Here is a 72,089-nt window from a genome sequence, read left to right on the forward strand (position 1 = left end):
ACCACCACTCAGCATCTAAGTCTATCTCCACTCAGTGGAGATAGACTTAGATGTTGTCATTTATGAGCCGTTGGTGGCTCCTTATGGTTGTATATATGAGTAGTAGCGTTTTGGTCATCATGATCTTTTTACGTAGTCGTCTAGAGTGAGTCTATACACAGAGCACGTCTTCACCATCCTTGCACATCTGAACCTCGACACCCCATTGTACTTGAGAGTCTTGGGTTGGAGCTGAGTGTGCTGCCACGCCAGAGTCTGTATCTGTTCTTTGAGATAGTCGAGTCATTTGTTGTGGTCTACTGTTGCTCTTGTGTCTCTGTGAGCTTAGTTGTTGTCTATTGTTTCCTGTTTTCAGTCTGTTTTGAGTGAGATTGTCACGCACATTGCACTGAGGAGCACCCATTGTAGAGAGACGACACACTATTTGCGCTACATTGGTACCAATACCTCACTTTGAAAAGGAGGGGATGTCACGTGACACATCCAATCCTATGTGTCTGTGGACAAGCTACATCCAATCCTATGTGTCTGTGGACAAGCTACAGCATGACCGGGGTTCAGTTCAGTCAAGTCAATCTAGAATAGGAAGTGATTTGGCACTTTTGTGAGTCTGTTCGCAGATCGTGCATGTCCAGACACTTAGATTAGATGCATATCCTCTGGTTGCACACAACATGACCATCAGATTCCACTCACATCCCGTCAGTAGCATTTTCACAGTGCATAGACCTATTTTCCCTATTTTTGACATTTTTCACTTATTATTTTTAAGTGACTTTTGTTCGAAAGTAGGTAGGGCAATTTTGCTAAGTTTGTATAAGTAGAAACCTAGCGCTAGCACTTTTTGGCAGAAGAGGCAGCAGGAGCACTCGCTCAACAGGCAACTTCTCAGCAGAACCCCCAAGAGGCCTAGCGTTTTTGCATCACAGCAGAAGGCTGGTGTTTTTGGACCATATCAGCCAGCGTTTTGGCGATAGCAGACCAAGCAAACTCCCCAACAGCAGATTCTCCACAGCAAGACCATTTTCAGCCCTAGCGTTTTTGCATCTGCAAGGCACTTCAGCGTTTTTGCAGATCTTCGCGACGGAATCCCCACAAGGATCAGCGTTTTCAGTTTTCAGCAGTCAGACTCCATAGTAGAAACCCCGAACCTCGCACCTTCCCGTAGCAGTTCCTCGCCGCACGGTCAAATTCCGCAAGGTTTACAGATTCAGCCCGGAAAATGCAGATTTCAGCATGTGCGTTTTCAGCGTGTTGTCATCACATCGTCACCATCGACATCGTCACCGACATAGAGTCAGAATTCAGCAGATAGAAGATTTGCAGATTTCCGCCCTTAGCATTTTCAGATTTCAGCCCGTCTCGCCATTGTCCACACTGTCGACCTCGACATAGCCCATTAGATTTGCATCAACATCTTGTACGAGATTGTGCAATCAATAGTAGACCACTCTCGCCAACGAGAGTGGGGCCCTTGGAGGAGGGTTTTACAACGTCTCTGGTGTCGTATTCTTTTCTCTCTCTATCTCTCGGTCTCATGCACTTCCATTCACAGTGTCCATTCACTTTGTTTGTATCCATTGCACTCTCTCACTAAAGAACGGAAGGCTCTCGCTTCCATAAGTAAAAGGAACCTTGAGCACTGTTCGGAGCACTCATCTTGAGCAAAGTTCAACATTCATTCTGCTGCACCTTACATTTATGAAGTTCAAGTATCGCATGACCCACGCATCGGCTCAGAGGTTTGATCTTCAAGGTAGAGCTGCAATACATTTGGTGACTCTGACAGTTCATGCTCTTCCATCCACTTTGCATCCATAGGTGGATAGTTCTTGAACTTCACCAAGTAACGTCTTGCAACTTGTCCTTTAACTTTTCTGTCCTTATGTGCCAAAACTTGCTCAGGTACCAGGATCTCATCAAGTTCCTCAACTTCTGGCTGATCCTCAACTGGCATATCTTCTGGCACATCACCCACAAGGGTCTTAGAAGACTCACGTGAAATGCATTATGAATCTTCCATGCATCAGGCAATTTCAGCCTGTAAGCCACATCGTTGATCTTGTCAAGCACTTGAAAAGGCCCATAGTAACGCATGCTGAGCTTAGGAAACAGCCGTTCCTTGCCCTTCATCTTCTTTAACCTTGCCTTTTCGATCCTTAAGAGAACCCAATCACCAGGTGATAGTAACAATTCACGACGGTGACGATCAGCAGCCTTTTTCTGTTTTGTCTGAGTCTTCTCCAAGGCAACTTTAATCTTCTTATACATCTCATCCATGTTCTCAACATATCGATCTACCTCAAAGATCTTGTCCTTTGTGTGCAAAATGGGAGGAACCTTTTTGCCGCCTTCAACAATTTCAAAAGGTGCTTTGCCAGTAGACGAATGCACCGTATTATTGTACGCATACTCAAGCATAGGCAAATACTGTTCCCACTTGCCCTTATTATCTGACACATAGCATTTCAGCAGATCTAAGACAGTAGACTTGGCCTCTTCTGACTGTCCATCAGTTTGTGGATGAAACGAAGACGAGAACTTGAGCGTAGTATCCATGTTCTCAAACAATCCTCTCCAGAGCAAACTGGTCATGCGAGGATCACGATCACTGATAATCGATTGTGGCATACCATGGTACTTAAACACATTGTACATGAACAAGCGTGCCATCTGATCAGATTTTATCTTCTTCCTGACAGGGATAAAATGGGCTTGCTTGCTGAACCTGTAGATAATGGTCCATATACCCTCATTCCCTGTTGGCGTCCTTGGAAGATCAAAGATAAAGTCCATAGCAATGCTTTCCCATGGCTTATCCGGAATCGAGAGTGGTTGTAACAACCCTGGTGCCTTTTGCCTATCAAACTTGACCTTTTGGCAAACTATGCATGCTCGCACAAAGGCATCCACATCTCTCCTCAAGGTAGGCCAATAGAAGAACGTCTCTACCGCTTTAACTGTCGCATCAATGCCACGATGCCCTGCATACGATGGGACATGACTCTCTTCCATGACCTTATGTCGCAGTGGCCTAGTGACACAAAGTCTGCCATGCATCATCATAAAACCATCTCTGAGGAGGTAGTGCTCGTGATGTTGCCCCTCTTGTAACTGTTCAAAGATCCTTGCAAAATCTTCATCAGCAGTATACTGTTCCTTCATGTCATCTAACTCATGATGATAAGGAATTGACACAGCTGAAATTTGTGGCTTTCTTGATAACGCATCAGCCACAACATTCTTCTTGCCTTCCACATGCATAATCTGGAAGTGGAACATGGAAAGAATGTTTGCCCATCGCATATGCTTTTCGGATAACTTTGACTGTGTCAAGAAGTATCGCAAGGTCTGATGATCTGTTTGGACAACAAAATCAGCACCTAAGAGGTAGTGCTTCCAGCTAGAAAGCACATGAATAACGGCCAAGAGCTCTTTCTCATAGACTTGCATAGTTCTCTCTGGCCCTTGCAAAATTCGGCTTTCATAGGCTACTACCTGTCCATCTTGCATTAGCACTACTCCGATGCTAGTGCCACACTCGTCACACTGGACCACAAATGACCTTCTGAGATCTGGCAAAACAATAACTGGATCTGAAGTCAACTTTTCCTTTAAGAGACTAAAAGCTGAAATCTCTTTTTGGGTCCATCTGAAAGTGACCTCTTTCTTTTGCAATGCGTGAAGAGGCGATGCTATCTTTGCAAAATTTCTGATAAACCTTCTATAGTAGGAACACAATCCCAAGAAGCTTCTGACATCGTGCACAGTCTTCAAGTCTGGCCATGTCTTGATAGCTTCGACCTTTGCGGGATCCATTCTAACACCATCCTTTGAGACTATGTGGCCTAGAAAGTGGATCTCTTTGAGGAAGAATTCACTTTTCTTAGGATTGACAAGTAACTTGTGACTGCGCAGCTCTTCGAACACAATGGTCAAGTGACGCCTATGCTCCTCTTCATTCTTTGAATACACAATCATGTCATCGAAGAATGTTCCAACAAACTGTTGATGCGAGCGGAAAATCCGGTCCATCATTCTGAACGTGGCAGGAGCATTTGTTAGCCCAAACGGCATCACTAGAAACTCATAAAGACCAAATGTCGTTCTAAACGCAGTCTTGTGTACATCCTCTGGGCTTATACGAATCTGATGGTACCTACTCTTAAGGTCTATCCTGCTGAAAATTGCAGCACCCTCTAAACGATCGAGAATATCATCAATGCGAGGAATAGGAAACCTATTCTTGATGGTATTCTTATTCAACGCACGGTAATCAATACACATGCGCCATGAGCCATCCTTCTTCTGCACTAGGAGCACTGGGGAGCAAAAGGGTGAAGAACTAGGCTGAATCAGCCCCTTCTCTAATAACTCCTCAACCTGGCCCATAATCTCTTTCTGCTGCGCCGCACTAACCCTGTAGGGAGGTCTATTTGGTGGGCTACACCCTGGCACCAAGTCTATCCGATGGTCCTCAGGTCTCTGGCGGCAATTGCGACGGTAATGAATCAGAAAAACAGTCACTAAACTTTTGCAAAAATGCTGACCTTTCTTTATCTAACATAGATAAATTTGACTGATCCCTATCTGAGACATCACGTGCAAAAATCAAGTACACAGAAAGATGATTCTTTATTACAGAAGTGATAGTAGAAGGAGATACAATAGGGACTGACTCTCCTCTAAGCTTTACATCCAAGATGTGAGTTTTGCCCCTATGCTGTAGAGTGATCTTTTTGTTGTAGGCATCCAAGACTCCATGCACTCGGAACATCCACGGGATCCCCAACAAGGCGTCACAACCTTCCAGCGGCATGATGTAAAACTCTTCAGTGTCCACATACGACTGAATATGCAGACGCAATTTTCCAATGATGGGAGTAACACACTCTGAGTGGCCAGGACATGCCAACCCTGCCTCTGCGGTGTACCCCATCTCTTCAGCTCTGATGCCCAGCTTCATAGCTAACTCTGGTGAGATAAAGTTGGCTTTGGCACCTGGATCAAAGAAGATGAGTGCCGTCTGATCCCTAACTTTACCCCATGCCCTGCATAACTCACTGGCAGCTGTGCTGGGCCTGTCACCCACCATGTCTGGCACTAAACCTGCCGTGGGTTTTGGCTTCTTGCCTTTCTGATCTTCTTTATCCTCTGAGGCAGCTGGCCTTTTCCTTTGTGGACAATTTATAGAAATATGACCAGGCTGCTCGCATATAAAGCATTTGTTCTCAGCCATTAGGACCTTCTTTTCCTCAAGCGACTTGCGCACAAAAGGCTTCCTTTTCTGTTTCTTTGCCTGCGCTCCAGAAGTCCCAGCTGAATCCTTGTCTTTGGTGGCCTGTTCAGACCCCTGTGACGCATCAGGAGCCGTTTTCACAAAGGGCTTCTTCGCTGAATTTTTCTTTTGCTGCCCTCCTTTATCACTGCTCGGAAATCCACTGTCCTCTCCTTTCAACAGGGCAAGACCAGTGTTCGCAACTTCCATAAGCTGAGTAAGGGTAGCCACTCTGTTCTTTGTACAGTAATCACGAATCCCTTTAGGCAGCCCACAACAATACTTCTCTATCTGCTCTGTCAGTGGCACAAATCTGTAGGAGGTCACTGAGAGTAATGCTTTACAAAACCTCCTATTGTACTCCAGCAAGCTCTTGCACGAGCTGCCGTAAGCTGGTGCCAATCTGTCAGGACATCGGCTTCAAATTCATTTGATAGCCAAGCAGATGCAAACATTTGCTTGAAGTAAACCCAAGTGGCGGGTGCCTGTCCTTGCATTAACAATGTCGTCCACCATGTAAGCGCATTGTCCTTTAAGAAAGTGGCAGCTTTCCTGACCTTCGAGGCTCTGTAAAATTCCCTCCCGCATAAGCTGTATCAAACTGCTGGAGGAAAGTGAGGGCCTTTGTCTTGTCCTCGAAACCACTGAAGGTACTGAACTTTACTGCTGCACCACCTTCTTTGTAAGCCTTCGGCTTCTCTAGTGCCCCCAAGTTGTCATACGGAATGGTCTGCAACATGGGCACTGTACTAGGCATGATCGGCACGCCTTGGCCATTCACATTTTGCGTAAGAGGTGCGGTATCTGGCTGCTGTCCAGAAAAACCAGCCATGCCAAAATGACCCTGTGGCACCCCAAACTGGCCCTGGTTGCCGTGGAAACCTTGCTGCATGCCGATAGTACCATACATGGGGTTTGGCATGATGCCTTGCATACCCCCGAACACTGTTCCTGGCATGTACGGCTGACTTCCAGACGCATAACCAGCCATACTTTGGAACACTGATCCACCCCCGAAATACCCAGGATGTACCGTGGGTGGTGGAAAAACTGAGTGCATAGCCTAGTATCCAGCTCCCTGTCCATTCAAGACAGCATGATGGCTCTGAAAGGTGGCGGGCTGAACTGGCATAACCTGTGGAATAGGCGTTCTAGCCACCTGTTCAATCACGGGAGGAACCTGCTTTGGAGCTCCTGACTCCACAACATGCGAGTGTTCCCTTTCCTCCTGCGTCTCATGAAGTATCTGGGCTTGAGCTTCAACAAGCTCCGTACGCGGCGTAGGTTGCCTATTTTGCTGTTGCACTGGCGGCGCTTGCAAGAATTCCATAAACCTCGGATTCTACACCAGGTGCGAAAAAGACATTCACCGCGGCAACTAACTCAGTCTTAAACGCATCATCCTCAAGTTGCCCTGTCATAAAGCCCTGTACTACTGGAGAGACATTCACGTTGACAGGAGGTATAGACTGACATGGCCGTGAGCTCTCGCCAATCTCAAAAACCATAGGAATCTCCTGCCTGTCCTTTGGAGAGGAACCCTCTTCCATAATTCCCTTCCCCTTGTCGGCCATAGTGTAACCCCCGCGTTCTTGCACTGTGTGTCTTTACCTTGAACAATCCAGGCTCACTCTTTGAGGAAAAAGTGATTGATGTCCTGGCAACGGAACCATGAAACCGGCCCGTAGGGTTGTAGGCGTTGGCTTTCACCCGAAATTCTTTACTTAAACACACACACGCAAAGCACTTTGCAAAGGAGACCTGTAACGGGAATTAACACTTGATCACACACACGGCTCGGAAGCTAGAATGCTCCGAGCAGTTGCCGACAACCTGTAGGCCCCAAAATTGGCGCCCCTTACGGTATTTCTTTATTCTTTAGGAGGGTAAATTACAAGGTAAGGTCCTGGGAATCCTTCACGTGTATCCACCTAGATACCATTTGATTTGGCCAAATTTCGGCAGCATAACAGCCCCAAAACTTGCGCGAAACCAATTCCCCTGCTGGAACTCACTTGCACTATCGTATACCCTCTGATTCCTGTCCAAAAACAGTAAATTCAGCACGCTGTATTTACTGGTTTTTGCCCTGTTTTCAGCCCCAAACAGTCCCCTAACTGTCCTTTGCCAGTGGGGCACGATTCCCAATGATCTTGGCATCCGTATGGCTGAAAAACAATAAATATACAACGCATACACAGCGCTGATTTTGCACCTGTATGGTGAGGTTATGACCCTCACCAGTGCCTGCTTTGGAGCAGCAGCTAGCTACCCCTGTTCTTGCTCAAGGAGGCTCTTGCCTCAGCACAAAAGCATGAACCCACACAACTGTACATCAGTCAAATGAGTAGCCCTCTTGTGGGGCATCACATAACTGCACGTAGGGGAGAGAGAGAGCAATGTGTAGTGTGCAGGGCATCACTCCTAGCACCACACTGTACATGAGAGGGAAAGGAAGCACTCCATAGCTCTTAACCTGTGACAAAAGCTGAAATGAGGCCTCTCCCAGCATAAAAATCAGCGCCCATTTTTCTGCAAGAGGAAAGTTCACGAAAATGTGACACTTGGCGCATTTTCAAGCATTTTTCCGTTTCGGGTTCGCCGCTTAAAAATATCCTGACCGGTTGCCGAGTTGACTTCACGGCAAAGTTATAAAATGTTCCCCTAGTCATACCGGAGGTAATGACGCGAACACATTTCACGGCCCAAAATAGCAGTTCCCTAAATTTTAGGAGATGCTTCCGTTGGGCTCCCACTGGTATTCTGACCATCTATCCTCATTGGGACCGCATCCAAAAGTGCAATGTGGCCCAACTGTCGGATACTTTTTGTTGGAAGTCCCACCTTGACTTTAAGCCTTAATTGAGTTCACTTCCTAGTATCCACCAACTTGCTAAGTGCGACGGGGGGACCTATATGATCTTGCTCTGAGCCTAGACATCCTCTTACCATACGAATTCCAGTGCCGACCACTTCCCATCTGCGGGTGAATCTACCGTTCACATTGGCCATACAATGTCCGACCGTTTGCTACTTCAAAAAGAGGGTCTTAAACAAACAAAATAAACCCCATTGGAAAGAAACCAACAACCAAGGTTTGCAGTTGCCACATCTCTGTGACATGGTTAATAACTGCCACGTCCTCGTGACAGTCCCGCAGGTCGCAGAGTACTGTTTTCAGAGGATCCGAGTGGTGGGCATCTGTGGAAGGACTTGTGTCATCGATCCTGACCCAGCAGCTCTTGAGACTGGACACTGGAGACTGTGGGCTTGGGAGTGTTGTCCACTGGCACGAGTACAGTGGGATCCTCGAGAGTGGCTTTGGAGGGACCTTTTCTCTTTTGCAGACCACCTAGGTGTCCCGTTCTTTCAGTACACTGTTCGACTGGGATGTCACATACTAGCAGCACAGAGAGAGGCCCGCCCCGCTGCAGCACCTCATTGGCAGGAGGAGGGTCTCACAGCTGAGTTCTTGGCAGCCTTTTGGGAGAGGTTGTGGGACTCTAGACAGCTGAGGCGAGTCACCTTGTTTCAGTGGCTGGTCACACACAGAGCTACAGCAGTTGGGAGCTGGCTAGTGGATAGTGGTCTCTCGGCCGCATGTGCAGCTTGTGACTATCTTGTGGAGAGTCAGTGTCACTCTCTTTGGGACTGTCCTTTGGCACAGCAGGTGTGGCTTCGTGTTCTTCGGCTGATGCCTGCTCTCTCCACGGTTTGACAGTACACTTGCGGAGCAGCGGCTTGGTCCACCCTCACGTGCCCAGCACTTCAGGTTGAGCTATCTTTCACCAGCAGGATGATAGTGATGCAGGGGGGGCGACCTACACTCCAGCCTGCCACAGAGCTTACTCCATAGGAGTGGTGCAGTGAGAGAGAGGAGTGTTGGGAGCTCATCAGTGGCCTAACACTCTGGTTCATCTGGCGGGCCCGTTGCTTCCGCATCTCTGAGGCTCGCCCTGTGCCACCAGCAGAGACTGTTCGCGATCTTTGGCTAGAGCTGATCCACACTCTCAGAGGACAGCTCGAGAGACTACAGGGCAGCTTCGACCGCATGCGGGAGCGCAGAGAGGCTTTCCTTCGACTCTGGCGTCCTGGGCCTTTCTACACTATGGTCCAGGGTGTACTCCGATGGCACTACCGACCACCTGTGTGGCTTTTCCCTCCTCCCACCTCTTGATTTAGCCTCATTGTACATATGCTGTTTTTTCATTGGGAGAGTCTCGCCATCATGGTTGTTGTAGCCCTCTCTTGAAGAGGTGGTTGTAGCCCTATGGTCAGTTTCATTAAGTAATAGAAGGATCTTTTTCTCGAAAAAAAAAGATCATTCAACTTTCTTCCGAAGTGAATTGGCATTTGAAATACCTTCCTTGAGCGCCTTTTTTGCACCCCATGATATTTCAACATGAGAATCTCTAATTGAGATGTGTTCGGTAGCTTTGAGTTTCTTTTCTCAGAAGGGAATTTTTTGATGGTCATTGATCATTGAGTACGCTACGTGGATTGACCATTAAAGTAGCAAGTGTTGATTGTAGTATACGCTTCTCCGTAAGCAAGTCAAGTAATGTACTTTTATGTTCCGGGACGGAAAGAATTACCTTCATCACATATGGGAGAACATCCTTGAGAATCAAAGCGGGTTCGCTCTATGGTCAACCGAGCTTGAACATATGTGCAAAGAATGGTTAGAATCTTATTTGCCTAAGATTTTGCAAGCCGTCATTGATGCTTGCAAGGTGAAACATTTTTGATGACCTCCACAAGGAAGAGACGCTAACGAGCGTCAGGAAGACACTGCCAGTGCTAACAACCCACAAAAGCAAAATGCGGAAAGAGGTGCCGTAGTGCACAAGGGATGTTTGGATCGGAACAATCGGTCTACCTTGAGCAAAGGCCCAGAACAAGAACTTTCTCTAGTGAGATGGCAGACTTTGTTTGCCAAAGGAAGACATCCTTACATGCTTAATGCTCTATGATTTGGACATTCCCTATGTTGGAGGATACAAGAGTTTTATATACGCAGGACTAACAATGTAGGATTATGCCCAAGGACAGATACCTAGATTGATTTTTAGGAGAATTATTCTTCTCGAGGTTGAGAAGGAAGAATTGACTTAACAGATTCTCGAAAAAGGAAACTTCCGATCTGTTGGAAAGAAATGAATGGTAGGTTGTCTAGTAAGATTGATAATTGGTGAAAGATATCCTCGAGGAACTAGAGGGAGGACATGAATTTCTCCTAATGGAGTTGAGTACCCCATCTACTTTCGAACCGATTAGAGATGCCAATAGCCCTGGTGCGCATACGGCGGCAGCGTACATCATAGCAAGTGTGATCAAAGTGTCGAAGAGCCACCCCTTGGTGCGGGGTTCCTGGAAGTGGGCCCGGTGACATCTGCGCTCTAGCATGGCCAGCGCTGCATATCCTCGTGTAAGGCGATCTCTAGCTACCTGGGACATGGAGAATCTGCCAGTGGTGCCAGTAAAAGTCACCCCCAAGTATATATATAAGTCCACCACCTCTACCTGTCCTCCTGTTGCGGTAAACATTGCTTACTCCAGACCGTCCTGGAGGTATGGAAAATTATGACCTTGGTCTTGCCAAGGTTCATCGTGCGCCCTCTATGTGTGCAAAAATCATCCAAAGAAGTGAATCTCTTCCAAAAAGAATTCACTCTTCTTTGCATTAATGAGTAGCCTGTTCATGCGTAGCTCATTGAAAACTGTGGTCAGGTGATCCCTATACTCCTATTTAGACTTTGAGTAGACAATCATGTCATCAAAGAAGGTATCCACGTAATTTCTATGTGGTCTAAATATTCTATCTATCATTCTATTGAACGTGGCAGGAGCATTTGTGAGACCGAATGGCATGACAAGAAGCTCATAGAGACCAAATGTTGTCTTGAATGCAATCTTATGGGCATCTTCTGGCCTATTGCGTATTTGGTGGTACCCACTCTTTAGGTCTATCCTTGTAAACAGTGACGCTCACTCAAGCCGATCAAGGATGTCATCTATCCTCGGTATAGGAAACCTCTTCTTGATGGTATTTTTATTCAAGGCGCGATAGTCAATGCACATGCTCCATGAACCATCCTTCTTCTGCACTAGGAGTATAGGCGAACAATAAGGGGATGAACTGGGCTGAATCAGCCCCTTCTCTAAAAGCTCGTTGACCTGACTCATAATCTCTTTCTGCTGGGCTGCACTAACCCCGTATGGGGGTCTATTCGGTGGATTAGAACTTGGCACAAGATCTATGGTACGATCCTCAGGTCTCTCAGGAGGTAACTCCCCCGGCAAAGAGTTCGAAAAACAATCACTGAAACCACTCAAAAGAGGTAACCTGTCTTTATCTAAGGTAAGACAAATTAGATACAACTTCAGATACTTCGTTTGCAAAAATCAAGTACGCTGAAAGATGATTCTTTATTACAGATGAAATAGTAGAAGCAAAAACAAGTGGAACAAACTCGCCTTTAAGCTTTACATCAAGGACATATATCTTTCCTCTATGTACAAGGGTAATTTTTTTGTTGTAAGTATCCACCATAGCATGCAACCTGTAACACCATGGGATACCCAGTAACATATCACAGCCCTCAAGTGGCATAATATGAAACTCTTCCGCATCCACATAACTTTGAATGTGCATACAAAATTCCCCAAAATGGGAGTAACAGGCTCTGAATGACTTAGGCATGCCAAATTTGCTTCTGCACAAATGCCCAACTTTGATGCCAATTCTGGTGATATGAAATTTGCACGGGCTCCTGGATCAAAGAAAACCAGCATTGTCTGGTCTCTAACTTTGCCCCAAGCTCTGCACAGTTCTGTGGCATCTATGTTTGGCTGGTCACCAACCACATCTGGGACAAGTCCTACACTTGACTTTGGATTCTTTCCTTTATGCTCTGACTTGTCATCCTTATCCTGTGACTTCTTTTGTGGGCATTCATTAGCAAAATGTCCCTCTTCACAAATGTAGCATTTCTTGGCCTCTCTTAGAGCTTTCCTTTCTTCAAAAGATTTGCCAGAAAAATGCATTTTCAGTCCTTGTTCTCGCTCAAAAGAATATTTAGAATGCTTCTTGGACATGCCAGCTTCATCAATGGAGGGTTTCTATGTGGGAGGCACAAAAGGCTTTGCTGCAGCATGGCCCTTGTTTGAAAATTGTTTACCAAAGGCTCCATTCATCAAAATCTCCCTTCGACAGATTGCTGGCCACTCTCGCATTCTCAATCAGCTGCACCATATTCATGATAGTAGTCTTTGTGCAGTAGTTCCTAATTTTCTTTCGGCAATCCGCAATAGTACTTCTCAATTTGCTATGACAATGGCACAAACCTATAGGAAGTTACTGGCAACAATGCGGCCCATAACTGTTTATTGTACTCCTCAAGATTCGCACATTGTTTAGCATTCAGCTCATGCCATTCTGTCATCACATCCACTTCAAAAGTGTTTGTAAGCCATGCAGGTTTAAAAAGTTATTTGAATTAGACCCACGTTGTTGGGGCTTGACCCTGATTCAACAATGTGGTCCACCATTGAAGTGCATTCCCTTTCAAGAAAGTGACAGCCTTGTGTATCTTTGAAGACTTTGTGAAGTTTCCTCTAGCATTGAACTGCTGTATGAAGGTCAAAGCCTTCAATTGATCCTCAGTTCCCCTGAAAGTTTCAAACTTCACACCCTGCCCACCTTCCTTGTAATCCTTAGGCTGACTCAAAGGAGTCACATTGTCATAAACAGATGCCCACAAAAGTGGTGCTCCACGATTGTTCATTCCAACACTCGCATCACCTGTTTTACTTGTCATATCAGTATTTTGGGCATATGGCTACGAAAAACCAGCCATACTAAATTGTGTTCCAGGCACTCAAAATTGGCCATAGGCACCCTGAAAACTTGGTTGGACACCCATGTTGCTATACACAAGGTTAATCATGCCTGTTTGCATTGTCCCGAAAACATTCCCCGGCATATAACCTGTGGAAGGTCCAGCCATAGCTTGAAACATTGAACCACCTCCAAAATAACGAGGATATGAAGTAGGTAAGGGAAAGGTCTAACGCATAGCCTGCTCATTACTCCCTTGACCATTCACAAACGGTTCCTTTGTAGCTAAAGCAAATTGCTTGGGATTAATGGACACCACTGGTTGCTCAACCACATGGGCTTTCCCTTGAGTATCACGAATCCTCTGTGCATTGGAAATCTCCTTCTCCTGCAACGGCTCAATCATGCCCTATGTCGGAGCTTGAAAACCCTGTGTTGGAGCCTGTAAATCCTGTGTAGGATCCTGCAAGAACTCCTGTTGTTAGCCAATTGCTGTTACATTTCCATGCAACTACACAATTGAGCTCTGAACAACCTGTCCTCTTCTTGAAGAGTTGAAGGAACTTTCTCTGTGCCGCGTGAGGAAGATCCCTCTCTGTGCCGCATGAAGAAGATCCCTCTTTTCTCTGCCATATCGACAAGCTCTTTGTTGCTTTCACCACAACAATCCACGTTGCACTTTTTGAAGAAAAAGTGACTATCTCATCGATGGAACCATATAATCGGCCTGTACACAATAGAGGGCGGTACTAATTCAATTACGTGTTAACTTTACAGAGATCACTGTGAACAAAAGAGAACACAGATGCGTCCAGTGACTAGAATGTCACTGCACACACGAGACTGACACCCTGTAGGCCCCAAAGACTGGCGCCCCTTTTGGTATTTCTTTATTCAATTGAAAGTAGACGACCTGAACACTTATATCAAACTCTCACAAAGCTGTCCAAACCTGGCGAGGGCTGAAACCGCAAGTTTCCGACTTGATTTCGGCAGCATAACGGCGCCAGAACCCGTTTAGGTGAAAAGTACCTATCTAGGACGGATTCCCTCGCAATTTAGAAGCTTTCTGATGAGTTGTAACAAAAATTCAGCGTGCTATAATTCCCTGTTTTGCCACTACCAGGTGCCCAAAGCCTTGTCTAAGAATGCCAAAGCCTTCCCGAGACTCCCCTGGTGTTCCCTTGCAATTTAGGTGCGAAACCCTAAACTTGCAAAAAACACAGCAAGTTGTAATTCTCTGTTTTGGATCGTTTTTAGTGGAGCGAACACGTCTACGCGTGTGATTTCACCAGACTCCAGGCATTAAGACCACAGAAGGAGGTTGCATTGAGGCTTAATATATCAAGGAATGGGACAGTTCCGCGGCGAGAAAACTCTCCAAATTCGCAATCTTTTGCGATGGAATTGTGCGTACTTGTGGGGGATTAGCAAGTAGCTAATCCGGTTCCTGTTCAGAAGGCTCTCACCTTGGCAAACGCGCATTAAACCCCCAAGAACTGTACATAATCATCTGAGTAGCCCAACTAGTGGGGCATTACTATATGTGCAAAGGGGGGAGAGAGATGCATGAGAGCAAATCATCGCGCTACATGAGACAAAGAAGAAGGCAAGCTTTCCATTAATACTGTGAACCTGCACCCACTACTCACACACTCTGTAGGTCACAAATGTGATAAAAAATCAGTCTCAACCCTCATTTGGGCGCCCCCTCTTGCGGAGGTGTCCTGTAAGTTGCTCTCCTTCTACCAAGTGTCCAGTTTGCCCCTCTGGTTTAATTCCCTAGCTCCCACCAACTTATAAAGTTGTAAGTGACTTGCCGAGTGGCCCAAATTCCATTTGGCAGACACACACTTCCATACTCTCAGAATTCAGTGCTAACTGGCCCGACTAGTCCCTTGACTGACCTAGACTCGCGATGTGAGAAATCGGTTCGGCCGCAGCCGTTTCACATTGGCCATGCAATGTCCACTTGCACCTTCTCAAGGGTTCCGGGGAAAACAAGTAAAAAGAAAATAAATAAAAATATGTAGTACATATTTAAAGAAAGTAACAAGAAAAATACACCTGTTGGTGACATCAGCCCTAAGCGCCTCAAAGTTACCTTATTTTTGCTGGGGGGATGTGCCCTACTCTGCAGGACAAAAAGCCCTCTAAGGAACTAGAGCCAGATCAGCTCGAGGGTTTTGCACCCTGAGTTTGGGAGTAGATCCACGGATCTGAGAGGATGGTAGACTCTCGAGTTGGGATCCGGAAGTTGAAATTCCCAAGGAAGGATTTTGTGTCTTGGAAAGCAGAGTTGTTTTGTAGGACTCTAGAACAGAGTCGGGAAAAGAGTTACAAGGATGCCATGCCCTGAGTCTAGAAGTGAGATCTAGAGGCGAGAACTTTGGTTCTCGAGGATTTGGAGTAAGGAACGGAAGTTCCTTGGGATAGGGTCTTGCCCTAGGATTAGGAAACTGAGGCTTCTAGGAACCTTGAGTCTTATTCTAGAACGAGCACGGTGATACGTTCGGTTGAAGTGCTTGTATAGACTTCTCCCCAGTAATAAAGATATTTTAACCCCGGGGGGGGGGGGGGACCATCCCATCTTCTTGTCCCTAGTATTGTGTCGATCTTCTCACTCTCTATCTCTCTCTATTTCTCTCTATGTCCTTTGTCTTTAGTATTAAGTGATAAATTCTATTTATTCGAGTATATTTTTTATTGTTATGCGCTCCCGTTTGTGACATCTGCGCAAACTTAAGCGACCTATATATGGTCTTAAAAAATCCCCTCATCAATGGTATACTCGTATTGATGAGTATCTCCTTGCTAATGGGCGGGAGTGTTTAATTGTAGACTATAAGATACATATTTGACACACACGTTAAGGCATTGCTCTCTTAGGTCTATGTGTTGACGACATTGAAATGGACTTGTCAGATTCGTTTATCCATAGAAACATGTGACAAGGAACGGGAATGGGAACAGGAAATTGGGTGGGGTCGGGATCAGAACGGCAAGAGTTAGGGAACTACACGTTTGTCTCATAGGGCTAACAACACTTTAAGCATTGAATTGCACCAAAGTAGACAAGAAAAATGACCCATAAGAAACAAGAAACAACGCTGTCACCAAGCTTGAGGCCCTCCACAGGTGGCTTTAAAGGAGTCCCGAAGCTATGGTGAAAATGTCCTAAAAATGTGCCAGGAGAGTCCAAAAAAAAGAGAGTTTTATAAAAAATTTTTGTATGTTGGCCATTCTGTGCCTCATTTTGGACAACCATCCGTTTCGAACGCCACGGAACGGCAATTCCTGCGACCCCGCCGGCTAGGTGATTTGCCGTCTGTTCCCAAACATTCCAGTCCGTCCCCATTCGGAAATGGCTGTTTCCCGTCCCTAGACCCCTGTTCCCCATTCCCTTGTTTCTATGCCTTCGTCACTCTTTGTTGCCCCTAGATCTTTGGGTCTTGTTGTGTACCCTGCAATCTTTTCCTTCAGCAACTCCCTGTCTGATATTGGTAAGGTCCTATCAAGCAGCATCTCTATCTTGGCCCTTGCGACATGGAGCTGAGACCTTCCCTGGCTTTTCGGCACGGCGCTACAGCGATGGCCATGTCATGGTTGACACTATCCACTGTGGTGTAGGAGGCGTGAACCATAGAAACAGGGGATCCGGGGACGTGACCCTTTTTGGTAGGGACGGAACGGGGGACGCGGGGATGCAAAACCGGACGGGGAGACGTGACGCAGAGGGGTCCCTCACATCGGACGCAGAGGGGACGCGGGTCCCCGATGACACATGCAAGGGGGACGCAAGCAGGGGACCCCACACCTTTTTTCTAGGGCTTTTAGAGTCTTGGGCTATATGTCAATGTTGCCCACTAGAATCTACTAATCCACTCTTCACTTGTACATCATTAATTTCTTCCCTCTTGAGTATGATGATTGATCATCACGTCAACATGTGCGGCGCATGCTCGCCACGTTCTTACCGCATGTCATATTTTGGTATTTATGAGTGCAAAACCCACTTTTTCTTTGCAATCTTGTGCTCTTAGTGTTGTGTAGTATAGAACAAGTTTTTTTTAACACACGTACCCTGGCCCGTCCCCTGCTTTGCCACGTCCCCGTCCTCGGGACCCGTCACGTCCCCATGTGACTATGGCGTGAACTACGGCATGAAAGTTGCATGTCTTTAGTAAAGCTTGTGCTGTATAAGATCTTAACTCTTAGCTGTCCTTACTTTGTTGCATCTTGTGAGCTCACCACTTGAGAGCTGTAAATTTGCATGCCACTTCTTGTCTACGCTCCACCTTTGCCGAGTTGCTATCTCCAATATGATGATTACATAACCATCATTTACCTTTTTGAGCTCTCCCATGGGCTTAATGCAAGCCTTCACAGAACTTTCAATACCTTAAGCTCTCACTTAAGCTTCTCTTTGCCTTGACATCAACCTCCATCTTGAGGTCTCTTTGAAGTCAATGGGTTGTTATTGATGATTGCACCAATGAGCTCCGATATACATGCTCCAGCATGCATCTTCTTCAACAAGGGTGCTTTTATTGAGCTTCTCTCTTCCAAGAAATGTCTTTTAGGTGCCACAACCATGTGGAGACTCCATTGTGCTTCCACCACCAAATGTTCTACTCATCTCCTCTGCGAGGGGGTGTTAGATTTTTGGAGGTCATCTCCTGGGTTTCCTGTCTAGATGTAGAGGGAGAGGGCTTGTTTGTGGCTTGCCGAGCTTGTGAGGCTGTACCAGTGTCTGGGGGAATGGAGATTTTCTAGTTCTTGTCGAGTATAGCCATTGGCGTACTAGTTCTGAGAGTGGCGCCCTACTTTTATCACTGACCCTTGGAATTCCCCATTTTCTGTGGGGTATATGTGTGGGTCGGTAGCCTTGCTGCATTCCTTTTAGGGGAAAAGGGGTGCCCCCATTGTTCAGTGCATTGTGCAAATTCTCTCTCTCTCTCTCTCTCTCTCTCTCACACACACACACACACACACACACACACACACTCACACTTTTTTCTTTTCTTTTTGTAAGTCTCGTTGATTCAAATTACAAGTGGGAAACCTCAAAGCAAGGAAAACCCACCAAGCAGAAAAGATATGAAAAGTGGAGCAGCAGGAGGCTCCAAGGGCTAGAAACCGTCGAAATAAATCCTATAGGCATCAAGAGTGAAGTCCCCATCATCATAGGCAAAATGCAACACCTTACCCATCAAAAATTTGAAGTAGGGAAACGGGTCAACAGCAATGAATGCCTTGAAACATCAGGGAGTTGCAAAGTTGCCAAAAGTCTCTCTCTCTCTCTCTCTCTCTCTCATACACACTTTTTGTTTTTGTAAATCAATTTGATTTATCTATCTATGGGAAACCTCAAAGAGAGAAAAACCCACCAAAAAGATCAAGTACAAGAGAAGACCGCAAAGACTGTCTAAGGGAGAGCTTGAAGAAAGGCAAGGGATTTGCATGAATGCGATGGAACATATAGCCACTACGCTGTCGCCATAGGCTCTAGTAAGCACAAAACCTGACCCACATGAAGAAGACTGCAAAGCGCTGCAACGCCGGTGAGAAGATACCAAAAGCCCAAAACCGTTTATGGAAGACCGTCGTGGAAAACGGAGCCGCATACACGCCGATACCCGACGAAAGAAATCTCGAGTAATACAACAATCCCACAATAGGTGACAAACATCCTCTTCCGCAGATGAGCAACGGACATACGATGAAGGGCGAATATGGCACATCCTAAGAAAGATACCCACAAGGAACACAGCAAGTAAACAACGCCAAAGAAACAAATGCTCCTTCAAAAGCAAATGGCTTTCCCATAATGCAGATAGAAGCCTTCTCCACCAAATATCGGATTTATGCATGTGCCAAAGAGCGTTGCAATGATCAGCAAGCCAGGGTTGAGGCAGAAGAAGAGCATAGACCCGGCTGGCAGAAAAATATTGATCTCTCACACACACACACACACATACCCCACACAGTTCCAGCTAGTAACACTTCTAGATTCAATTTAATCTCTTTTTTTGTACTCAGACATGGTATCAGATTCACCAATTTGTAACAGATTGGTCTCATAGGTCATTTTGGCCCTTTGAAGACGTTAATATATCATTTCATTTCATTTCTCTCTCTCTCTCTCTCTAGGATTTTTCTCTGCTTTCTGTCCTCCATGCTCTTGTGTTACCACACCTTTCGCTGCACTCTTGATACCTCTGTTCGCCAATGTAATGGATGTTGAACTACCTTAACTATATCTGTGGAGTGTACCTTCCCAATGGTCTCACAAGAATCCCAAGCTTTCCACTACCTTAGCAAAGGCTAGTAGAAGCTCCTATTCTTGTGGCCCAGGATTGGTTTTCATGTGCATACTACCAGCCTCACAATAGTAGGGGCAGTTCTTACACACCATACCCAAGAATACCACTCCGTCATTAGCGATCAAACTTAGGTGGCTGGAAGTGCTTGGAGGCGAACACTATTGCTGCAAGATTCCTTTTGGGTAAGCTTCGTGTCATTGCTGATCACTTGTGCAGAATACAAAATTGTTTACCGACTATTATTAAGAGGAAAAATGAAAAGTTCACCGACATCATGTTTAGGATAATCAGAATATGGTTGATTTTGAAATACAAAAGACTCGTCCTTATTGCAGAGAATGGAGGCAAACAATCTCCTATTGGATGACCAGCAAACATCTACAAAGTTTCTCAGTCGAACCTGCTCAACTCTATGGATGCTTGTTGGATTTTTTCTTATCCTCTACATGGGCCATGTTTATATTTGGGCAATGATCGTGGTTATTCAGATATTTATGGCAAAGGAACTATTCAATCTTGCTGCTCGAGAAAAGTCCTGGCTAGGGTCAAAATCTCTGAATTGGTGAGTAATTCCGATAAAAAGTGTCTGCTTGTTTTTATCTTCAAATACCAAACAAATGTTACTTTTGCAGGTATTTTTTTTTCACAGCAATGTGGTATGTTTATGGCTATTTAATGAGCAAGCATCTCACGAGTACAATAGTCAAGTCCAAAAATTTCATAATACTTTTCAGTGGAATCATCAAATACCACACACTCACTTGCTATCTTCTATATCTTGGAGGTATTTCTGATGTTCCTGAATGTTGTAGTGACTTTGTTGTAAGTCACAAGTGAATGTCTTGGGGTAACTCACATGTGCAGTGCCACAAGTGAATGCTTGAGCTGTTCCACATTTACAGAAACTCGCATCTACTGATGTTTTTCCTGTTTGGGGAATACTAGGCTTCGCATGGTTCATCTTAACACTACAGAAAGGAAGGTATTTGTATCAATTTGGGCAGTTTGCTTGGACGCACATGATTCTGATTTTTGTGCTCATACAATCAGCATTTAGTGTTGCAAATGTTTTTGAGGGAATAATATGGTAACTCTTTTCCTTTTGTGAAGATAATTTTAGAGTCCTTTCTTTGTCATATTCTGGAGATCTGTTTTGATTATTAATAGTAAATTTTAGAGTCCTTTCTTTGATCATATTCTAGATAAATTTAGAGTCCTTTCTTTGTCATATTCTAGAAATCTGTTTTAAGTTTAAGTAGTGAATTAGAATGATTGCATACATATGAAAAAAAGAAGAAGAAGAGAGTTTTAACGTCGTAGGAAACTATCCCAACAGACCTTAAGATCTAGTCGACGAGGAGTTGAAATCAAGACTTGTTATTCAAGAGGGAGATGGCATAACCAATCTACCACACTTGGGTGATAGAAAGGTTATACCATTTTCCTCTTTTTATTAGTACACACACCGACCACCCACAATCCCGAGAAGAAGAGAGTTTTAACATCGTAGGAAACTATCCCAAGAGACCTTAAAGATCTAGCCGACGAGGAGTTGAACTCAAGACCTTTCAAGAGGGAAATGGCATAACCAATCTACCACACTTGGGTGATAGAAAGGTTATACCATTTTCCTCGTTAAGGTCTCTTGGGATAGTTTCCTACGATGTTAAAACTCTCTTCTTCTCGGGTGTGTGGGTGGGTGTGTGTATGTGCTAATAAAAGAGAGAGAGAGAGAGAGAGAGAGAGAGAGAGAGAGAGAGAGAGAGAGAGAGAGAGAGAGAGAGAGAGAGAGAGAGAGAGATGAAATGATATATTAACGTCTTCAAAAGGCCAAAAATGACCTATGAGACCATCAGATACAAACTGGTGAATCTAACACAATGTCTGAAGTACAAGTACAAAAAGTGCTGAATGTAGAAACTGAAATCTGAAAATGAAGTGTGAAATGTGAAAATGTAGAGTAGGCCCTCAATGACATTCTGGGTGTCGTGCTAGAATGCCTCTGATCCTCTGCTGGAGTCTCCGTCGATGGAGTGTGATCTTGTGTCTCGGTCGTGGTCGTCTCGATCTCCGGAGCTTAGTCACCCTGTCAATGAGGGTGCCTCTGGTATGAATGTGGGTACAACCCTATGCTGGTGGTTGGTCTCCTGGCTCCCTCGATCCAAAGAAGTCTGTGATCTGTCTCTGTGACTGTCGCACTCCATGTCTCCTCAGCAGACTATCTCTATGTCGGTGTAGCTCAAGTAGATATAAGCCAAGGCATCTCTGATCTTGATACCTCATGACTCTATCTAGGGGTCCAAAACCCTCCCTGAATAAGCAATGGAAGCGCCCTCGTATCTCATAATACACAGTGCAGTGGCATAGGTAGTGTAGCTCTGTCTCTGGCTCTCTATCGCATAGTTGGCATATCCTAGACTCCGGTGGTATCCCTCTGAATCTACCCGTCTCCATCTCCAGCTAGTGTGAAGATGTGCGAATCTGACCAATAGCACATCGCAGACCATGAGACAAATGAGTGTCCATGTAGCTCGGACGAATCACAAACCCATCTCCCGAAAGTTGGAGAAGATGCTCTTTGTAGAAAGCCATCTTCGTGCCCAACTCCTGCATCGGCTCTACCCATGTCCTCCTGGTGTCCAACTGTATAAGATCCTGACGAATGAGTCTAGTGATCTCCGTCCGTGTGACTGGCAGGGAGGGTGCATCCAGGGAATACTGAAAAGGAGGTAATCTATCCATGTTGAAACCATGCCTCTGAAACCATGAGGTCATCTACGCATACCAACATGATGCGTCTCCCTGCATCGCTAACTGTCTAGAGGACTCAAGAGCCAATCTAGTATATCTGCCTCTATGTGTATCCCATAGATTGTGCATAAAGGACACTGATTTGGTAAGAGCCTCAATCTCTATAGGAGGGACGGCTATCTCTGCTAATCTCGAATCATCGCATGTGGTACGGAGGCCTTGGCTCTAATCATAAGGGATATCATAAGTACCAAGGGTCTCTCCATGCTCCTCCAACTGTCATGATTCACAGATGGTCCCCAAACTTGGACCCCATAAAGCATAGCTGAAGCAACCAAAGTATCAAAGAGCCATAGCTTTGTTCGTGGTTCTTGAAACTGAACCTGCGAACACATCCTCTCTAGCCCTCCCAATGCCGCATAGGCTCTGGACAGTATAGTCTCTGCTGCTCTCCTCAGAGTAAACCTCGGTCCTGTGAATACCACCCCCAGGTATGTATATTCATCTGTGTACTCCACAGTATCCTGACCATATACGAGTGTAGGTGCCGATCTCTTGACCCACTGTGGTGTGGTGTTAAACACCATAACCTTGGTTTCACCAAGGTTCACAGACAATCCACTATCCTCTGCAAAGCTGTGCAATGCATCCAATTGTCTCTGCATGCCCTCTGGTGACTCTGATATCAACACAATATCATCAGCATATAATAATAAAGGGATCCATGTCCTTGCTAGCTGAGCACCTCTGTCGCCCTCTCTGTCAATGTAGTCAGAGACTTCATCTACATAGTCAGAGAGAGAGAGAGAGAGAGAGAGAGAGAGAGAGAGAGAGAGAGAGAGAGAGATATTATTATCGACCTATGGGACCAAAGATATATGTGCTTCTCGATGCTCCAAGATTGTGGTGATGAGAGTCACAACGAAGAGCCCACATTGTGGCTGGGACATGAAAGTGTGTTGGTGCGGCTCTAAATGTGTGGAAAGCAAGTTCAGATGTGAGCAAATCTGAGCGCTCTAGTAGTGTGTGGTACTCATACTCTTGCACTTGCAGTGAGCATAATGTGCAAAAGTTGATTTGCCTCTTCTCCATTGCCCCAACGCCATGTCTCGCATTGAAGGGAGTGGGATCCAAGCCGAATGGCTGCGATAGTTTGTATCGCTGACAAGGGGATAGGCTCAAGCATATAAGGGTGAGTACGGTTTTCTCTTTCCGCGAAGAACATGGTTTTGTAGTTGGGGGCAATATGGGTGGTGTAATGTATGAAGCTTGACCCACCAGATTCCTCCCAAGTTGTAATACATTGGCGTTGTAGAAAAGCTTCATTCACTTGGGAGTCTATTGAGGCATCATGTAGCAAGTGTAATGCATCCCATCTCCAAAACCACTTCTTTATGTCTTGCATCCATCCCGTGCTCAAGATCTTGCTTTTATGCGTCTTTTGAACTTTTTTGCTTGCTTCCGGGTTTCGATGCATCTTTATCATGTACCCGCAACCCTTTCCATGCCAATAACCTCAATTGGAAGAGATCTTGACTCAAGAAGAAGAAGCATGTATGATATTTGTGTTTTAACTTGGAGAAATTTTGTAAGAAGATGCTTTTGGACATTCTCAAACTCTTTCCAAGTAGACGTTGAGATGCTCCCGCCCCACACTGCAACTCCGTAGAGAAGAATCGGTGTCACTGGGGAAAATTCTCCTTCGCCTCTTTCATGCTCATCACCTCTAAGCAAAGTATCCATTCTGTTTCAAGTGATGACCATCCAGTGAAGTCGTGGGGTCTTGTGGGTTCTTGTGGTCTTGGGTTCTTAAGTTCACGAGGAACTTGGGTTCTTGGGGGTCTTGGTTCTTGAGGGTCTTGAGGTTCTTAAGTTCTTGCTGTTCTTGCGGTTCTTCTTTCGCTTGCAATCTGTGTTAGAGAAGGATCTTCTCTTCACCCCTTGGCGGCCTTGCGCTCACACCAAGGTTGCTTTTTTCCACCTCACGTCGATTGGCCGACTGTTAAGTGCACGGTCCGCTCTTAATAAGTGAAAAGAGGCACAAGGGGAGGTTGGACAAGCCCTTCTTTCTTGGGTTTTCTGTCACTCTTCAAAAGCACGATTAAGAATCGACACGCCCAAGTGAACTTGGGTTCGTGCGACCTCAACGAGCAAAATTTTTTTTTGTGGCTCTTGTGGTTCTTTCCTTGAGTGATACAAAACACTGCCAAAGCTCTGATACCAATGTAGATGCAGCGGAAGTGAATGTTGAACTTTGCTCAAGATGAGTGCTCCGAACTGTGCTTAAGGTTCCTTTTACTTACGGAAGGGAGAGTCTTCCGTTCCTTTAGTGAGAGAGTGCAATGGACACAAACAAAGTGGTGAACACTGTGAATGAAGGTACTGAGACTGAGAGATAGAGAAAAAAGAATACGACACCAGAATGTTGTCAAAACCCTCCTCCGAAGGCCCCACTCTCTATGGCGAGAGCGGTCTACTATTGATTGCACAAATCTCTACAATGCTTGGACTTGCCGACGATGTCGACGACGACGAGACGGGCTGAAATCTGAAAATGCTAATGGCTGAAATCTGCAAATCTTTATTTATCTGCTGAATTTTGACTCTATGTCGGTGATGACGGTACAACGACGACGCGCTGAAAACGCAGATGCTGAAATCTGCGTTTTTCGGGCTGAAACTGTAAACTTCGTGGGATCTGACCGTGCGGCGAGGGTTTGCTGCGGGAAGGTGAGATCTGCGAGGTTTGGGGACTCTATTGTGGTATCCGACTGTTGAAAACTGAAATTGCTGGTGCTTCTTGATGTTCCGTCGCGGTGAATCTGCAAAACGCTGAAGTGTGATTCTAATGCAAAAACGCTAGGGCTGAAAATCTTCCTGCGGTGGGAATCTGCTAAAGCTGTGGTTGATCTGCTGTGGTTTTGTCGCCAGGTTGATGCAATGCAAAAACGCTGGCTGATCTGATGCAAAATACGCTAGGTGTTGCAGTTTGCAAACGCTAGGTCTTCTGATGTGGTTATGCTGAGAAGTTGCCTGTTGAGCAAGGTGCTCCTGCTGCCTCTTTTGCCACAGAAAGTGCTAGCGCTAGGTTTCTTCTGCCTGTTGAGCAAGGTGCTCCTGTTGCCTCTTCTGCCACAGAAAGCGCTAGCGCTAGGTTTCTATATATACAAACTTAGTAAATTTGTCCTACCTAGTTCCCAACAAAAGTCACTTAATAAATAAGTGAAGAATGTCAAAAATAGAGAAAATAGGTTTTGTGCACTGTAAAAATGCTCCGGATGGGTTCTGATGGAAATCTGATGGTCATGCTGTGTGCAACCAGAGGATATGCATCTATTCTAAGTGTTTGGACATGCCTGGTTTGCGAACAGACTCACAAAAGTGCGAGATCACTTTCTATCCTAGACTGACTTGACTCAATTGAACCCTAGTCATGCTGTAGCTTGTCCACGGACACACAGGGTTGGATGTGTCACGTGACAAGGAGAGAGAGTGGGGGTTGGCGCTGGTAGCTAGAGAGAGGAGAGAGAAAACTCAACGCTGGCTGTTTTTACAGCCGTACAGAGATTGTTGGTGTTTTTTTTTATAAGCTCTTGCTTTAATTTAAGTAGGCTGCCCACTAATTTATGGGCGGCTGGTTACTTCTTTAAAAAAATGTGAACCTTGTCCATAAAACTCATTGAGTTGAAAATCGATGCAATCGCCCCCTCTTCCCTACACCGCTATCGTGCGTTTTTTTCTTCTCTCTCTCTCTCTCTCTCTCTCTCTCTCTCTCTCTCTCTCTCTCACGCTTCTGTACACGTGCACTCACACAGGTCTCTTCACATGGCTAACACTGGTGCGCACATGGCGAGGCCCCACAATCTCAAAGAACTCAACAGTAACTTTGTCGCCCACCTGGGTCCACTGAGATGCATGTCGATGAAAGGCCAACTCATGGTGCCGCTCCTCAATGGTGGTCAGCTCTTGTTGAGCTTGCTGCATTTGCTCCTCTTACCAAGGACTGTTAGGGTGGCACTGCATCCGAGTCAATGCCTCGTCTGAGCCGCTTCTCCTCCTCCTTTGCTGTAGCCAAGCGAGCTGCAGACTCCTGAAGGAAGAAGCAGCTAAGCTCAACAATTGCAATGGCCACTTTGCTAGCAGGGGTGCCCTGAGTGCCCAAGCTCTCTGTCCAAAGTGCTGTCGCCGGCTCTCTGAGCTCTATATCTAGCAAAGTCCTCTCAGGGATGCACAACATCACACTCCCACTCCTCTGTCCTGTCTGTCCTTCAAAGTAAGAATCACTGGCGCATAATTTGAGAAAGAAGTCCTTGTGAGAATGCAAACAGATCCTCCTATGTCACAGAGACGGTCACTCAGGTAGAAGAGATCTATCCGAAATAGATTCACTCCTCTTACTCTGTGGTCAAAGCGAGAGAAAAATAAGCTGTCTGGAGGCCGCACAAAGCCTGCATGCTACCAAACATCTGAAATCCTCAAGGTCATACATAACTACCAACTCAGCCCCGTGCATAGTAGCATGACTACCTCCAATCCTATCTAAAGGGTCCTCGAAATGTTGAAGTTTCCCCCAACACACCATTGCTCTGCACACGCCTAAGACTCTACAGTATGTGAGCAAAACTCAGCTCATGTACTTGCCACATTAGGCGCATAGATGTCAGGAAGCCCATGAGGTAGCCATGAACCTGCATAAGAATCCACTGGGCCCTACTTGGCACAATAATACCTCTGCCCACGAAGGCTTGCTGCCATGAATCCACAATAGCTATATACCCCTCCTTGAATGCCTCCAGGCCCAAAAGTAGCTGACCAAAAAGTCTCATAGCGGCCACCAGAATCGATCCACATGGCCGAATGCGGCTCTCACAAAGATGATGCTCTTGAAGCATAAGAATATCAATCATACTACCCACAAGGCATCTATGAAGCTCCTGACACAAGTGACCCCTCTGGCGTTGAAAATGGGACCCACCTATACCCTAAAAATTCCATGAGACAATCCTCATTCGATCAGAGAGAAAACACCAATGCTGCAACAATAGCCAATCTCGCTATCTTCGAGGCCGGCTTGGATGGAGAGTAATCCGCATCGGAGTGACCTCTAGACAAACGCATCTGAAGTGACTGTCCTACCCAGGCCCAAGCAGAGCGTGTAGTCCGTAGGGCTACATCCTCCCTTGCTATGTACAAATACATAGCAAGGGGGCCTTTGAGTGTCAACAAACAAGTGAACCACAAGGTGTCTACATCTTGCTGCATCCGGTGGCGTTACACTGAACTTGGCTAGAGGCCAAAGTGTGTATTAAATTTGTCACCCCTAGGCCCCGTGTGTAGTGTGAAAACTCAACAGCCTGACTTGGAGCCAATCAAGAACTGTGTGAAAGGTGCACTTTGTGTGATCCGTGCCGCACAACGGAAAGGAGAAACTTACCAAAGCCTCGGTGCCTCTGGACGTGAACTTGAAAGCAAGTTGCCTCAAGGTCGCGGGAGAAGGGTCACCGAGGAAACGGGTGAAGCCGTAGTCGAAAAAATCCCATCGTCTGCCAAAATCAAAACTGGTCAACCCACGGGGGACTGCTTCAAAAGGAGAGGCCTGAACTAGAAGTGGTGTCCTCAAGTAGGGCTGTCCCTCGCGAGCCATTCGGCTTGTAGTGAAAGCACTACGAAGAGAGCATCTAGTTGCAGATGAGTGTCCAGTCCCTTGTGTCGAAGGAGTGTGGGATGGGTTGGGTGATGAGGCTGAGGGTCCAGTAGGAAAAGGGGGGAACGGGAGGTGGGGAGGTGGCGGTGGAACAAAGGAGTTTGAAGGTCAAGGGGAGGAGGTAGTGGCGGTGGTGAAGGTGAGGTCTCAAGTGGAGGGAGGCTCCTCATAGGACTCTTGCTTTGCTTTGCAGGGGGTCAAAATGGTTCCCCGTCGGAACCCAATGGTGCTGAGCTATAGGAGGTCGGCCACCAAGGGGGACGGCGTGGCAAGCCCAGCCCTGTCGATAGCAACCGCACACCTGTTGCTAGCTATGAGCTGGTTGATCGTTGGCCTCTATCGAAGTGCCAGCCTGTGTGTCGTGTGTACATGTCTACTGGGCATGTTCAGCCTTAGGGATTGAGCATGCACTGTGGGTCCATATCTTCTGCAAGGACATGCCTTTGCTAAGTGGCCCATCTGCCTGCAAATGAAGCACTGGTTCGGGAATTTCGAATACTCCACTCTCAGGTAACCACCCACCACACCCTAGGTAGAAGAACCACCTTCGGGAGGGTATGAGTGTCACGAACTAGAACGCGCACTGAAGGCACACCAACACCCTTGGCTGCAACTGAAGCTATCGTGCGCGTGGTCTCCAAAATTGTCCCGATCTCGGAACCAATCCTGGAAAGAAGCAATAAGTACTCCCTTCTCAGGCCGGGGAAGCATACCGAAATGGGCAGATCGGCCTCCTTGATAAGAACATCTGAAGCTGCATAGAAACCATGGCACCACTGTCGGAAATGAGCTCTGACCGCTCGGATGGTCAGCAGGCTCATCGAAATGACCTTGGTAGCCATCTCGAGAGTCTCAAACTCGATCTGGTAGTATCCTCATCCGAGAAGTTGGATGTCAATGATCTTTTCCACCTCTGCTAGAAGGCGGGCCTGGAGGAGGTGGCGTACCTCACCTCGATTGGGTGGAGTGCCAATGATCTTGCAGATGACAGAGGTGGCCTGAAGACGCTCCAGCTCTGCTGCAAGGCTCGCTTGCTCTGCTTGTGACAGAGCAAGTTGGATGGTGGGCTCTGCGGGGTCGGGGTCGGGGGTTTCATGTGAGTCCCTCTGTGGCAGAGCACGAGCGTCTATTTGTGTCTGCTGCTTGTGCCGGGCGAGGTGCTGACACAACCTTTGTTGCTACAAAACCCTTTCTTAGAAGGGCAACCGAATCAGGACAAGGGAGGCAGACACAGTGAGAAACAAGATGGGGGGGTGGGAGGGGGGGAGGGTGGGGGGGCTGCGAGTGAGATAGATGCCGAAAACGAACGAGGAGGCGGCGGGAGGGCAGCGCGAGCAAGGAAAGGGGGGAAGGGGGGGGGGGGGGGGGATGTGCAGGGCGGGGGCAAGAGTAGCGAGCGATGTGGATAACCTCACAAAGAAATTAACACACATCCTTTCCCTTCCTTGCTAATCTTGTACCACTCGCCCCCTCTTCCCTTTTGACTTATCTTTGGTAAGTGTACACACACACACACACACACACACACACACACACTTGTCTAACTTCCCATAAAATGTAAGCTACTTTGGACATGTGGCCTAGCCAAACTTAGAAGAGGACTAGAGTCAACTATCTAAATAGGGAAGGGTTGATCTAACCTTAGTCTTTTGCTTTTCCCTTCCATTAATTAAAAACTATAGACTTACCTTTAATCTAACTAGCTCATGTGCAAGACCTTTGTACTATCCTTTGGAGGCTCTAGGAAGATGACCCAGACTAGAGTCTACCTGCTAATACCAGATCTGCTAAATTAGGACGGACTTTGGTAAAATTGAAATTTCCCTTGGGCTTTGTTGCTTCACCTCCTATGCAAAATCCTCAGCATAGTCCTTGGGAGGTTGTAAGAAGTTGGCTTCGAAACCTCTTAAATTTAGACTTGCTAAATCTAGACTATCTTTGGCAAGTTAAATTGCACCCAAGGGCTTCCCACACTTCATACTTGGAGTCTAATGAGTAAATTTGATTACTTGAAATTTACAAAGTTAGTTTCTATTTTTTAGACTCCTATACTTTCTCTAATTAATGTCCTTGATCTTGTACCTTTGATCAAGGTTGATCTAAATAAATTTATCTTTCTTTGATCAGTATCCTTGTCCTGAGATAGTTAAATAGCAATTATCCTTGCTCTTTTATAGACTTCTTTCCTTTGGCCCCAATCCTTTGACCTAACTAAGTCTTTAATCAATTCCTCTTATTCTCTTTTATTTTCCCTAGACTTAAGTGACCAATTGAAGATGAAAAATACTTTTAAAAGGTTAGAAATTAATTTTCATAATAGGAAGCAGAAAATTCACTCAGCTCAAAGGCTTAAGCATGGTCGTGGCCTAGAGAAGAAATATTTTTTATAAAACCTCAAGCCTGAAAACAAGGCTAAGGTAGAAATATTCATAAAATATAAAAGAAGTAATTCACCCCATTTTCATTTAGTAAGGTGCAATTTGTTTGTGTAAGTAATCATGTAATGCATGCATGAATTATTATGCTCTAATTTGGTCATGTTGAAGTTTAATTTCCCTCAGACATTCCACAATTTTCTTGTGTAGGTGTCTATTTCCGGCCTCATTATTAGTTATTAATGATATAGCTGCCTACACATGCGGACGTATTATTGGGCGCACCCCTTTAATCAAGCTTTCACCTAAGAAAACGTGGGAGGGTTTTGTCGGAGCTTTGATAGTAACTGTCTCATCCGCTTTTCTGGTTGGTTCAACATTTTGCTGGGTTCATTATTTCAGTTTTATTTTCTTAGGGTGTGCCAGCTTTTGACTCTTCCTTTATTTTGGTGGATTATACTAGATTCATTCTTTTTCGAATGGACCAGTTAGAATCTATTACAGGAGTATACAATTATTGATTGAATGATGTGTGACCTCCAATTTTGATGTTTTTATTACAGCTAGCTGACTGGATGGGCCGCTCACCTTGGCTGACATGTCCAAGACAAGTATGATAGACTTTGTAATGTTTGAACCTAGTTTGTGCTCTCGGGCCAAGAGGATAGTAGCTTTACAAGTTTTATTGATGAAACCTTTCATTGTCTCTTTTGTCTTGACCAGGATTTATCAACAGGTCCTCTAAGCTGTGATCCCAATCCCTCATTCCATTCCTTGGTAGGTTTCTTGTCCTAAGTGAATGTATAGTGATTTTTCTTATTACAAGATCTATGCATGAAACCGCACAGTGACATGGTTAGGGACAGCTTATATCTTCATGGTTTTCTTTGATTTAATACCACTATTATTAACAACTACTCTGCTGTGCATGCTCATTTAAGCCAGCAAGAAAAAACTGGCTATGCAACTGTGCAGAGCGTCTTGGTTGGACATGCCCCAAGTGTACTTGTAATTCTGGCTGTTGCATGACCGCAAATACTTGTACTACTCGTCTAGATGACTAATGCTGTCAGTTCCCTGACTACGCCTTGTACAAACATTTATGTGAAGAGCATTATGCACGCAATCGGATGAATCTATTGGATCTCTCCGGTCACGTAGCTCTTGCGAACATGCTCACACAGGTGCCGGCATAGAATTTCCTACGTTTTCTACAAATTGACTATGAGTCTAAGTAGCATGTCCATGTGGCACATCAAGTCCATGCGCACGAGAGAGGGGCGAGCAGCAAGCTGAAGCGGGTGGATAAACAGGGTCACGTGAAGCCAGGTAAAGTAGGACAGCTGTCAGGGAAGCAGCATGTGGGTGTTACGTACGAGGCATGTGCGAAGCCAGATATGGCAGGCTTAGGGCTGTCGGAGTTGGGCGGGTGGGACAGCAGGGCAAATGGCAAGGCAGCACAAGTGGGTGTTAGTAGGTGGAGCGAGAGCGCAATTGAAGGGTTGCAAAGCCCGGCAACGTGGGTTGAGGGGGCATGGAGAGCTCTTCAGTTTCATACGTGAATTTGCTGAGTCCTTGTTGGGTAAATCTGGACTTTCTCAATGTCTTGGCCATGTTATGACGAATTATCTTTCTTTAGAGATGACTTCTTTGATGTAGGGTGGTCATGAGTTGAGGTCTCCTACTCTTGCCGAGTTGTACAAAAGCTTATCTTTGGGCTTTTTACGAGGGAAAAGCCACACAGGTGGACGGTAGTGCCATCTGAGCTCACCCCGGACCATGGTGAAGAAAGGTCCAGGACGCTAGAGTCGAAGGAACGCCTCTCTGCGCTCCCGCATGCGGTCGGAGCTTCCCTGAAGTCTCTCGAACTGTCCCCTGAGAGTATGGATCAACTCCAGCCAAAAATCTCTAACAGTCTCCGTTGGTGGCACAAGGCGAGCCTCGAAGATGTGGAAGCAGGGGGCCCGTCAGATGAACCAGAGTGTCAGGCCAACACACCTCTCTCTCACTACACCACTCCTATGGAGTAAGCTCTGAAGGAGATTGGAGTGTAGGTCAACCCCCCTGTATCACTATCATCCTGCTAGTGGAGGATAGCTCAAATTGTAGTGCAGGGCCCGTGAGAGTGGACCATGCAGCTGCCCCCCAAGTGTACTGTCATGTTGTGGAAAGAGGTGGCATCGAAGGACTCGAAGCCAAACCTGCTGTGCCATAGGGTAGTCCCACAGACAATGACATTGACTCTCCAAAGGATGGTCACAAGATGCGCATGCTGCCGGAAGGCCACTATGTACTAGCCCGCTCCCCACTGCGATAGCTCTATGTGCAAATAGCCACTGGAACAGAGTGACTCGCCGCGGCTGTCTGGCTTCCCACAACCTCGCTCAAAAGGCTCACAAGAACTCAGCTGTGAGACCCTCCTCCTGCCAATGAGGTGCTGCTGCAGGAAGAGTCTCTCTCCGTGCTGCAAGTATGTGACGTCCCAATCGAACAGTGTACTGAAAGAAAGGGACCCCTGGTGAAGAGAAAGGGTCCCTCCAAAACCACTCTCCAGGATCCCACTGCACTCGTGCCACTTGACAGCTCTCCCAAGCCCACAGCCTCCAATGGCTTGTCTCAAGAGCTGCTGGTCAGGATCTATGACACAAATCCTCGCAGATGCCCACTACTCGGATCCACAGAAAACAACACTCTGCAACGTGTGGAGCCTCTACTGAGACTGTGTGTAATCGACCCTCTCCCTGTAACTCGAACAACATGGAGGGTAGAGTCTTTGAGCAAGCCCGAATTGCGATGAGGACCTCCAGTCGCGTGAAGGCCCTATCCATCTGAGAGCTGCTGTCTCTAAAGGTGTAAGCCACTCAGCTGGTATTGCCTCTATGATGTCCTGACACATGCTTTGCACCCATCTCATGCCCTGTAGCTGGATGCTCTGAAGCTCCTCCGACAATTGCAGCCAGTCACCTAGAGTGCGTGCTGGACCCTCTGCCATGGGATCCCAAGAAACATGAGGCCTACTACCAACCGAGTGGCCTATGTGAGTGCTGACCATGGGGTTCCAAACAAGGGGCTGTCCTCCGTGCCAGTGGGCTGGTGCTGCTCCGGGCCTCTCCGCAGCAGCTCCCAATAGCGAAGCAGACTCACAGTAAAATGATCCTCCAGTCTCCTACTCAGACCAACTTTGCGCATCTCTATGAAGATCCATCTGATGGAAGGTCTCTAGGGGCCTCCTGTGTGAGGCACTCGAACTCTAAGCCGTTGAAGCAAAAACTCCTAGGGCTCCTCCCCTGGAAGCAGTCCTCTGACAACAAACTTCCCAAGAAGGGCTCTGCTCTGCTGTGCTGGGTCTATGATCCCCAACCCCCCGTCAGATTAAGGTAGAGTGATGACTTGCCAGGATACTTTGGCCCGGGCTATCCGAGTGTCGTGCCCTGTCCAAAGAAAGTTCTTGATCAACCTCTCTACCTGGCTGATGCAGGAGCTCGAAAAGATCCAGCAAGATGTAGTGTACCACATAGTAGCCAACAACACCTGGTTAGCCACTATAACTTTGCCTGCCAAAGAAAGTCGTGCCGAGCTCCAATGTAGCAACTTCCTCCTTGGGAGCAATCTGTTGCTCAGGAGACAAGTCCAGGCCAACTTGACAGCCTAAGTATCGAACTGCAGTCCCTGGGGGATCCATCTAAAACCCTCACTTGGCAGCCAATCAGGCGTAGGAGCACTGCCAACTGAGAAAGCTACTGTCTTCCTCCAGTTGATCAGTGCGCTTGATGCACAACAAACGTCTCAAGAGCCTGCTCACACTTGTGCAAGTTGGCCTTTTAGCAGACTTGGACACTCCAAGCCAAGAATCTACCGCGACAACACCAAATAACCACTTCAAAACAGTTCACATTACACAATTTAATTCGACACTAGCAGGCAGAGTTCCATGCCTAGAGATATTGGCCCCAAAGACTGGCGCCCCTTTCGGTATTTCTTTTTATATTAATCTGAGTTCAAAGTACAAGAGTGCGGGCAGGCGCTCACACTCAAACTCTGCGTCCAGATGCTCTGAGTTGTGAGAGGCCTGCTCACATATTTAAAGTTACAAGGGTTGCTAAAAGCAGAGCCCCAAAAGCTGAAATCAAAAGCTTGAAGTAAAAGCTTTGAAAATAATCTTCCTCTCTCTTTCTTTTAATAAATAAAGTAGAGAGGCTTTCTCTTTCTCTCTCTCTTGCTAAAATAAAGCAAAGAGGGTTCTCTCTCTCTCTCTCTCTCTCTCTCTCTCTCTCTCTCTCTCTCTCTCTCAACAATTTGCGTAGAAAAAGCAACGCCAAAAAGTTGCCTAGCTTTTCGTGAATTACGTTGATGTCCAACAAATCAGGGTTAGGGTTAGGGTTAGGGCAGAATTAGGGTTTTTGATTTTAGGGTTAGGGTTTCAACATAATTAGGGTTTTTGGTTTTAGGGTTAGAGTTTCAGCAGAATTAGGGTTTTTGGTTTTAGGGTTAGGGTTTCAACAGAATTAGGGTTTTTGGTTTTAGGGTTAGGATTTCAGCAGATTTAGGGTTTCTGGTAGCCACGTCATCAGTTTGTGACATACCCCCCTCTTGAAAGCATTGTAATCGCCCTCGATTACCCCTACAAAACAGACAAAGGCCATAAACTGTCTTAGTAGACACTGAATGTTAGTACCCACGTACTAGGAACACACATCTAGCACATGTACCAATCGACAGTCACATCACACGACATCACAGGACATCACATGACATTCAACATTCATTCGGATCTTAGACCATGATTTATCGGCAATGTAGCTAGCAATCGCATCTAGATCCAGTCGGGACCTCATCGATGCCCGATTGTCTAACCCCTATTGCAACCATGTCTACTCGAGATCAATTAGACCTAAATGCTGCAGTCATTTCGTCTCTCAGTTCCTGCACTTAAACAAGTCAGTTTCATATTTTCCGGAACTCCATTTCATAAAGTCATCCAGTAGAATACTGTTAGCTCTCAGTATCCCTGAAGCTCAAAGAGACATCAGTGACTCTAGTCTGTAAAAAATCGAGGCATTTGTTGACAAAGGAGCAGAGTAACTCCCCTCTTGTGCATCCCACTGCCCAGATCTCCGGCCAAGAGATCTCTGGCCAAGCTGACTTCTGGGTTCCATTTGGAATAGACTATGCTAAACCAAAAACTTCAAGGTAAAGATTCACATTCTGAGGAATATCTGCTAGGCCTTCCTCCTCCATTCGCTTCGCATCCATTGCGAAGTAGGTCTTGAATTTAACCAAGAACCGTCAGTTCGCTTTACCTTCTTTCTTTCTTTCTGTGCCAATTTCTATTCTGGAACGAGCGTTTTCGTCCAATTCTGGTTGCACATTGGGCTCCCCATCATCAGGCACATCACCTTTAAAAGGTTTCAAGAGACTCACATGAAATGCATTGTGAATCCTCCAAGTGTCGGGCAGTTTCAGTCGGAAGGAGACGTCATTGATCTTTTCGGAGATCTGGAAAGGTCCGTAGTATCTCATACTAAGCTTTGGAAAAAGCCTCTCCTTTCCCTTTTTCTTTCTCAGGCGTGCTTTCTCAAAACGTAAGAGCACCCAATTATCCTCCTTCAATTTCAAATCGCGACAATGGCGATCCGCTGCCTTTTTCTATCTTTTCCGGAAATTTTTGCAAAGCCTTTCGGACCAAGTCCCTTGTGAACTGGTCGGCTTCAAAGAAAAATCTTATCGTTCGTGCTAAGGAAGGGTGAAATCTTCGTAGCAAATTCAAGAATCTCAAATGGCACCTTCCCGATCAAAGAGTTAAACGTGTTTCTGTAGGCATATTCCACCAAAGGTAAAGACCTGTCCCAAGTAGTCTTCTAATCCAACAAAGAAGACTTCAACAAATCCAGTACCACTGAATTAGCAATCTCTGATCGCCCGTCAGTCTGCAGGTGGAATGCTGACGAGAACTGCAACTGCGTGCCTATTCTATGTTCTCCCAAATAGCCGTCCGAAACAAACTCGTGAACCTGGGTTGCTTGTCGGAGACAATCGTCTCAGGCATGCCATGTAATTTGAAGACCTGGGCAATAAATAATCGTGACCACGCTGTGTTCTCGGGAGATGAAAATCCATTGCAATACTTTCCTAGGGCGGGTGGGTATAGGTAAAAAGGCTGTAACAAGTCCTGTGCATTATGCCTGTCAAACTTGACCTTCGGGCATACCAAGCAACTGCGCACAAACTCGTCCACATCCTTCTTGGGTCTCGGCCAAAAGAAGTATCTCTCTACCCCTTTCAAGGTGGTAGCAATGCCGCGATGACCCATAAAAGGCGGACAGTGGCATTCGGTTAGAACCTTTTCCCTCAACGGCTGTGTAACGCACAACATGGTTTTCTTCATTAAGTAGCCATCCCAAATGGAATAGTCCGCTACTATCTCCCATTTCTGTATTCAACTAAATACATCTGCAAAAATCTGTTCTGTGGCGTACTGACCGACCATATCCTTGAAGTTCCTATGATGTATCGTGGAAATAGCCAGAACCAACTGCTTTCGAGACAAAGTATTTGCCACCAATTTCTTCTGTCCCTGCACATGGACAATCCGGAAGTAAACTGTGACAAGATGTTTGCCCACCGCATCTGCTTTTTTGATAGCTGCTTCCATGACAAGAAGTAGCATAAACTCTGATCATCTGTGAAAAACCGTAAAATCGACTCCGAGAGGTAATGTCGCCACTGAATAAGAGCATGGATGGCCGCCAAAAGCTCTTTCTCATATATCTGTACTGTCAATTCCGGCCTTGAAAACAATCGGCTCTCATAGGCAATGACATTGGCCTTCTTGCATTAAGACCGCATCCAGACTACGACCACAAGTATCACAATATACTTCAAACGGCTTCTGCAAATCCGGCAAAGTCAAAAATTGGTCCTGTAGTCAAATTCTTTTTCAATTCTTGAAAGGCAGTCACTTCTGTGGGTCCCCACGAGAAAGGGACTCCTTTTTGTGTCAAGGTATGCAAAGGGGAAGCAACCTCTGCAAACTTTCGAATGAACCGCCTGCAGTACGAACACAGTCCCAGGAAGCTTCTAACTTCATGGACATTCTTCAAATCGGGCCAATCTTGGATAGTCTCTATCTTGGCCGGATCCATTTGCACTCCCGCTGCTGAGACAATGTGTCCCAAAAAGTATATCTCTGGTAGGAAAAATTCACTTTTCTTTGTATTATTCAATAACTTGTGATCTCGTAATGCCTGAAAGACCTGAAACAGATGATCTCTGTGTTCTGCTTCATTCTTGGAGAAAACAATGATATTGTCAACGAAAGTGCCGACAAATAGCCTGTACTCTCGAAAAATCCTGTCCATCATCCAGTTAAATGTCGCAAGAGCATCGGTTAAGCCAAAAGGCATCACCAAAAACTCAAATAATCCAAAAGTTGTCCGAAAGGCCGTCTTGTAGACGTCTCCCGGCGCGATTCGGATCTAATGATATCCACTCTTCAAATCAATCCTGCTAAAGCACAAGGATCCTTGTAATCTGCCAAGTATATCATCGATAAGAAATCTGTTCTTGATGGTGATTTTGTTGAGAGCTCTATAATCGATGCACATTCTCCAAGATCTGTCTTTCTTCAAAACCATCAACACTGGAGAGCAATACGGTGAAGTACTAGGCTGGACAAGACCCTTTTCCAAGAGGTCTTTCACTTGGTTCATAATCTCTTTGTTCTGGGCTCGGCTCACACGGTAAGGTGGCCGGTTCGGTGGTGTGCTTCTTGGTATCAAATCAATAGTATGATCTTTAAGACAAGCGGGTGGTAACTCGCCTGACAGGCCCTCTGACAAGCAATCGGCATGAGTGTGGAGAAAATCTTGGCGTTCTTTTATTCAGGTCAAAAACATATTCGACCTTAATCCATCATTCAGTTCTCTCCCGAAAAAGTGAGTAAAGAAACTAAAATTCATCAAGTACAATCTCTGAGCCCTTCATTTGTCAAAGTCGCATTCTCGGCCCGGTAGTCAACCACAGCGTTGTTCTTGTGGTACCAAGGGATTTCAGTAGAACGTTACAACCTTCCAAAGCAATTACGTAAAACTCTGCATACCCTAAACACCCCTGTCATTGCAAACGAAGTTTGCCAATGCTTAGTGTAATGGCAACATCCCGTCCGGGTGCCACTCGAACTACGTCCGCCTATGGCCTCAACCTGTCGGGCGTAATTCCAAATCGAGCCGCCAATTCAAGAAGTTGGCCTTGGCTCCTTCAAAAGAGCTTCCCGAACTTTCCTTTTTGCCCTTAAAACGGTAAAATTTGTACTTTCATTCATTTGATTCGGTTCAGGCCCCACGCAATGTGGTACCAGTTCTGCTTTTTATCTGCCTTTTCTTCCATGTTCCTCAGCTGCTCTCGAACTCTCAGGCCTTTCGTCGTCCTTGTCGTTCTGTTCTTTCTGTGCCTTTTTAGGGCACTTCTTGGAGATATGTCCAGTTTCCCCGCATCCAAAGCACTTCCCCTCCCTGATGAAGCGAGATCTCTCCTGAGGAGTGAGCTTGGGTCGTGCATCTTTCTTTTCTGGGTTGCTCTTCCTCTTTCTACTTTCATTCGTCGAAGTGTGGGGTAGGTCAAACTGCCAGAGTGAATGGAAAAACCCCGTCTCGCATGACTCATCAACTCCTGAATAGAAGCTGACTTTTGTTCCAAGCAGTGATCTCGGATCTCTGTAGAAAGACCCAAGGTAAACCGCTCAATCTGTTCTCTGAACGAGATCTTCTTGAATGAAGAGGCGGGTAGAAAAGAGCTCTAGTATCTCTCGCAATAAGCGTTGTTTTTCTGATGTTTTGATTGTGTAAGTTTCTCTTGTGAGCGAAGCCTCTGCTCAAATTTGTAATTGTATTTGGCATATTTCATCCATATTGTGTGAGCTATTTGCCCCGTTGGTGTTGGCCCAAGCTCAATTGTATCTAAACATAAAAAATCTTCCTCTTTTGAGCTGAGTTTATTGGGGGTGTGTGTGTGTGTGTCTCTGTGTTGAGTGGGAAAATGGATAGTCTCTCTCCTCTCACTCCATCGGTGTGTTCCCTGTCTCGGGTAGGTGGGTTGTGTAAGCCGAGTGGTGCCTCATAGTGTGTGTGTATCATCCCAAGAGTGTGTGTCGGGTGATTATAGAGGCGTTGTGTGTGTTTCCATCCCGCTAACAACGAGAAGTTGGAACGGGAACGGGGAAGGGAGGCCTGAAAATGACCATTTCCCCGTGACTATGATCCAATTATCGTCTATAGCTTCCAGCTGTAGTGCCCTTGTCATGTGTGGCCTAAGAAACTCTGGGCTTCTGCTCTGCCCTTGATCCTTTGAGTTACTTGGCAAGAACGTTGCCTCTGCGCCACGAGCTGCATCAATTATATCTACATTCCTCGTCCCCTGTGGCACTAAAATCATCCTTGAGTCCACTCAATCTTGTAATGCAGTCGGAAGCTACCACCCATAATGCCGTCAACCCCGGTTGTAGCTCATGTGGCACTTACACCCTTGAGGGGGCAAATTTTTTGTCAGCTCCACACGAATGTTGGCCTCAATGAACCCTTGGTCTATAATTTGACCTGCCCCAACCATGCCACCTGCAAGCTCTACTCAGTTTCTTGTTGGCAGGTTTTGTGGGTACTAGCGTGGCACACATGCATGCTACTGGTGAGCTATTTAGAGCAGAGAACATGGACAATGGTTGCAACTTGCAATGACTGAGGCTATATGCTTGCAAAGAATATCACATCTAGCTTGGCATGAATTTTGAAGATGAGCTGGGTCCATCCTGTGCCTTCGAAGAAAAAAAGCGGAAGAAACATAATAAAAGCAGCACAGCTACCAATAAAATAGAGTTGCAAACAAGCTTGGGCTTGTGATGGCAAGGCGCCAATTTGATTGGCTCCTCTCTAGTAATGCAAGATGATGATGGGACGAAGCAGTCCTTTCTATATTTCTCACCCTTGAATGGCTCAAGTAAGAGACCAGCTAGTTGACATAGCCACCCATCTTTCACCTCCCATTAATCATCAGGCTCTGATCAGATTTCAATTCAACGCATCGTACATGCTAAGCAAAGGAGATGCTGGAGCACAGCAGCATCCTCAGGACAGCAGAAGAAGGTGATGGCCTGGCGAGCCACCTCAGGACTGCCAGAGGTGATCATGGAGGCCCAGGCCTTGCATGCCTCATTGAATCGGTCACCATAGGAGGCATTGGTGCAAAAGAACTCCAGCAGGAGTGCTGCCAGCTGGAAGGGCAGCCATGAGCGGTGCAAGAGACTAATCAGGGAAGGGTAGGAGGTGGTCATGAGTACATTGCAGAGGGCCACATAGACACCACCAGCGTGAGCTTGAGCAAGGGTGGCAGCAGTCCTAGCCTGCGACCCATAGTTACCAAGAAATTACATTTCGGGGCCTATCGGATTGGAAATTCCATTTCCTAAGTCCCCGTTTCTCATTTCCATCTTGCTGTTTTTCAGGGAGTTCTAAACGTTTTATACACAATATCTGTTTTTAACCATTTCAATAGAATGAGCAAGCTGTTTTCGTTTTTGATGGCCCTTGCCAGTCTGGTTCCCGTTTTCCGTTCCACGTGACTCTGCTGCTACCACTCACCACGAGGCAATAGCAGCATGTTCTACCTGTTGCTGCAATACCTACTTCAGTTGCCATAATCTGTACACTGTATTGTCATCTTCCTTGGCTGTGGCCATGGTCACCTTCCCCGGCTGGTGTTGCTGCTGCACCTACTCGCCCTTGCACCTCATACCTTGAGCTTTCAACTCCCAGTATGGAGCGTTAGATTAGATGCCTTCGTTTATCATGAGCTACTAGAATTTGAGACTTATCATTGAGCGGCAAGTTGCAAAAATTCCATGTGCATTTATGGCACCTTCTGTGCTAATGGTGTGTGAGTGTGTGTTCCTATGTAGTGCTTAAAGCCTTGAAGCCCTCCTCTGCCGCTTCTGTGATGGCTTGAAGGAAGGTAGCTCCTGTGTTGGAAACAATGCACTCACACTTAGCACATGTAAGGCGCTACGACGGCTTGTTGAATGTTGCATTCATAATCAACACATGAGTAATCCTAATTATGCTTAAATAGAGAGACGAGATATGCAAAATCCAATTACAAAATAAAAGCTTGCTAGATAGATTACATAATGGAAATGTACATGGCTATAAAGAAGAGCTATATAGTGACATATGAGTTGACATCATAGTAGGTAAGGTGGTATAAATATTTAAGGTATTATTCTTGGCATAGAGCCACACAAGCTACTACAACTAGGAGATATTCCACACTAACAATCTATACGAGGCATAGGACTGTCCACCAAACAATCCTCCCCTTGGGCATGGACCATATTGAAGTAAGCTAGATCGAGACTCAATGCCACGCAGGTTAGTAGTCACACAGACTGTAGTCACAGACTAAAGTAGGTCTCAACTGATATGGTGTTACACAGACGAAAGAATCCTCCCCTTAAACAAAGAAGGCAGAAGACCATCCATATCTATAGTACATTAGCAAACTCGCAATAGTAATCAGGGGCGGTACGAAGGTTGAGACAGTCTTCTTTTGATCTTCGTCTTCATCTTCGTCTTCTTCCTTTGCAAGGTTGACTTTGCCTTTGCCTTTGCCTTTGTCTTTGGTGTCGTTGCTGTTATTGAGGCATCTTGTCGGTGGATGACCTTTGATGTCAGGTGCAACGGAATTAAAATGGTGAAAAGATCTAGACTTTACACTTCCACAAATCTTTACTTCTTCCCTTGCTTGAATGTGTGCCACTTAGCATGAATGATGGTTCCTTTTATTTCCTTGTAGAGAGAGAATGAGAGAGAGAGGTAGAGATGTGTAGAGAGAGAGAGAGAGAGAGAGAGAGAGAGAGAGAGAGAGAGAGAGAGATGATGATGATGATGTTGTATTTACGTCCTCGGGGGGCCAAAATGACCCATGGGACCACAAAAAATGTAAAATCTACAAGAGGCTCCCCGCTCCCCTCATGTGTGTAGAGGGGGTAGTGGGCTAGTAGCTTTCTTGTGTGTTAGTGTTGTGTGATGATCCAATACTTTGGCAAAGTAGATGCCTAAAGCTACTGGGGAGGGGTGTGTTCGAGAGAGAAGCTCCTCAAAGGTGACATCTCCTTGCAATAGCAATGGGAAATCAGCACGGATGTGTGCGTATGCTGGGCACTCGATGGTGACATGGGCCTCGCTTTCCACTTTGTTTAAATTGCATTGTGTGCATGTCCTTCTATTTTCCTTAATATTCAGCCACCCTCCCGTTTCAATCTTGAGCATGTGTGATCGTGTCCACATCAAAGTAATGGCCCGTCTTGCCCGGTGGGACATAGGTGTCCTGATATGCATATGGGTGTCCCCAGTCTTGTAGGTCTCCCAATATCGTGTATTGATGTGTTTGCCGTAGTATTCAAATTTGGACCTGTGTACTGCTGTACTCCATCTAGTGTGTAGGGCTTCAAGTATGCTTCTCTCAAAATTCAGCCCATGCTCGTGTTCGGTGCCTTCCTCTATGTGCATGTCCACATGGTCTCCCACATTCCATCTAGAGAACCATTTCCGTATGTCTTCTACGAGACTGGATGTGAGAAATTTACTCTTGTAATTCTTTTGCGGTTTACATCCGGCTTGCCATGCCATGTGGGGTAGACGGCTCTCCGGCATCATCTTAACTTTCATAAGGTATCTGTGTACCCTCTGTAAGGCTTGCATTTCCAAGGGTCTCTTTCCTGTCTCCAAAAGCATCACTGAGTATGGGGTGGTAGTTTTGATCCCCATGTGTCTACATAGGAATTTTTTCTGTATCTTTTCAATGTCATTCCAAGTGCTAGCGGGGATACTCCCCCCTCATACCTCTACACCGTAAAGTATTGTTTGGACCACGCATACATCAAATGCTAGAGACTTGATTTCCCATCGCCTTGTGACACTTTGCTTGCACATGTTCTCAAATTCATAGTATTTCGCTTGTCCTGCATCAATTCTGTTTTGCGCGCAACTTCCCCATGCATGGTTTGAAGGTACATAGATGCCCAAGTACTTGAACCTCTCAACCGCTTGGAGTGCTTGCCCGTCATACGTGATGATGGGCTGATTCTCATTTCTACATGTGTGGACTGACATAACCTTTGTTTTGGCTACATTGACTGACAAGCCTGTTGCATTGCAAAATGCATGTACTGTATCCAAAAGTTTCTGAGGAGTGCCTTGTAGGCAAAGAGAACCACATTGTCGGCATATATGAGGAGCAGAAGCGTGAAAGTACCAATGCTAGGGTGATCTCCCCCCTCTCCCATAGCCTTGTTAATGAAATCATCAAGCTCATCTATGCATAGTCCAAAAAGCGTAGGTGACAAAGGGCATCCTTGTTTAACTCCCATAGTGCTCCTGAACTCTTGTGAGAAACCTGTGTTTGTCTTGAGTTTACATCTGACCTCTTGGTAGAGACGTCCCACTGCTTCCCTGAGATGCATAGGAACTCCCAGAGTTTCCATACGTGACCATAGCCCTTGACGGGGTACTGTGTCAAACGCTTTCGTGAAGTCCACAAAACAACAATACAGGGTTTTGCCTTTTAGCCTGGTTTCATCCATCAAGACCCAGAGTGTGATAAGGTGGTCTATCGTGCTGTGGCGGGCTCTAAATCCTGCTTGTCCAATGGCACGTTTCCCGTTATTTTCAGCCCATGTGCTAAGATCTTTCTCAATAATGCTTCCAAATAGTTTTGCCATATATGAGCTCACCATGATGGTGCGATAATTAGTGAGCAAATTGCGGTCACCTCCTTTAAAGAACGCTTTCACCCAGTTTTCTTGCCAATCTTGGGGTAAGTATTGGTTGATTGCTTGATTCATCATATGGTGTATCCATTTCTTAGCCTCAATACCTGACCATTTCAGCATTTCAGAGGTAAGATGTAATGTGTCAGCTGCTTTCCCATTCGCCAGGCTTTTGAGGCCTTTAATGACTGCCTGGAAGGTGATGGGCTTTGGATGTTCGGCATGAGCCCCTGTGTATATCGCCTCTTGAGTCCCTGACGGGGCATACAAAGTTTGTACATAAGCATACATTTCATTTAGGCTGAAATCTCCCATCACATCCCCTTTCTTCCCCTTCATGTTACGCCAAGCCTTCTTTGGCTCTTTCTTGAACCTGCTGAGGTCTTGTTGTTCTTTTGAGAGTTCATACATGCGTCTCTTTTTCCTCTTGAGTGTATTGTATTCTCTAGAAGCCCATTCCCATTCAGTTGAGTGTTGTGCTAAGCCTCTCATCTTGCGTTTGGCCTCCTTGCATTCTGCATCAAACCAAGGATTATGAGGTAAACCCTTCTTGGTCTGTTTACCATTTTGATACTTGCCCATAGTAGTTTTTGCCGCTTCCTCCATTGCATGTCGGAAGATCTTCCACGTCTCTTCAATGTCACAAGGTATGTTCCGGTTAAACAGTAAGCTATCTAAGAGACTAGCATAGTCCTCTTTCTTCGTGAGTTGCATTTTGTATGACCAATTTGGTGTATTCATTGTGTTGACAATAGGCATACTGGGCATGTGTAGGCATATATGAATTGGGGTATGGTCGGAGGTTGGTAGCCTGCTACCCACTTCAACACTATGGACCAATTCCAATGCATCGTATCTCACCAAGGCATAATCATTTGTACTCCTCCCATGATTTGCCGTGTAGCAAGTGTATGATCCAGAGTGTACGAACTTATCCGCACCATTCATGGCTACAAGCTGCATTGAGTTCATCATACTTATCATGGCTGACCCCTGTGCATTCATGAGTGTGTTTCCAATCCGGGCATTCAAATCCCCAAGAAGGACAACTGCTCCCTCTTGTGCATATATTGCAATGTCTGTACATAGGTCAGCAAAGGGGTCATTTTTGGATAGCTGGTTTGTGTCATAAAAATGTGACTCTCGATGCGGGATATAGCATCCTGCAACAAAGATCAATCCTTTTGATGAGCAAACCTTAACCTATATATAGCGCTTGTGGTCATCGATCTTGCATACCTCAACCATCTTTTGAAGCTCTTCCTTATACATTACAGCTACACCTCCTTGTCCTCGCATTTTGGTACCATTCCACCATACGGAGTGCTTGATATATCCACTAATGTCCGGCAGCCTGCATGTGTTTTGTTCCCATGTTTCCAATAGGAAGAGTATGTCAGCTTGTGGTAGAATATCCACCAGCCCTTCTCCCTTATGCCATGGGAAACCTCTACAATTCTAGCTTGTTACCTGTATGGTCGTGATCCCATGGGTCGCATGCCCCTATGCATTTTTAGGCGGTGATGCTGGTTTTTTCTCCTTGAGACGTTCCTCATATGCTTTCCTTCTTGCTGCCTGTTGTGTCGGTGTTCTATCTTCACTTACATAGTACTGAGTGCCTTTCAAGTAGAAGCGTGCAGTTTCCAAAATTATGGCCTTTTGCGAGCATCCAACATTGTGCATACAATTGCCCTATGAGCATCAGTCTTCTTCTGACCCACTCTATGTGCCCCATATACCCCTGCATCTTGCATATCAAGCTTTTCTGCTAACAGGGTGGTAACGTCTACGTTCAATGACATGACTGTTTCCCCCTCAGGTTCTGGCATGCCTCGTATCACAATGTTTTGGGATCTTTTCTCCCTTTCCTTGTATTTGGTAGAATCCTCATGCGTATACATACTCTCATACGTATACATCTCTCCTGTCTTGTGTCCCATTGTCCTCTCTTGTTTCACTATTTGTGCCCAAGATGGAGGAGACCCCTCCGGTGCATCGGTTACATTATTGGTGACCTGTGTTATGTGACTGCCTTGTTCCAGCACTTGAGTTTGCAGTGTTTTCAGGGTGTCTTCTTGTTGTTGAAGCTTCAGAGCTTGCAGTGCAATGGTATGATCCAACTCTTGGTTGCGTAGTGTCAGGTTCTTGAGGTCTTTATTTTGGCGTGAAATAACCTCATTCTGTTGTCGTACCTGTTCTTGGATAGACAGTAGCAGTCCCCAAATGTCCTGTGTAGTACATGTGATCGTCGTGTCCCTTGAATCCTTGGGGGGCGTGTCCTTCGGCATTGATTTAAAAGCCGATGAGCTCACTGTTTGACCGCTTCTGGATACCCTTTGATTAATGTGCGTTGATTGCATAGGTGGGGAAACATGCGGCAGTGGCTACATGCAGCAATCAGAGAGAGATGACCACTACATGTCAGGTCCCAACCACCCTCAAGGGCCCCCTTGCTCCAATGCCAGAGCAAGTACTTGCTTTTGATTAATTGTACAAGTGTTGATACTCATGCAGAAGAACTACAAAAACGCTAGGCTAAATCTGATGATGATGCTACTGAAAACGCGAGGGCTGATCTGATGATCTTGAGGGATGCTGATGGAAATGACACTAGGCTGATGCGAGGCAAATCTGGAAATGCTGAGAGAGAGAGAGAGAGAGAGAGAGAGAGAGAGAGAGAGAGAGAGAGAGAAGAGGAGAATGACACCCAATGGGGTCCCAACCAACCCTCTCAAGGACGCCCCACACCATTTCCGATGTGATATTTGCTTTTGATTGTATAAATGGAATGTACACACGTGCAATACCTCAAGTGTAGACTCTATTGATTCGAAAGGGGAATGTCGCCACGATAACGCTTCAAGATGAAGCACCTCTGGGTTGATTTGATGCACCTTTGGATCCGTCTTGATGGGGGTTGCTAATGGCTGCCAAGGGGTACATGTGGGGCTGATTTGCGCCCCGATGTGAGAGGAAACAAGGGCTGAAAGCTGGTTGCAAAGACGCAACGGATCTGTCACGTATAGCAGCCTTGAGGATGAAGCCGATGACGGACAACAATGGGAGCACTTGATGCGGCAAGGGAATGGCCGAGAAGAGGCTCAATGGGTTGCCAAAGTACCGGGCTCCAGTGGAGAGGCTCGTGTTGGCAGATGTGGGCCGGTTCCAGCGAGGGAAGGGGCTAAAAACTGAAAACGTTGGGTTGAATGGCTGCCCTGGGATGATGGCTTGCGAATGGAAGAAAAACGCTAGGCTTGCTGTCCTACAGAACGATCGGCTGATCCTCAGGTGCTGGCTAGCGAAATGCTATGCAATGGGCTTCTTTTATAGTGAATTCGACGTGCTCGGTCGGATGTGCCAAGTCGGGAAAATGTGCGTACATGAGAGTCTTCTGGCGATAACTCGCCGTTCTGTGACCATTTGACAAACGGACTGGACCAACACGTTCCTCTAACCTAGACCTACATGCTCATCATGTCAGATGTCCACCAGAGTGTAATAACATCAATCAAAATGCTTTGTAGAATCTAACTTGTCCGGACATGCAGGTCTGGTTTAGGGTTTAGGGTTTGCGAACTCTTACGGTAGTTCCCTCGGATTGAAACCGTTTGCCTCCGGATTGATGGCCATCGATTGCTAATAAGATGCAGATTGTGTGGACCCGATGTGTTGCCAAAGAAGTGTACAAATCGATTACGATGCAATGCCTCTTCTGGAATGATGGAATTCTCCAAATAGATGGGAGAGATGGTTGTGCAAACAATGCCAAGACTCGAAAGCTAATAGGTTGATCTGGATGGCGCCTTCCTTAGTCGTCATAGGCCGCTAACAAACCCTAATACTCGCAATCAACATCTTCATGTTTCTAGTGCATGTCTTCAATGATGTGACCTGTCGTGTCGAAGAATTTATGACTGCAAATATCGATGCTAGGATTTCTTTATATCGAAGTGGTGGAGTGCGCACACCAAGTCAACTACCCACTCGCAGGTGCACCACAATTGTAACCCCGGCATATAGTGTTTGCATTTCCTACGTTCAAGGCGCACGGGCCTACATGCAATGGCAGGTCCTACAGTTCCCTAAGTGAGAGGAGCGCCCTTGAGCGAAACGCTACCACACACACTTAAACACTAGAGGGAAAATAAAATCATAGATTAGCTGATTAGTGCAAAATCACAAAGCTCTAATACCAATGTTAGGTGCAACGGAATTGAAATGGTGACAAGATCTAGACTTTACACTTCCTTCTATTAGTTAATAAAACTGCCCAGCGGGCTACAAACTGCCCCAACAAGAGGGGGCTACATCATCATGAGGGGAGACTCTTCCAATGAAGAAATGAGATAGGTACGATGATGGGCTAAATCAGGATATGGAAGGCGGAAACATCCATAGAGCTGGCCAGTAGTGCCATCTAGGAGCCCCATGGAACATGGTGAATGCCTTGCGGCGCTCATGCATATGGTGGGAGATTCCCTGAAGCCTCTCGAACTGTCCTTGAAGTGTATGGATCAACTCCATCCATATATCTTGTACAATCTCTATCAGTGAGATGGGACAGGCCTCGAAGACAACGTTCTCTCCAAATGGACCAAGAGTCAGGCTGTAGATAAGCTCCCAACAAAGCTCTCTATCATTATTCACTCATAGCTAAAATAGGGACAATAGGTCTATGCACTGTAAAAATGCTCCTGATGGGTTCTAATGGTAATCTGATGATCATGCTGTGTGCAACCAGAGGATATGCATCTACTCTAAGTGCCTGGACATCTATGGCCTGCGAACAGACTCACAAAACTGCCAGAACACTTCGTAAGCTAGGCTGACTGAACCCTTGTCATGAAGTAGCTTGTCCACGTACACATAGGGTTAGATGTGCACGTGACAAGAGATTTGCTGGTAAGCCCTCGTGTAGCAAAATCTATTCGGTGGTGCATGCTACCTCTGGACACTTCATCAGCTATGGTGATGGTGCTCCTCTTCTGGCAAAGCATTGCACCCAGCTCGTAGAAGAAGTTGACAATGCGGAGAGGGCTCTTGGACGAGGCCGACGAGCGCTATATTTGTAAGGATGTGTACATCGTGAAGCCAGAGTTTTCCATTCTGGTTGGCAAGCTAGTGATCCTTGGCAGCTCACATGGCTGTGATAAATTTAGGCATCTCTGGAATTGCCGTAGGGGTGGGGTGAAAGCTGATACAAAGGGAATACAAAGGGGTGAGCTGATACAATGGAGCTCTCTGACAGTCGAGGCATCATATACATATACATCAGTATCTGGGACGGCTCCTATGTCGTGCCAGTATGGTATGGATCCTCTGTCGCAATCTGTGTCGATATCGAGAGGGCCCTCTCATCTGTGGGCGACGGGACCACCCCAACTCTATCGCCTGATCAAGCAATATGCCTCTGGTGCCCTGGTGTTGTTATGCTGTGGGGGCTGCTCGAACTCCTCTGTCTGTGACTGAAAGAAATCTGTAATCTTCCGCTGTCGCTGGATCTCTCATTGTGCCCCTCTTCAAGAGGTCCTCTCTGTGTTTGCGAATCTCCAGTAAGTATAATCTGAGGCATCTCTGATCGTGGTATCTCATGACTCTAGAAAGTGGCCCAAAACCCTCTCTGAATAGACAGTGGAAGCGGCCTCGTATCTCATAATATGCTGGGCAGTGACATATGTAGCTATACTTTGATATATGGGATGACATCATAGGTTAGGTGGTAGAAATATTATTCTTCGCATAGTGCCATAGAGGCTACTACAACTAGGAGATGTTACACACTAACAATCTAGATTGGGCATAGAACATGTCCACCGAAGAACGCATCAAGCATGTGCAAGGAAGGTACCCGATGCTCACTATCTATAAACTGTCTTTAAAATGATGATGCAAACCTACAATATCTTGCCTATAGTTAAATTTTCATCACTGCCTTTGCACGCTCCTCTCTCTGATGAGCATTTTTTTAGCACTCAAAAATAAAATTTTGCATTTTTATATATTTTTCAATTTTCATTAGCAAGAAGGTAAGTGAACTGTAAGGCCTTTGCCCTTTGGGCGAGCCAAAAAATTGTACAGTTTTTGCCATTCCTTCGTGCTTATGTAACATTACTTGTAACGTTTGTAGCGTTCATGCCATGCCCTGGCATATGGTTTGTTTGCATCCATTGTTGCTCCATTTGGGGGATTTTTCGCTAGTGGCTTCAAGCGAGCGTTTCGGATCAAGGTAAGCATTATGTTTCTGTTTGTGTGTGTCAAGTATTTTGTTGTGTAATGGAATTTCACAAAGAGGGGCGTAATACTTGCAGGACTTTGGTGACAGCATACCTGGACATGGAGGCATCACCGATCGAATGGATTGTCAGGTATTTTGACAGGTGGACCAATGCACTCTAGGAAGACGAAAATAATATGAAAGGCTCATGTGATTTTGCTGTTTGGCATTGCTTGCAGATGTTAATGGCCGTGTTCTCGTACACATACTACCAATCATTTATTGCTCCTCCCAAACTAACTTTTGTGGATGTATTGAACCAGGTATACATGGTTTGACTCGCAAAATTAGTGCCTGGTTACCATAACGTGGCTTAAACCTTTTTATCTTCCTGGAATTTGCAGGCTCTCAACACGCTGACTCGAGAACAGCAGGTGGAACTTTACACGAGTCTGGGCAAAGCGCTTGCTTTTAGCTCACTGGATTTTTGTTCCAGATGAGAGGCTAGAGCAAGCAATCTGTCAAGCCAGGCTTAAGAAAAAAAGCCACTAACGTTTAAGTCCGCTTAACTAGCCCCACGCCGCCCCGCCCCCAAAACCCCAAAAGCTCCAAGCTATTGGCATTGTCGGCCACATATCTTTTTGATGAGAGGAGATCAATGTGTTGCAACTATTTTTGTTAGGTGGTAGGTCTACCCAATTTCGGAAAACTAAAGAATCCTCGATTGAAGGGGTCAATTATCAGCATGTCAAGGAAGAAAAGGGAACGAGCCATATATGGCAAGGGGCTAAATCAATCCGTTAGTCGAATTTTGCTCCTCTTGATTTATTTCTCTACCAATTTTGTCAAGTTAAGATATTTTTGTCGCAATGAGCGTCCGAGATATTTGCAAGGCTATGATCAAACTCCACTTGCTCATCTTTAGGCATGCCAAAAGAGAAGAATTTATGATCAATAGACAAGGAGGTTGGTGAATCTTTACAATCCATGGATGCATTGTATGCAAAGCTTTATACAAATGCGAATCAATATATCAAGCAAAGAATCAGAGTAATTTCTTTTGTCGTATTTTGATTGACTATATTGTGGTTGGATGCAATAGTTAGTTTGGGAGGAATTCGGTGGATCTAGATTTATACATTACACCAGCCATATTGCCCCCAACTACAAACCCATGTTTTTTGTGGAGGAAACCATACTCACCCTTATATCCTTCAGCCTATCCCCTTAGCTTGGGAGTAATCTGGTGGGTCTCGCTTCATACATTACACTACCCGTATTTTCTCCATTTAAAGGGAAAATTGTACTTACCCTTGTATACTTAAGTATATCCCCTTATTGAAGATGTACACTATGGAAACTATTTGGCTTAGCCCTCACTTCCTTCGATGCAAGACAAGGTGTTGGGACAATGGAGAAGAATCAAATCGACTTTGTATATCATGCTCATTGCAAGTTTGAGAGTAAGAGTACGAAACACTACTAGACTACGTAGATTTTGCTCACATCTGAACTTGCTTCCCTCACGTTTCCAAACATAACTTAGACCTACATCCTTTCCTCTCTAAGCCACAATGTGGACTCTCATCACAACAATCCTGGAGCATCGAGAATCACTTATCAGCCCCATACATAGCACATCATATGTATCTTTCGCATCATAGGTCATATTTGACCTTCAAGGACAATAAATCTCTCTCTCTCTCTCTCTCTCTCTCTCTCTTTGGAAAATATGTTTCTATGTTACATTATTGTATACATGCTATAAAGCTTAAATATATCTATACATGCTATAAGGCTTGAGTATATCTATGCATCTTATTTTGCATAGATATAGGCATTGTTGGACGGGGAGCGACTCACACACCCATGAAGTGCATGCAAACACTACTTAGATCAACATAATGTCAATCGAGGACACAGATGACACGATAGGCACACGAAGGAAATCTCTTTAGCTTGTTAGGTTGAGACCATCCTACACATACAACACTCAGGAAGGCCAACTAAACCACAATCAAGAACCTCATTGCTCTCAACTACACCACTTAGCCACATACACACATACTAAAGGTAACTCGCCTAAGCATGCCAGATTCATACGAAACTTAAGGAACACCATCCCCTCACTAGGATACACCTGTCCCTACGCTTCTACACTCAAAACCCTCACTCTAAACCCATCTGTGGAAAATGCGTAGGATGACAGAGCCGAATTTTGAAAGTGCCCGAAACTGAAATTTATGAGTACCTATGTGTAGCTTATGTCGCCACGATTCTATAGACTACTAGCATGCAGAAAATAGACATTGTTTGATACACTTACGGCCACAAATAGCTCGTAGATGCGTCGGCGTGTGCGCTTCATCTCGCGTGTGCGCTTCATCTCGCGTGGAATGCTTGGCGTTGTCGCGTAGCTCTCCTCAAGCCTGTAGCAATGGTGCAGTCGGATCTCCAATGTGTTGAGCAAGTCGGGCGTAGCGAGAGGATGAAGCTCACGCTCACTCTCTTTCTCTCTCACACACAGTAGACGGCAGCGCTAAGTTTTGATTATGATTAAGTCTCCTTTTACAAAATGACTTAGGTACCTTATATACTAAGGCTACCTTAGGTTTAACCAAAAATGGGGTTGAAAGGGTCAAATGGCTTTGCATTTACAATTTGGAAGTGCCATTGCACCCCGGCTTTTGAAACTAGAATAACTACTCATTACAAATGACATTTATAGCCATAATCCGCAGCATTTCATAACTCGCAAAAGATAAGACTTTGGTACGAAACTTGAGTTATGTTGTGTTGTTGACCCAGCGGTCAACATTCCCCCCTTCCGCGTTCATGTCGTCCCCGACATGACCCGATTGTCGATGGCGATGTGGTCTTTGTTGTCGTTTTGTTGTTGGAAAGAAAGTATAGACTATAGCCTTTGTAGTAGCTTGTCTTGTTCGTCCAATCCGATGTACATAGTCTTCACATGATTCAGGAAAATCCTAATTGATGACAAACTTTATGTCTTTCACATCCACGCCTCGAGCTGTAGCATCTGTTTCTGTCATTATAGGTCTACTGCCAGATCTAAATTCAAAAAGAACCCAATGTCGTTTAGCTTGACTCTTATCATCATGGATAGAGAAAGCTCCATCCATCACTTGCTCCAGCAAATCTGTCAATTCGAAGTATTTGTGATTCTCAGAAACAACTTCTACAATCGGTAGAATTGAGTGAGTGGCTTTCTGATCTTGTGAGCCAATGACAACTTTGTAAGGTTTTTGTAGAAATTGTATGGCTAAATCCTTAACTTCTTTAGGCCAAGTTGCACTCCAATGCAAAGTCTGTCTGTCAGGCCGAATCCAGGATGTAATTATTCTAATTTGAGGTTCAAAACCCTGCCGAGCATTCGATGCGCATTATCAAGGACAAGCTTTTGAGATCCTCTGATTACTTTTATGTCTGCTCTTGTTCATTGGGGACTTCTTTGTTCCTGTGCAATCATGTTGTTAGTGTTGTCTGCAGCTTTGTCATTGTAGGCCATTCTTCGACTCGCCATTGAGGAGAAGTATGCTATGATCTGAAATTGGTGCTCCAATTCATTTGTCAATTGATTTGAGTAGTATTTCCTTATTGTTGATGTAGAAGGACTATGTACAAGAGGATGGTGATAGGTGTCTTTAAATTAGAGTCTAAAACCTAGATGACCAAAGGGAAAAAACCCGGTGGAAAAAAATGCCTTTGGTATACGCTCTTATTGGAGTTGAGCAGTTGAACGTGAAGTACATGTTCATGAAAGGTGAGTGCTTGGGTGAAACACGAAAAGAGTGCCTGATGCAAGTGCCAATTATGGGACACTCTATATGCATATGAGAAATTTGTCACCAAAAGCATGCAATGTGAAAGAAGGAGATGATGGGTGTTTCGAGGAATAAATGTAGCACATGTGACATCAAAAGATGTCTCAATAGCTTCCACCTTTCCAAGAAGGGTTTTCGATGTAGAAGTTTTTCCACTCGTATCTCACTGTGCTCAGTACGTGAGTGTCTTTTGGACCTTCTCCTTCACTTCACCAGACTTAAGTACTTAGATTTCAACTCTTTTTCTCACCTATACTAGCATGAGCGACACAACTTAAATATGCTCAACTCTTCCAGCTTGAGCAGTACCTAGAATAGCTAAGACGCTTATACCACATAGAATATTACTTGACGCTTTGGGACTAACACCTCACTCATTTTGTGACTTAGTTACTCAACTCTGACTTGTATGACTTGTTGGTTGCATGTTGACACTGCTTTGTGACAAATTCTTCGGCTGTTGTAGTGGCTGCTGAGACATACTTCGTGAAGTTTCATCGTTTCCCTGTACCTTCTTCTCTTTGTAGTGATGAGGCATCTCGTCAGTCTTTTCTTCATGTGGATTATGGATTTTTTTATTTTTTCTTAATAATAAAGAAAATCTTAAAACGAACTTAAAAAAAGGAAAATCATTCAAATAGAAATCTAAATGCTAAGTACACTATACACATGTCCCTAGGGGCTCATATATGGATTTTGTCCCCATACTCCTCTGTAACACTACTATGAGGGCATATACTCTAAATTTTGTCAAAAATAATTATCACAATAAAACGAAAAAATTCAATGCATCTCACAAAACATTGCCCTCTAATAGTCATAATGTTAGGTCCGCATTCAGAATGCCTCCCCCCTTCCTATTTGGAGTCATCCTTTACGACATGGTATCGCAAAGGGTATGTGTTGTGCTTGGGCAATTAAAAGTTGTGCCTATGCAAGCCTTGTAATGTAGCCCTATTATGCATACATAGTCAATACATGGAAAAGATTTATGTTGTGCAAGATGTGGGTATAAGCAATTTTCTTATTGGCATTTGTTGGCGAGGCTTCCTATTCTAAGCAATGTAATGGTCTTTGAAGCTCCTGTATCGTTGCTTGATTGAAGCGACGTGCTCGCTTCTAACTGTACTGTAATCGTAGGAAGAATTGTAAGAATTCAAGCGACGATGCACTGACATCAGTTTTGTTGTTCTTCTTTGGGATCCATTTCTTTGTGATTATTGGTTGTTTTGTTGCTGGCTCTCGTTTGGGAACCCATACTTGCCCGTGCTTCGTTTGTGTTTGAAGAGACTTCTTTGGGATCCCCCTTTTTGTTGTGTGAGTCGACAGTGGTCTTTGCTTCGGTCCTTGTACGCTTGGTTAGTGACGGGATTCAGGCTTTGAAAGTTGATACTGTGGTTGTTTTGGAATCCAAATGAATTCCTGGCTTTTTGGTGCTTGAATCAACTTCGTTGGAGCCCAAACCCGAGTTGTGAAAGCTTGCAACTTTGTGATATTCTTACCCGTTCGTGCACGCTTTCCTTGTTTTTGTTTTGGTTTTGGATCTTGTGATTTGTCATTAGAGATCTTTGTCTTCTTGATCCATATCTATTTTTGGCCGATCTGGCTTTTTGGTATCCAGATTTGTCGAGCTTTTTGGCTTTGACTTGTTGTCCTTTTCTTTTGACCTGTCATGGTTGTTGCTGAAGGGGTTGGTGATAGTGATGGCCTGTGTTTGTTGGGTATGCAAGCCCAATTATGGGAATATCCAAATGTCCGGTGTCTAGCTCATGGATACAGGCTCTATAGCATGCAGATCAACTTTAGTTGTAAGTCAAGTGGTGCATGGCTTTTTGCCTTTATATGTAAGGCTATACTTCAATAGAGAATACGTGTGTTTTTCAGGCCTAATCTCTGCTCTCTCTCTCTCTCTCTCTCTCTCTCTCTCTCTCTCTCTCTCGCATCTACTGCTCAGCACCACACCATGGCTTGCCTCAGGCTACACCCACCATAGCTAGCTCAGAGCACAACAACTGGTATCAGAGCCACTGCTCTCGGCTCGAGTCGGCGTGCGGGAACCAGTGCCTGCAGAAGGGAAAGCAAACTGTCGACCTGCTCAAATCCGACCAAAAATGGCATCAACCTGATCGCCCTGCTGTTGTAAGGCTTTTTCGACACTACGAGCATATCCAATTCGGCCTCTGCTAATCGCTACAAGTAGAACTACCCTCCTCGTCGTCTGTTGCGCCATCTCTACATAGAGAAATTTCGCCCTTTTTGTTTTCATTTTCACACTATGACGTGTCATTCCTATTTTTTAGCCTTGGTCAAGAAGCGCTTCACACACATCACCTCGATAAAAGACATACTCACTCACACCCTCATCAAGTAATCTGTGCTCATTTTGGTGCGCGGCTTCAAGTTCGACAGTTGCTGCCAATTTCAGTTTCGGCAATTTCGACAATCAAATTCAATTGTCTGTCAAATATGGCATCAAAAGTCAACATGCACACAAATCGGCAAGATCCCACACTCGGAAAAGCTTCTCAAAACAATGAAGTGGTACCAGCAAGAAAGCTTCAAGACAAGCTTTTCTCAGAGTATATCAAAACGATTCAAAAGCTCAAGTCGGCAAGGAAGAGGCAAACAAGTTTTTTACACGCGGAGTTCCACTAAGGCCAAATAAGATTTGCTTCGAGAACCAAGAGGTACATCAAAAGATGTTGAGCATCCAGATCCTCTTCGAGACCACAGTACAAGTTTTTTCATCAACTATTTTTTGCCAGTTTAGTGTCATAGTTTTTGTCAGCTTTTGTCTATTGTCAAAACCATCATAAACTTTCCAGTCAAATCTTTTTCTTTTACATTGTCAGTTATTGTCATGCTTGTTAGTTGTCACATGTACGAGTTATAGACACTGCCACAAAGATAAGTGGTAAGACCTCCCAATTTTTATCAGTTCTGAGCCCATTTTTGTTGCACTCTCATGAGGTTACTGGGTACACCTTAAACCCAAGGTTTGCCAGTGAACCAAAAACTCCAATCATTTTTGGTAGCTAACTATTTTGCCTACACCCTATCTATTCAAGGGGGGGTTACTGACATAGCACCAGGTTATGGATAAACCAGAAATCCTTGGTTGTGAGAAAACCTAAAACTCACGGTTGATGAGTCACCAAAAACTCGAGGTATCATGAGTTGCTTGTCCAGTTCGGGCTTGAGGGGGGGATTGTTGGGTATGCAAGCCCAATTATGGGAATATCCAAATGTCCGGTGTCTAGCTCGTGGATACAGGCTCTATAGCATGCAGATCAACTTTAGTTGTAAGTCAAGTGGTGCATGGCTTTTTGCCTTTATATGTAAGGCTATACTTCAATAGAGAATACGTGTGTTTTTCAAGCCTAATCTCTGCTCTCTCTCTCTCTCTCTCTCTCTCTCTCTCTCTCTCTCTCTCTATTCATCACTATCGCTACTATCCTCAGCAAGGTTGACTTCTTGTACTTTCCCTTGATTTTTTGGCTGGTAGTGGAAAGTTACTGTCTGTTTGCTCACGGGTGGTAGTTTCTTGGAGGACTTTTCTAGCCCATTGATTAGAGCATTGTTAGCTCGTTGCTCTGGTCGTATTCCTCCTAGCTGAGTCTTTGCATCCTTATTAGGATCCATGTATGAGGATGCTTGTGGTGGCTCTGTCTTCACCGAGGACTTTGGAATCCACTTTTGATGCACTTTATTCATGTAGCGATGACATTGATTCCCGGGTCGTTGATCTTCTGGAAGCTCGAAGTGTTCTACAGAGTCATAGAACTCGTCATCTTCTTCATCTTTTGATTCTCCACATTTCTTTGTTTGCTCCTTATTTTGAGAGCTTGTTGATGTCTGGTTCTCTTTGTTTTCCTGGATTACACTCAGTGCAAAATAAGGAACGACATCATAGCCATTTTCATCACAAAACTTTGTTGTGGGAGCATCCTCCACGGCGCACACGTCCAAAGTAGCCAAGATGTGTTCCCATCCAAAAGGCTCTAACTCTTCTTCAGGAAATGGTTCTGGGATATAGTCCTTGTCCTCTATAACCCGCTCTAGGATACATTCCTCACGTTTCAAGCTGCCACATTGTGAAGCTCCACACATCCACAGTTCTTTAGGCTTACCTAACCAAGCTGGAAGTTCTGATCCTGCTACTCTGGCGGAATCAAACTCCTCAACCGGTGTTCTCGTCACATCCCGATAGCTATGGTCGCTCAAGTTTATCTTTGTTATGGTTTCCATATGTCTCAGGTATATATGGTCATAACCCCAATCTTGGACCATTTTCAATTGTCGCATGAATGGTCTTCCTAGAATGATGTCATAGTTGTTCTTCTTGCCAAAGTCAACAACAGCAAAAGTGTGTTCATATTCAATGACACAAGAAGTAACAAGTACTTTTTCTAGCAGTCCTAGGGGCTTTTCCTTGTGTCCGTCTGCAAGCTGCTGGGTCATTCGTGTGGATATCAAGGCAGGTTTTCTCAATTTTTTCCAAACCTCTTTGGTTGCAATGGCCACACCAGCTCCACTGTCAAGGATTGCCATGGTTTTTACACCATTGAATTCCATAGGAAGGGTGGTGTTTCCATCTTCTCCCTCGTAATACTCGCCTACCTTGTTTAATGGCACTGGCCTAGTATTTAGTTGAGGCATTTCAAGCTCTTTGATGCCTTCCGCGATTTGAGTCATTGGGGTTTTTACACCAAATTTCTCTAGACATTTACCCACATTAGCCCACATGTTTGGTCTTATTCTGAGCAACTCGGCTAACATTATTGTACAGGTGACTGGGGTAGATAGAATATCTACTAGCCCCTTTGAATTGATGGCCTTGTTGGGAGACAGTCTCTGTGATGGGACTGCAACCACATCTGACTTGGTCTCGTACTCTCCCATGTAGGACGGTAGTGTTCTTAGCGAATGGGGTTGAGTATCCATAGATTGTACAGATCCTTTGTCGCACCAATACGATCGCACGTCTAGATTCATTTGAGATCCAGCCTCAAATTCCTCTATTGGTGGTAGAAATACTCCTCGTTCATCACCAGTCTTGTCTACTCGTCTTCTTAGGTCATCGGCTTCATTGGCCTCTCTGACTTGTTTCCACAATTCGTCAAGACCATCTATCTCTTTACAATCCTCAGGTATAGCTTGGTGAAATCCCTCGGAAGAGTTATCCGTGGTATTCAGTACTATCCTTGGTTCTAATGCTGGGTCTTTGAGTTTTGGTCTGTGCTCATGACTAGAATCTGGCTCTTTTAGTTCCTGGTTTGGTGGGATTACTTGCGTAGGCATGACACGGATCACATCCTCAGGTTTTGCAACTGGTGGTTCTAATAAAGCTTGGGCTGTTTGAATCATTTTCTTGCACATTTCAAACCTTTACTTTTCTAGTTCCGCATAGGGATATGTCATCCACATGTGTTCTTGGGTTCGGTTGTTTTTGAGCCTCACATCATAGGCTTTCAAGAGGGTATCTAATGTCTCATTAACCATCTCTGCCAACACAGATCCCCCTGAACTAGCACTTCTCAGTTTCTCATCCGTGGATGGTTCTTCTAGAGGTTTAACCATCTGTGTAAGAGAAGGTGCCTCCTTTTCCTCATGTTGTTTTATCTTCTCCTCAGCTTCGGTAAGCTTCTCAACTAGGGATTTTTGCTCTCGTTCCCTGCGTGCTTTCATCCTAGTCTTTTTAGCTTTCCAACTATTTCGTTTGCTCTTGGTTTTCTGACTAGGTGCGTCTGTCTTTGGTTCATCATCTGTCTTTGGACTCATGTCACTTTTCGTGTTCTTTGTCTCTGGATTCTCATCAGCTTTCTTTTGAGCTTGTGCTCTCATAACTACTTGAACTGGTACGACATTTTCATTTTTTGAGCTACTAGGGAGCTGAACAATCCCTGATACATTTGTCGTGATTTTCCTGATTTGGTTTGGGTTTTTTGGGCAATCGAGGATCAAGTGAGTGATGCCACACTCAAGACAATAGGCATTTACTTTAGTGATCTCCGTATGAGGACATTGTTTGACCAAGTGGTTGTCACGACTTTTGTGACAATCTGTCTCTGGTTGAGGAGATTCTTTTAGCATTTCCTCTTGGCTATAAGCAAGCTTTGACCTAGATAAGCCGCTATTTGCAATGAATCGCAATGTCCTTTCGTCCATTTCATACCTTCTTTCTTTAAACTGAAACCCAGGAGGTGGAGGTTGTACCGGCCTCACCATTCCATATGTTTCTCTCACATTTTGTTGCTCCGAAGGGTAGTACTCACTTTGGTTTCTATACCACATTGTAGCAGGTACTGGCATTGGTTTATTTGATGCTTCCATCATTGGCATGTATCTCATGTCTACCGGCATTCTAGCACCTGGCAGCGGAGGTTGTTGTCCTAAGACAAGCTGTGGTCTTAAAACTCCTACTGGTCCTGGCACATTCCCCGTAATGTATCTAGGTGGAGTAGGTGCTTCTGGAACAGGTTGTACAGACCTCTCCCTAGCATTTTCCATGCTATAATAGCACTCTTCCCCCGTATGGTTCGTCCATTTTCTCTCAATTTCACACCACTTCGGCTCTCCCGAATCAGAACTTACAAGAGGAATCAACCTCTTGACCAAGTCGTCGATAAGCTTTTCTTGATCAATAGGTGCTGTTGGCTTGACAATGGACTCACTTATCTGTGAAACACTGTGCTGAGAGGATGTGTTATCTCCTTGACTCTTTAAGTCCTTTTCTTTGTATGCCTCACAGTTATCCACTAGATAAAGAGCTTCTTTGATCAACTCGTTTAGCATCATCCTCTTTATCATATGCAGATCCTTCTGAAGGCCCTCATCTCTCATTCCCTAGATAAAGATTAGCATCAGTCGTGCTTGCGTAGGTAATTCCGCTCTCGGACAGAGCTTAACATATCTCTTGAGTCGTAATGATGCTTTGCGTACTGATTCATTCTCTTTCTGTTTGAATCTATGGATTTGTGAGACCGTGTTGTGAGTAATGCCTTTTGGCGATAATTCTTCAATAAACTCCTCAAACAGCTCATCTAGGGTCTCAAAATTCCATTTTTCCACCGAGTCGAACCATGTAGTTGCATCATCTTCTAGAGTCAATCCAAATCCCGCAAACTGTGTCACAAAATCTGAAACTTCCTCTGCTCTAATCACTCTTCTAAAGGCCGTTACGTGATCTCTCGGATCTTTATCTCCGGAGTATTTTCTGTTTACCCATTTCTGGACTTGGGATGGTCTAACTCGTCGATTGTCTACAAGTCTAACCAGAGACTCTCCCAATCCTTCTCTCGTTATCGCTCTTGAAGGGAATCCTGGTGGCTCTCTTCTTGGAATTCCTATAGGAATTCTCGTGTTTGATGGAGGCATTTGTGGTCCTTCATTGACCAAATAACCACCTATTTCTAGTAGAGTCTGTGGATTTGTGCTTTCTACAACTCTGTATTCTCGTCCATACTTGTCGACAACTATAGATCTCCATTGACAGTCGACTCCGTATGTGTAGACATATAAGAGCTTGTAATCCGTTATCTCTTCTAGGTATGGATCTGAGCACCTATAAAGATTGACCTCATTGTCGTCAATGTATCTATATAGTCCTTCACTCTCATGACCAATCATCCAAACTCTCTCAACAAGATGGGTCTTTATTAATTGCAAGTTTGGAAGATCCATTGTGGGAGGATATTCCTCTATCGTCGGGATCTCCAAGCTTATGTAAGCTGCGTTTGAATCTAGGGTAGACATGATTTCTGGGCTTAAGATCTTTTGCTTAGTTCAAGTAGACTTAGTCCACTGTGTTCAAGTGCTTTGGTTAGGGAAAAGTCGAAACTATGTCCAAAACCGCAACCGTTTCGTCACAATTCTCGCAAATTCGCTTTCAGACACCCCTAACTTGCGGATGTATTTTGAGGCCTCAAAAGACGTTTTTTTCAAAGTTCAACTATTTTTACATTTTGATTCTAACACCTATAGATTGGTCAAATGATCAAGAATCTGTTCCAAAAGCTTGATGTCTGTTCTGATGAATTCCCAAGTCAAATCAACTCCAAATTGGACCAAATTTGACTAGAAGGCTTGCCTAAGGCTATACAACACCCTGCTATGTCCACAGTTTGAATTTGCCCTCTAAATCATGCTTTAGAAATCCTACGCGTAGGATGTCTAACTGCTCAGAATTGCCCCAAATTTGAACCACAGACTCTCCTTAAGGTGCTAATCACTGTGGTATGCTCAAAATTTTGTTTAGAGTCCAAAATCACACAGAAGACATCCTACGCGTAGGATGTCTTTTTGGCCTGTTTGACCCCAGACTTGTCCCACACCCCTTGATGTCAGCAACCCAGTGGTATGCTTAGATTTTGGTTTGGATTTCAAAAGTCCCAAATTTTAGCTGTTCTAGCCTTTTTCAGTCAAAAGTGCTAAAGTCTGTTCAATCTTCACTTTCAGTGACCCAAATGAGATGAAATTGATCACATACACTCAATACAACATTTAGAACATGTCTATGGAGTCATCCTATGGTTTGGTCTCAAAATTAGGCCTTGGACACAATTTGGGTAGGATGTCTGGCAATTTTCATCTTTTGGCTTTGATCTATCAAAATTTGGTCAAATTTCCACTTTCCAGGTGAAAATAGGGTAAAACCTACCTTCTGAACACACTGGTCAACTCTGAATTTCAAAATTTCCACCGGATCACCCTGTAGACATCCTACTCGTAGGATGTCTATTACTGATTTTTTGAGACTGAAGTGTCTCTGATGCTTCCTTATGCTCTCAGTAAGTGCAAGTATGCTTCACAATTGCAAAAACATGCAAAAATCACTCAATTAAGCCTTTGCTGAAATTTTACGTTTTCTGACTCCGCCTTTTGGCTTTTGGTCAACAAAAATAGGGAAAAACACCCAAGTCAATATGTTACTAGGGTAAAACCTACCCTCTGAACCCACTGGTGCAGTCAGAATTTTCAAATTTGGTCTCCAAAACCCCCTTGAGACATCCTAAGCGTAGGATGTCTATGTTTACAGAATTGCAAGTTTTCGCAAATGCTCTTTTATGGGCACAACATCAGTCAGTCATACAAAAATATCCACAAAAGCTTGTTTAATGCATTTTTACCCTCAAAAGCACACTTTTCCGTGATTTCAAATGCAATCAAGCACTTTAGCAAATAATTCAATGCTGAATAGCTCTAGATCAGAATCGGATCACTTACCTAAAGCTACTCCTACAAATCATATGGGGTTTTGCATCTATGAGTAGAAAAACGCTTCACTGCCACACACGGACTAGTAAACGCTTTTATCACCTCACAAATCACTCGACCACCAATAGCTACTCTAATCCACAGATCCTAACTAAACTTATCTAGTCGCAGACCCTCAGCAAGACACACGCTTTTTGTCTATCCACTTGATCGCGGAATATCCTCTTCCGGATCCACTTAAGAAAAACGCTTTCTTTAACCGAAACTAAATCAAGCAACCATCACACGAGTGTTAGTAGGAAACCTACTTAGGTCCTTGTGTCCCCGGCAGCGGCGCCAATGTTGGACGGGGAGCGACTCACACACCCATGAAGTGCATGCAAACACTACTTAGATCAACATAATGTCAATCGAGGACACATATGACACGATAGGCACATAGAGGAAATCTCTTTAGCTTGTCAGGCTGAGACCATCCTACATATACAACACTCAGGAAGGCCAACTAAACCACAATCAAGAACCTCACTGCTCTCAACTACACCACCTAGCCACATACACACATACTAAAGGTAACTCACCTAATCATGCCAGATTCGTACGAAACTTAAGGAACACCATCCCCTCACTAGGATACACCTGTCCTTAAGCTTCTACACTCAAAAACCTCACTCTAAACCCATCTGCGGAAAACGCGTAGGATGACAGAGCCGAATTTTGAAAGTGCCCGAAACTGAAATTTATGAGTACCTATGAGTAGCTTATGTCGCCACGATTCTATAGACTACTAGCATGCAGAAAACAGACATCGTTTGATACACTTACGGCCACAAATAGCTCATAGATGCATCGGCGTGTGCGCTTCATCTCGCGTGGAATGCTTGGCGTTGTCGCGTAGCTCTCCTCGAGCCTACAACAATGGTGCAGTCGGATCTCCAATGTGTTGAGCGAGCCGGGCGTAGCGAGAGGATGAAGCTCACGCTCACTCTCTTTCTCTCTCACACACAGTAGACGGCAGCGCTAAGTTTTGATTATGATTAAAGTCTCCTTTTACAAAATGACCTAGGTACCTTATATACTAAGGCTACCTTAGGTTTAACCAAAAATGGGGTTGAAAGGGTCAAATGGCTTTGTATTTACAAGCTAGAAGTGCCATTGCACCCCGGCTTCTAAAACTAGAATAAATACTCATTACAAATGACATTTATAGCCATAATCCGCACATTTCATAACTCGCAAAAGATAAGACTTTGGTACGAAACTTGAGTTATGTTGTGTTGTTGACCCAGCGGTCAACAGGCATGGACAAATAATTATGAATAAAGCCTATTCTTAAAGAGCCCCCATAATAGTGCAAATCCTTGAGAGTTTTTGTCAAAGATAGCATCATTTCTAGCTTCCCATATGAAGGTTACCATCCAAAATCTTAATGGACATCAAGCACCAATGCAAACCCTCATCTTCAATGTGCAATAAACCAAACTTCAATGTATACTCGGTGATTTTAGTATGTCAGCATAACATATAATACTCTTGGAGAGTTTTCCACCATCGACTTGGATACAATTAAGAAACAAATATTTCATAGACTCAAGCTTGTTACATCTGATGCAGTTCCCTTACATCACATTCTTCTTGGCTAACAATTCTCCAATAAGCAGGGCACCAATAAAATTTCTCCAAAGAAAATTTTTATGTTTGTAAGCATAATGAGCACCCCAATTAAATTGAATTTTGTTCATCCACCATAGATTAGAGTGATGGAATTCCCATATCCGGTTACATCTCACATGGATCTAACTTTTTGGCAAAAGCATCTGATAAAATAACCTGGTTGAGGATGTCCACTAGTTCGCAAATGTGTTTCAGTCTCAACCTTTGGGTTGAGTCCTGATTACATGGTATTTGAAGGTTGAATACACAAGCATGCAACAGGGCCCATGGCACTCTAAAACCATCCCCCATTTTGAAGAGTCTCTTGGCTGTGAAAAAAGACATAACCTGGCTATTAGAGTCCACCACTTGCTCAATTGCAATAACACCTCTTTGGAACATGGATAACACTTTCTTTCCTAATAGTAAAGCAGGGGTTTTTTAAATACAAAACTTCAAAATCATGATACACCACCTAGAGAATTGCTAGTATATCTAACCTTGCCAACCCACACCAACTTGGAGCATACATTTTCTCATGACTACACAATCATAATACTAGTTTATCCTCATAACTTTAAAGGAGCAATAGAAAACAACTTATCCCAAGACAACATATTCCAAATACCATGCTAGTATACAACAACCTTATCAATTAGAAACCATAACAACCTGGACCATCATTTATCACAGATCAGCATGTGCTTGAGAAATGTTGCCCTTCTAGCTAGCATGTGAAGTTTCAAGTGCAGTATTCCTAGTCCTCCTATACAAACAAGCAGAGCAACATAATCCCATGCAATCATGCTTTGTAACTAGAGCCCCCACAAAAATTTCAAGTACATAGATCTGATTCTATCCAGAGCAATGATATGATCAGAAGTAGAGACAAGAAAAACAGCAGATAGAAATCAAAATATCTTGCAATAGCCTAACCCTAACATGAAAGGGCCACTCATCACAATGCCACCTAGCAATCAGAGCAAACCCTCTCTTTTGGATATGAAATCCACTCCTAAAGGATATCCGAGATATCGAAACATTGTACCTCTGTAGATTCTTTCGCTTCTCCAAATGAGATCCTCAAATTTCTCAGCTGATACATCTATGAGATTAGATTTATCCCAGCTAATTTCTAGCAACCAAAAACATTGAGCATATCCCTCTAGGGTGTTCTAGCACCCATTGAGGGTTGAGAGAAGGCTTGATGCAACGTAAGACCCTAGAATAACCAAGTTGACCCCCCCTATTATCCTATGTCACCGCATTCAGTCATCGCAACACATTTTAGTACTCGAACGAAGGCCAAATGCAACGAAATTTTGGGAGGAGGTCTAAGACACTTAGGGGCACTAACCTACCAAGTTTAGTACAATACAACGAGGTACCAAAATCATGATCCATCATGATCAAGCTCCTGGAAATTGCAAGAACATACCAAAAAGGTTGCCCTACGGTCTAGGAATATTCTCCTATGGTCGAAATGTCAAAAAACAGTCATTAACGCACTCGAACCCATAGATTTAGCCTCCTAATGCGTAGTCATGAATCACAACAGAATCAAGAATAAATATACTTGAATGATGAAAGAGCAATAGACAAGGAGCACATTGCAAGTTTCAGATTCAAAATGTGGTTATGAGAGCTTAAGATATGAGGATTATATCCACGCCCAATCATCCTGGATCTTCATTTTGTCTTCCATTCTCTTTACAATTTGTGAATATTCAGCATAAAGTGAAGCAACAAACGTCAAACTTTGAAGGACCAAAACTTTAGTTAAAAGATCCTCAGCTTTTGAACTTGGAGACAAAATTCAGCTTTTTGAAGGTCCTTGAAATCCATGATGGCTAAATTTTCTAGCACGTTGTTGAGAGTCTAATGCTAGTTTTGTTGGACAACTTCCAAGGGAATGTGTATCCTCACTATAATGTTAAATCTTGCAATACCTCCCTCTATACATTGTAAGGGAGTCCACACTCCAAGCTTGCACATCCAATGATCATAATGAAATTGTACGTACAAGGAGGTGTTGATTTTAAATAGTGCATCCCAATATTTGATGCTCCAACCAATGAATAGACAAACACCAACTCAATCCCAATGACGTAGAAGCTTTAGAATATGTTATGGAGTTTTATACATCTGATACCATGTTTTGCTTGAAAAATGCTACTTATCATAAATCTGATTGTGGAAACTCATAAGTTCAAGCTTCCATGATTGCAAAAGTAAACCAGAACATAATTATGTAGCCACAAAAAATGTCCAATGTGACTTCACACCCAGCTCCTATTCTCAAAACATGTGCTCACAATGTGGTGGATATCAAGCACGTTGTTGCAATTGCATGCTTGACATTCAGAAAACATGTTACACAATGGATACAATACCCTTGTCCTTGCGATACTTGAAGCCAACGAGATTTCCTTTTTCCCAATGATGATTCACGTTTCCACGGTTTTGAACATAGTGAGGACCAATAGCAGATCATTGCATGTATACCCAAGCGCCTTTGATGAACTCTTACGACACCCACTCACCGTCTTCAGCTAGTGCGTTGTGGCATGCAAATCCAATGACCTCATCCTTTTGCTACCTTTACAAAGTAGAGCTTTCCATGTGTGAGTAAAGGAAATTAGAAAGAGGAGGAGGACCTTTCTTGTTGCTACAATGTAGGTGGAAGAAAGGGAATGAGCTTGCTTGGTGTGCCAATGGGATGTGGGAGGGGAAGAGAGAGGATCTTCCTTGGTGTTGCAATGGAGGTGATAGTAGAGAGAGTGGGTTGGAGTAGATGGTGAATGTGATGGTTGCAGCAAAAAAGAACTTGGAAAATGGGTTCTAAAGAGAGAAATTTACTTTTCAGGTGTAGGATAGGTTTAAGATGGCACTGGAGAGTAAAAAATGATATTGTTGGAATTAGTGTTGCAAAGAAACACACACAGCTTGGAGAAGATGAAGGAAGCTCAAGGCACACAATAGAGAGTGTGTTACTTTGTGTGCAATGGAAAGATAGATAGCCCTAGAGTGATGGGCATATATACAATGCACGGGGGAAAAAACCTCCTAAAGAGGGAAAAAATGCCCCGGCGGTCCTAGTGTGTTCACACACATCACTACCACATGTATATGGTAACAAATCCCCCTTGGAGTGATGCGGTGAACGAGAGCTGGCACATGAGTAAAGGGAAGTGCCATGCCCTGAGGACACGATCAGTCCGCAAAGGGGGGTAAGCCCAAATCTTTGTGGAAAGCTTCAAGCTTCTCACGAGACAATGCCTTTGTGAAAAGATTTGCAAGGTTGTCCTGTGATGGGACATAAGCCAAGCCGATCTCTCCTGCTGAGAGCCTCTCCATGACATAGTGGTAATGCACCTCAATGTGCTTTGTGCGAGCATGAAAAACTGGGTTCCTCGCAACTGCCAATGCGCTCTAACTGTCATTGTCGATAGTGTTGGCAGTGTCCTGTCCAACACCCAAATCAGCCATAAGGTGTCTGAGCCATACACACTCAACCGTAGCTGTGAAGATTGCACTGTACTTAGCCTCACAACTCGAAGTGGCCACAGTAGGTTGCTTCTTGCTCAACCATGATATACATGAGCTGCCAAGCATGAAACAAAAACCACTTGTGGACACTCGCGTGTCAAAACAACCAGCCCAATCTGAGTCCGAAAAAGCATGTAAGTCTGGCAGCAATGATCCCCCCTTGGGATAAAACAAGCCAAGATGTAAAGTTCCACTAAGGTAGCGGAAAATCCTCTTGACAGCCTGCCAATGCTTAGACCCTGGGCTATGCATAAATCTGCTGACCTGTGAGACTGGAAACTGAATATCTGGCCTCGTGTTGCATACATAAATGAGGCAGCTAACAATAGTTTGGTAAAGAGTGACATCAACACGATCGCCAGCATCATGTAGACTCAACTTCAAACCTGTTTGCATGGGAGTGGCAATAGGTTTGCAATCCTCAAGTCCAAACTTACATAGCAATCTCTCTATGTAACTTTTCTGACACAAGGCAATACCACCATCACACTGCTTAAACTGTATACCCAAGTAATGATGCAACAGTCCCAAATCTTTCATCTTGAAAGTAGCATTCAAATCAGCCTTAAATTCAGCAATATGTCTCTCATTTGGTCCAGTGATCAGCAAATCATCGACATAAAGAACCACAATGAGAAATACATCATCCTCACGCTTTACATACAATGTGCTTTCTGTTGGACTGTTACGAAAGCCTCGTTTAACCAAATGAGTGTCAGCTTTATCATACCAAGCACGAGGAGATTGCTTCAACCCATACAAATCCTTCTTACATCTGCACACTTTGTCCTCTTGTCCTTTTATGACAAAACCGTGAGGCTGCGTTACATAAACTTCCTCAAATATGTCACCATTCAAGAAAGCAGTAACAATGTCTGATTGATGTACATCCCAACCAAAATGAGTTGCCAATGCACATAGAAAATGCACAGTAGTCATACGACAAGTGGGAGCAAAAGTCTCTTCATAATCTATGCCTTTTTGCTGTGCATAACCCTTTGCAACAAGTCGAGCCTTATGGCGATCGATCTCACCATCCGGCTTGCGTTTCAACTTGTAAACCCACTTCGTACCAATGGCCTTTTTTCCAGGAGGCAAATCACATAAAGTCCATCTGTCATTTTCTATAAGTGCATCATATTCTGATTGAATGGCAGCCATCCAATTTTCTGAATTCTGTGCTTCATCAAAAGACAGAGGCTCCTCAACATCATGTAAACTAGACACAGCCAAAGCATGACAATCTGATGCATAAGATGCATGGCGAGAGCCTGAACGAGTATGACTAGACAAAGGTGCACAAGCCATTTTGGCATAACTCTAGCCTGCTCATTTTCAGCCCTTTCCTCATCTAGTACATCATGTACATCTGCATCAGTAATAGGCTGATATAAAACATTTTCAGAAACCCCCATAGACTGTACATTTGCCTCATTGGAACTTACATTCGTATTTCCACCACTGAAAAGAGGCAACAAAGTGTCATAAATGTCCTGTGAGCTTACATTACTGTCTCTAGTACATGACAGCAAGGGCTGAACAAAATCTTCCACAAACACTACATCCCGAGAAACCAGAATACGTTTTGTTTGTGGATGATACAACCTGTAACCTTTGCTTTCAGCACTATAACCAACAAAAGTACATTTGACAGCTTTATCATCCAATTTTCTGCGCTGCACTTGTTGCACCAAAGCATATGCCAAACAGCCAAAAACACACATGTGCTCAATAGAAGGCTTTCTATCATGCCATGCTTTATATGGAGTAATAGACTGCAAAGCTTTCGTAGGACACCTGTTAAGTACATAAGTGGCACACATGATGGCCTCAAGCCAAAAAGAATGCGGCAAAGCTTGACTTTTGACCATACATCGTGCCATTCCCGCCAGTGACCTGTTTTTCCTCTCAGCAACACCATTTTGCTGAGGTGTATAAGGCAATGTACATTGGTGTTTTATCCCACGACTAGCCAGAAATGCATTAAACTCATGAGACATATACTCCCCCCCTCGATCGGAGCGGAGGGTGCCCATAGTACATTTCGAGACATTTTCAGCCATAGCCAGAAATTGTTTGAAGCACATAAAAACTTCGGACTTCGCTTTAAGCGGAAATACCCATGCATGCTTGGAGTAATCATCAATGAAATTCACGAAGTACAGGTAATTGCCCAAGGACGGAGTTTGCATGGGTCCACAAACATCACTATGCACAAGCTGCAACCTGTATGTGGCCCGAACTGAACCATCCTTTGGAAATTTAGAACGCTGCATCTTACCCAAAATACAACCTTCACAAACATGTTTGACAGGTGCTTCAAGAGGTGGCAAAGAAGCAACCATATCAGATTTCTGCAAACGCAGCAAACTGGCAAATTCGAATGACCAAAACATGCATGCCAAAGTTTTTTATCTGAAATAGCCCTTGAATCTGCAATAGCAGTTGCAAAATTTTGTCCACACTTGTCATACAAAGTGAGCTTATACAGCCCACGACACAAAAGCCCAGATGCAACAATTTCATCACCAAAACTGAGATCATGAACTGTACATCTGTCATCCATAAATTTGACTACAAGTCCAAGTCTAGCAAGTGCGGATAAAAACAAGAGATTCTTCTTGATCCCAGGTACATAAAGTGCATCAACAAGTGTGAAGGAGCTGCCATTAGCAGTAATGAGCATAATCTTTCCAACTCCCTGAACTGGATAAGAGGCGTTGTTGGCACAAGTGACTGAATTCCCATGAGGGACGGACTCGAGAGAGGTAAACAATTCACGATGTGAGGTAATGTGCTTTATAGAACCACTGTCGAAATACCACACATGTGAATCTGCAGCAACTGACAAGCATGCATCATGGACATCAGGATTGTAAGTGCACTCTGCGCTAAAAGCCCATTCTGCATGAACATCACCAACACAATCTCCTTTCACAGAAGACTCAACAATGGCTACATTTGTAGTGGAACCACCCTCTTTCTTCTTAGCCTCTTTGGCCTTCAACTTAGGACACGACTTGATCAAGTGATCATTGGCTTTACAATAATGGCAACGCATCTTCTTTTTTCCCTTATCACCAGAATTTCTAGACGAATTGCTGCCTGCAAAAGCATTAGGAACAGAATTTTTGCCACTCGCGGCAGAACCAGAAGAAGTGGCTGCATTGCTGTTACCACCCTTTCTTTGAGAAGCAATAAAAGCCTATTCAACTACACGCTATCTAGTCCTGTTTTTTCTGGAAAGTGACTCTTGCAACAGCAATGTGCATAATGCATCAAACTTGACAACTTCTGGATTTCCTTGGGTCATAAGTCTCCAAGTACTAGCAAAAGTCTGGTAAGAATCTGGTAAGGCATCAAGAACAATCTGCACAAGGGAACTGTCTGAAATAACTTCACCTGCAGAAATAAGTTGCTCATTGATATCCTTGACACTAGCAAGGAAAGTGTCCATATCATCTTCCTCATGCATAATCTTCGACTCCAGCTCTTTATGCAGCAAAGCAATTTTAGCCTCATTGC

The 72,089-nt window shown here is 44.7% G+C and overlaps 2 protein-coding genes across 3 annotated transcripts; one reads left to right on the forward strand and one right to left on the reverse strand.

Moving 5' to 3' along the window:
* The first annotated feature begins 19,200 nt into the window (after nt 1–19,200).
* Nucleotides 19,201–51,287, forward strand: LOC147445189 (phosphatidate cytidylyltransferase 1-like). Of its 2 annotated transcripts, XM_086527634.1 has the most exons (11): nt 19,201–19,626; nt 19,780–20,006; nt 20,077–20,228; nt 20,390–20,531; nt 30,485–30,641; nt 30,838–30,885; nt 30,998–31,051; nt 50,215–50,313; nt 50,396–50,452; nt 50,541–50,624; nt 50,706–51,287. In XM_086527634.1, exons 2-11 carry the CDS (start codon nt 19,783–19,785, stop codon nt 50,799–50,801), a joined length of 1,113 nt encoding a protein of 370 aa, XP_086383760.1. In that variant the 5' UTR covers nt 19,201–19,626; nt 19,780–19,782; the 3' UTR covers nt 50,802–51,287. The 2 variants fall into 2 exon arrangements, with proteins under 2 accessions (XP_086383760.1, XP_086383761.1); XM_086527635.1 differs by lacking the exon at nt 20,390–20,531 and having other exon boundaries at nt 19,207–19,626.
* Nucleotides 45,257–46,662, reverse strand: LOC147445190 (uncharacterized). Its single transcript, XM_086527636.1, has one exon. The coding sequence runs from the start codon at nt 46,445–46,447 to the stop codon at nt 45,737–45,739; it is 711 nt and encodes a 236-aa protein (XP_086383762.1). The 5' UTR covers nt 46,448–46,662; the 3' UTR covers nt 45,257–45,736.
* Nucleotides 51,288–72,089: the final 20,802 nt, after the last annotated feature.

This window comes from Adiantum capillus-veneris, chromosome 13, assembly GCF_014529385.1.
Source record: "Adiantum capillus-veneris isolate H3 chromosome 13, ASM1452938v2, whole genome shotgun sequence".
Classification (NCBI taxonomy): domain Eukaryota; kingdom Viridiplantae; phylum Streptophyta; class Polypodiopsida; order Polypodiales; family Pteridaceae; genus Adiantum; species Adiantum capillus-veneris.

Bases quoted from the DNA above. Each gene is read 5' to 3' on its own strand.
- LOC147445189 (XM_086527634.1), top strand. From the start codon at position 19,783: ATGGAGGCAAACAATCTCCTATTGGATGACCAGCAAACATCTACAAAG. The intron at 20,532-30,484 runs GTAACTCTTTTC...TTTCTTGTGTAG, and splicing joins GTTTTTGAGGGAATAATATG to GTGTCTATTTCCGGCCTCAT. The intron at 30,886-30,997 runs GTATGATAGACT...TGTCTTGACCAG, and splicing joins GGCTGACATGTCCAAGACAA to GATTTATCAACAGGTCCTCT.
- LOC147445190 (XM_086527636.1), bottom strand. From the start codon at position 46,447: ATGCAATCAACGCACATTAATCAAAGGGTATCCAGAAGCGGTCAAACA.